The 61,800-nt window shown below is 41.1% G+C and overlaps 2 long non-coding RNA genes across 5 annotated transcripts; both read right to left on the minus strand.

The window, feature by feature from the left end:
* Nucleotides 1-13,002: 13,002 nt before the first annotated feature.
* Nucleotides 13,003-20,142, minus strand: Gm8817 (predicted gene 8817). 3 transcript variants are annotated; one of them, NR_169156.1, is made up of 5 exons: nt 20,065-20,142; nt 18,908-18,974; nt 18,052-18,180; nt 14,609-14,777; nt 13,003-13,347 (listed from the first exon to the last, which is right to left on the minus strand). It is a non-coding gene; the product is annotated as a predicted gene 8817 (long non-coding RNA). The 3 variants fall into 3 exon arrangements; NR_169158.1 differs by lacking the exon at nt 18,052-18,180; NR_169159.1 differs by lacking the exon at nt 14,609-14,777.
* Nucleotides 20,143-37,948: 17,806 nt separating this feature from the next.
* Nucleotides 37,949-51,878, minus strand: Gm15232 (predicted gene 15232). Of its 2 annotated transcripts, NR_168066.1 has the most exons (4): nt 51,786-51,878; nt 50,798-51,171; nt 42,599-42,685; nt 37,949-39,644 (listed from the first exon to the last, which is right to left on the minus strand). It is a non-coding gene; the product is annotated as a predicted gene 15232 (long non-coding RNA). The 2 variants fall into 2 exon arrangements; NR_166813.2 differs by lacking the exon at nt 50,798-51,171.
* Nucleotides 51,879-61,800: the final 9,922 nt, after the last annotated feature.

Raw genomic sequence — 61,800 nt, forward strand, 5'->3', positions numbered from 1 at the left:
GTAATTCCAGCACTCAGGAGATGAAGGCAGGAAGATCACAAATTCAAGGCCAGTTTCCATGATATAGCAAGTTCTGTGGCCAGCCGTGCTACAGGAAAACCTTGCTCCAAACAAACAGAAACCGAAACAAAGCTCAAAACAGAACAAAATCTTACTTAAGAATATACTTCTATTCTTACTGGGTAAGGACTGATTTTTTTAAAAAATATTAATGATACTCTCTTCATCTTTCTTAGTTGTCCCTCTAGCTTCAGCTCAGCTTGGTCTCCTCATGTCCACAAGGCCTCCTCCACTATTTACCTGTTTGCTCGGATTGATAGCTGAACCTGAACCCATTATTTCCTGATCCCAGACTCTAGTACAACCTTGAGGGCTTGGACAGGGTGGGGGGGGGTAGGGGGGAGGGAACAGGAAGTTGTTATTAAGTAGAGGAGCCAAAGCCTTGCTCCTGTCTACTTAAACGAAAATACTTTGTTCAAGTCCAGTTGAGGTTACATGGTGAGTTTCAGACCAGCCTGGATTACAAGGTCAGACCCTGCCTCAAAAACAGCACCAAGAACAAAGTGGATGGCCCTCCAAAAGAGTTGAAAGCAGTACTTGTACAGGAATGTTCACAGTTGCAGTGTTCATAATAGGCAAATGGAGGAAGCCTAATGTCCATCAGGACATTCGTACCTAAGCAAAATATGGCACAGCCACACAATGAAAGATTACTGGGTCATAAAAAGCACTGCAACACCAACAAATATTTGAGGTGATGTTTTTCTTTTGTCATTACACATCACACGTGTTTATCAGAATATCACACTGTATCCCAAACATGTACACACTTATCATGTGTCAATTAAAAGCAAAGTACCTGGGGGAGAGATAGTTCAGCTAGAAAACTGCTTGCTTTGCAAGCATGATGACCCAACCAATCTCCAGAACCTATATTAAATAATGAAGAGAAAAAGCCAAGTACAGTGGCATATACTCGTCCAGTGCTGTGTCCCTGAGGCTCATGGGCAGCCAGCCTAGCCTACTTTGGAAGTTCTAGGTTAGTGAAAGACAGTCTCTAACAAAAAGATGCATGGCCCCCAAGGAACTACATTTGAGGTTGTTCTTTGCCTGCTACCACATACATGGGTACATGTGAGTGAACATGTTGACGCACCTCTGTAACTCCAGCACTTAGGAGGTAGAGGTAGGGTGATCAAATATTTAAATTTAAGGTCATTCTTGGATTGAGAGAGGAAGGGGAAGAGACAGAGAGATAGGAAGACACACACAGAAAAAGAGACAGAGATGGAGACAGAGAAGAAAAGAGAAATGTGAGTAAGAACAGGTACAGGTAAGGACAGGAGCAGGAGTGGTAAGTAGGGTCAGTTGGAAAATGATTTCCCCTCCAGCCTCCAGCCCGATGAGGACAAGGATTGACTGCAGAGTGCTTTGTTGCAGGAGCCACTCCTTGAGCCACTCTGAATCCCAAGGAAAAGTTAACAAGTAAGAAAAGGTAGAATTTGGTTAGGAACCTAAAGGCATGATAAAGAACATAGTAAGTATTTACAGGAGTTTAGGAATAGCTTAGTTGCGGAGGCGTCACACATGATACATTATAAAGAAGATGTGAATTTACTCAGAAGTCAGAGGTTTTAGCCCCTGATTAAGTGACTATATGACTGTAAACTTGGTCAGGCCATGTAAGTTTCCCGGTCTTGGTTTGCTCATCTAAGTACATCCCAGAGGGATATGGCATCCCAAATGTTTGTGGAACATTTAATACATAACAATTGATTCCCTTCGGGCAAAAAGAAGGTAACTTTGAGATGAGCCTAGTGTTTCTTAGACTGGTCTCCCCTGAGACTTGTTACTAAACCCTTCGGTTTAACTGTAGATGTTCCCGTACTTCTAGACCAGGACCTATTCTTTCTTTTGCAGTGATAAAGATCATGGCCAAAAGCAAGTCAGGCAGGAAATGCTTTATTTGGCTGACAGTTTTACATCACAGTGCCTGTCAAGGTTAAGTCAGTGCCGGAGCTCCAGGCAGGGACCTGGACATGGGAATGAGAGCAGAGAGCAGAGAGCAGAGAGCAGAGAGCAGAGAGCAGAGAGCAGAGAGCAGAGAGCAGAGAGCAGAGAGCAGAGAGCAGAGAGCAGAGAGCAGAGAGCAGAGAGAGCAGAGAGCAGAGAGCAGAGAGGAGTGCTGCTTACTAGCCTGCTCTCTCCATGATTTGCCCACCCTGCCTGCATTCTCATAACACCCAGAACCACTTGCCCAGGGGTGGCACCTCTCACACCAGCCGCTAATCAAGAAAATACACTGCAGTCTGGCCTCCACACAAGTCTGATGAAGGCATTTTTCTCAATCGAGGTTCCCTCTTCTCAAATGACTAGATTGTATCAAGTTGATAAAAAGCTAACCAGCCCGGGGACAGAGGTTGTGTCCTCGCGGCTGTGTCCTCAATGAGTCAGATTGGGAGAGGAGGACATTAGAATAAGCAAGCAGGAAGCAGCTGTGATATAAACCAACAGGTCATGATGACAGTCACAGGAACCATGACACGACTCCTCTCGGACAATGCCTATTACTTACAGCCCTGATTTAATACTAAAGGGAGCGAAAGGGGACGATCCAGGAGGACGGCAAAGGCAATTTCTTCATAGCCATGCTTTTGAAGGGACTGAGCCTCTCTGGGAACCCCATAGAGAATTCCAGATAGTGTAAATACTCATCTGCTAGAATGTATTTTACTCTTTTCCCCCCTAGAATTAAGTCTAACTAATAAGAACATTTCAAATTAAAATATCATAGCATCCATTCATATGGACTGGAGTTCAGTCATGAAATCCATCCCAGGATGCCTTGTCATGGAGCACCCGAATACCTACATGATAGAGCAGAGGGCAGGACTATTTTGTTCCTATTTTTGTACTATTTATTATTTCCTAGCCCAGCAGGATACAGCACAAGGGCAGTGCTCTGTCGCTGATCTCATTTAGGGTAAATCCTGCCAATTATTCTGATATGTGACTTACTTTAGATTATTTGCTCAAACAAATATCAAGCTTTCATTCAGGTTTTCGAGACAGGAATGTCATCACACAGCCCTGACTGGCCTGATATGCACTATGCTTTCATAGCCTATCAACTTGTGGTGATCCTCCTGCCTCAGCCTCCCAAAGTGCTTGAATTATATATGTGCATTCCTGTGCCTGGTGGTAATGCACATTTTCCATATTTTCCTAAGAGTTTACCTACCTTGGGATAACACCTCCCTGTATCCAACCTTGTGAAGAACTAAATCTCCTTTGATGTTTTCTACACTACTGCTCCTTGGGGAATTCTTCCTGGCAGCTGACACTGGCTTATAAAACCTCAATCAAGAAGAATGCACATTCGTTGAGGTCTAACTGTTAAATGTTCCTTCTCCTCCTAGCAGCACTTGGCAAGATGTTGACTACTGAATGAATTCATAATTGTTTTGTTATTATAAATATATCTGAGATTTATGTTAATACTACAGAAAATATTATAGGCATTGTATAAGAAATGTAAGTTTTAGAAGGAAGGTGTGTATGTTCTAGCTCTCACTTGGGAATCTGGGTGACTCCAGGCTAGTAAGTTAAGCTCTTTCATCCTGGATTTTTTATTTTACTTTTTTGGGTTTTGTTTGTTTGTTTTTGAGAGTCTTAAGTATTGCTTGTCACAAATTTGTTATTTTGTGAAAGATGGCTTTGAACTCTTGATCTTCCTGCAGATACCTACTTCATGAGTAGGGTTGCAGGCCTGTGCCATGGTTGATGTCATGCTGAGGATAGAGCCCAGGGCGTTGAGCAAGCAAGGTAAACATTCTGCCTGCTAAATCCTCACACTACCGACCCTGTGCTAGTTGTTTAGAACAGGTTCTCAGTACATAGCTGTGGCAGGCTGGAACTGACTGTATAGATCAGGGTAGCATTGAACTTCTGACAATCTCCCTGTTTCTACCTTCTAAGAACTAAATTTTAAGTGTTTTTAAAATTAATCCTTTACATTAGGATATTTCCAAATCTGGCTTATTTTGCTTGGTGTAGTGATTTCTTGTTCTATTCCATTTTTCTATAAATGTCATAACTTCATTTTTCTATATGGCTAGATATAATTCCATTGTGCATATGTATGTTTAAGCACCGAGTTTCTTTATCCATTCATTGGACTGGATACTGAGAAATGTACACAGTCATATCCGACCTTAATATTGTATGCTATCGCTACAATTTGACTAATAGCAGCTGATAGGCAAGATGGGGTTTCTCTGTGTAGCCCTGGCTGTTCTGGAACTCACTCTGTAGATCAGGCTGGCCTCAAACTCAGAAATCCGCCCACCTCTGCCTCCCAAGTGCTGGGATTAGAGTGCCATCACTGTCTGGTTGCAAGACTCTTGAAGAATTAGAAATGACAAAAAAAAAAAAAAGAAGAAGTAATCATAGAGTTCAGGGAGTATACAAAAATTCTACCCTCTCTGCTTTCATCAATTCTGCACTTTCTTAGCTTAATGAAAGAGGATCATAACACTGTGGAAGGTAGCAAGTAGGAGAAACTTGGTATAAACTATAAATGCTGAGTGAGCTCAGAGGCACTGGATATTCCTGTGACTGTCCATCTCTAAATGCACAAAGGAGAACTTGGAGGTGACTTGTTTTCTAGGCACTAACAGGTCTTCACAGGAATGAGACAATGTATTCACATGTCAGAGATTAGCATCGTGTTTTTCATAGGCCTCTGCAAGGTCATTATGGGACAATAGACAAGCCACTTCCCTGCCTCCTCTTGCCAGCATGTCCCATGTGAAGGTTACCAAGGGAAACGCTCCCTAGAGAAATAGTAGTCATGTCTGCACCCAGGAGGTTTCAGTGGCGACACCATTCTGTTCAGGGACACAGTCTGCCACAATTTCATCTTTGCTGTAGAAAGACAGCACGGGAGCAGGTCATTTTATAAACAAAATTGAATGAACAAAGTGTTCACTTAGTGTTGGGTAAAGAGCCGGCAAAAGGCTGTGACTTGGAAGAATGAATACAAGTTTCAAATTTTAACGTTCTCATTGAATGAAAAATAATAATAATAATAATAATTAGGTTTTACCAATGTTTAGAGAAAGTTAGTTTCAAGTAATTTTTCAGGGTCCTTGAATCAAGATGTATAATATAAACAGAAAGCAAGGGATATGAAAAGTGCCAACATCAGTTTCAAAAGCAATATTTTAGTGTGTGTGTGTGTGTGTGTGTGTGTGTGTGTGTGTGTGTGTGTGTATGTGTACATTTGGATACATGTACCTCATGTGTGGTAGTTAGAGGACAATTTGCAGGAGTTGGGTTTTTCCTTCTGCTATATATGTTCTGGAGATAAACTCAGGGTTGTCATGGTTGGTGGCAAACACACCTGCTGAGCCACCTTGCCAGCCTAAGAACAATATTTTATATAAAGAAAATGAATGTTTTGCCAGAAGTCTAGTAGTGCATGTCTTTGGATGGAAATCACAGCACACACTCAATTGGAAGGTTCAAATCCTTTGGCCTGAAAAATGGCTCTGCCACAAAGTATGTACATCAGTGTGAAGAAAAGGAGAAAATATGAGGTGTTAAGTTGGATTTTCTAGAAGCAGACCTGGAAGCATGAGATATTTTAGATGGGTTTCTCAACAGTCTCAATGGAGCATTTTTAGGGCTCTTTCATACTCGTCTATTTTGAAAGACAAACAACAGGAGCTATTTGTGCATCTATTTTCTGAATAAGGACATGGAGGCTGAGTGATCTGACCCAAGATTCCATATCTGCACATACCACAGCTGTGACTGGAACCTCATCCCTTTATGCTAGCAAACTGCTGAGCTTTTGTCTTGTCATTTGTCTCGTAAATGCGTTGATGATTTTCAGCCTCCCTCAAACAAGGACCTCATATACAATCAGGGCCTCATTCGAGGAATAGGGAAATTTCTTGTCCTGTATGGGGTTTCGGTGCATACTTGCACTGGTGTGTGGTTTCAGCTTGTATTTCTTACTTGCAATACCCACTCTTAGCAATAAGAGCAAACTAACCTATTTTTACAAAATGACTCAGCTGTCTCTGGAAACATTCACAAAGCTTGGAATGTTTGGTGTTACTAAATTCCTGATCTATATGGACTAAGGCATTTTAATGCAAGACCTAACATGATATCCGTAGCTGTGATGGAGTTTGGTTTTTGCTGAACACTCCCCCTTGCATTTCACTATAAGCACAGGTGATCCTCAAGAGAGAGCCGAATCTTCTAGAGCTTCCCAAGCTGGTAGTGCATTTATCAGAAGTGCTCTGTACCTTTCATCCTATCTCCTCCATCCATTTCCTTAAGCCACAAAACCCGGATAATCTAATGTTTTCCTGCACTGCTGTCTAGATATCCAGACCCTGCTTCAAACTCTGCCATGGAATGTTCCTGTATTTACTGAAGTCTCCTGCTTGACCTTGGGGTCTTGTAGCAAAGAAGAAAGAAAGTGAGAAGGAGGGAGGAAGGGAGGGAGGGAGGGAAGGAGGGAGGGAGGGAGAGAGAGAGAGAGAGAGAGAGAGAGAGAGAGAGAGAGAGAGAGAGAAGAAAAACAGAAAAAAAGAGGGGCATGGGTGTTTATAATTATGCATACCTTTTCATGTAACAATTATACTTACTATATCTAGTCTAAAAAATGATTACAAGTATATTTAAAGGTTTGGCTACATGGACATTCACTACTGCAATTAAAAAAAAAACATATTTTAAGGATTCAGCACATGGTTGAACATTTGATTGCCACACTTCCAAGCCTGAAAATTTCTATATTTAAGACCTATACCACAGTGTGATCATGTTCAGAGGTGAGCCCTAGAAAGGTAACTAGGTTTGCACGAGGTCATGAGAGTGGAGCCTCATAATGAGGAGAGCATCCATAGCAGTAACATTCTCTTCTCTTTCCTCTGGACCCACAGAGGCAGATACAGCAAGAGAGCCACCATCTATAAGCCAGGAGAGTGTCCTCACTAGCAACCTTGATCTTGGACTTCTTAGTTTCCAGTGATGAGAAAAAAACTGTGTGTATGTTTATACATGGTTCTCTCTATGTGTAAGGAAGCCACAATGAAGCATCATGTATCTTCCTTTATTGCTTTCCACCTTTATTCTTTTTGAGATAGCATCTCTCACTGACCTGTAGCTCCCCAGTCCAGCTAGATGAGTTGGCCAGCAGTATCCTGTCTCCATCCTGCCCCCAACACACACACTGGGATTATAAACATGTACCGCTGCATCAAGCTTTTTAATGTGGGTGCTGGGATCTAGATTGAGGTCCTCAAGTTTGCACAGTAAACACTTTACCAACTAAGCCATACCTCAGCCCAGACCAGGACGTGTTTAACACAGGGTTAGCACTTCTAGATTGGTTTCATCTTATCTCTAGTTCTCATTTGCTGTGTGGTCTTGAGCAAATTAGTTAACCTTAAGCAGCCACACGTTCCTGGCCTACATGCAGATAATGATGTATCCTTCCAGGGTGACTTCAACTACTATGGAAAAATGCAATAGCCATGCACTCATTCATTTAGCAAATGCCTACGAAATTCCTCCACCTGGATCACTTGGCTAAGCAGACTCATACTCATACATGAGCTACATGAGCTCCTACTTTGAAAACTCCCTTTGTTTTCTTTTGGTTTTCAGAAGGTTTTCTGTGTATTCCTGGCTGGCTTGCTACTCACTCTGCAGATCAGACTTGCCTAGGACTCATAGAAATCTGTCTGCATCTGCCTCTCAAGTATTGGGATTAAAGGTGTGCATCACCACAGGCAAATGAAAATATCCATTTTAAAAAAAGTGGGATATACGGGCTGGAGAGATGTCTCAGTGGTTAAGAACACCCACTGCTCTTCTAGAGCTCTTGAGTTCAATTCCCAGCAACCACATGGTGGCTTACAACCATCTGTAATGGGATCTGATGCCCTCTTCTGGAGTGTCTGAAGACAGCAATGGTGTACTTACATGAATAAAATAAATCTTTTTTTAAAAAGTGGGATATAAAATTTGTTGTCCAATCTCTTATGCTAGAAAATCTTGCTTCAAGTTAACAGTTTCCAAAGGATATTTTACTTTAAAGGATAGAATATAGTTCATACACTGCAAAGGTAATTCTTTTAAAGTTAGTATTATACTTATTTGTGTACTTTGTGTGTGTGTACTTTGTGTGTGTGTGTGTGTGCGCACACTTATCCCAACACACATGTGGAGGTCAAAGGAGTTGGTTTACTACTGCCAATATATGGGTCCTGGGGGGGGGATCAAACTCAGATCATCACACTTAGTGACAAGTGCCTTTACCATGGGTCTGAGCTAGGTCTTTTGCATATTTGTTATGGCTATTGCTTGGTGTTCTTATGGGACTCCTAACAGTGGGAATAGTGATGTATCTGACTCTTTTGCCTGTTCTTGGAACCCTTTTCCTCCTAGGGGGTTGCCCCATCCATCCTTGATATGAAGATTTACGCCTAATGATGTTATTGTAACATGTTATGAAATGTTTGCTGTAGATCCCTGGGAGGCCTGCTCTTTTTGGAAGGGTAATGGCAGAGGAATGGAACTGAGGAAGAGAAGAGGGGAAGACTGGAAGAAATGGAGAGAGGGGAAACTGAGGTCTGGATATATTGAAATAAAGAAAATAAAATTAAAATAAAAGAAGCCCACACATCAGTATTCTTTCCCATTCTCTCTTTCCCAACAATGAGATGTAACTTTAGGGGCAGTGAAGCTCAGCTGTATGGTTCTGGAATGGTGGATAATATACCAATTTGCACTTGCTCAAACCCATTGAATGAATAATAACAAGTATGAGCTCTCAGGTAAACTCTGGATTTTGGTAATAATGCTGTCAATGTGGGTTCATCAGTTGTTAATAAATATATCACCCTGATGGAAGGTGTTGCTCATCAAAGAGGTAATGGGACCAGATAGAGCTGAGAACTCTTTACTTCTTCTCAATCTTGCTATTTAACTTTAGCTTTAAGTTGAACATTCAAGAGGTTGAATCAGGAGGATCAGAAGTTCAAAAGCATTCTTAACTATACATAGTGAGCTCGAGGTCGTCATTGGTTATATGAGGCCCTATCTAGAAAAGAACAAAGGGAGAAAGAAAAGAAAAGAAAGAAAGAAAGAAAGGAAGGAAGGAAGGAAGGAAGGAAGGAAGGAAGGAAGGAAGGAAGGAAGGAAGGAAGGAAGGAAGAAGAGAAGAAAGGAAAGAATGAGAAACCTTTAAACTGCTCTGTATTAGTTACTTTTCTCATTACCATAGCAAAATACAGACAAAAACAACTTGAGGAAAAGAAGGTATTTGGGCTCATAGTTCAAGTATAATGTCATGGTGATCAGGGTGTGAAGCAGATGATCACATGCATCAACAGTTAGAAAGTAGAGATATATCTATGCTCTGCTCTCCTTCTTATGTAGTCCATGTCCCCAGCCCAAATAACAGTGCTGCCCACAGTTAGCATAGGTTTGTTCACGTCAGTTAACCAATTCCAGAAATTCCTTAATATACATGCACAAACTTGTCTTCTAGCAACCTATAGAGTAAATATTATCAGAGAGAGGGGGGGGGATCCATACATGGCTCAGCAGTTAAGAGTGCCTACTACTCTTTCAGAGAACCCAAATTACATTCCTAGCACCAATACTGAGTGTCTCACAAGTGCTTGTGATCCAGTTCCAGGAGGTCTGACTCACTTTTATGGATTCCTGTGGCCTTTCCTTCACTTTCATGGTGACAGCATCTGTCTACATGCAAGGCAGGTATAAACTGCAAGCAGGAGGAGGAAGGGGATACAGATATGGCTCAGTGGATAAAATGCCTGTGGCATAAGCATGGGAACGCTAGTTCGCCTCTCCAGCATGGAAGAGACAGACATAAGCAGACCACGAGTTCACTGGCCAGCTAGTCTAGCCAATCACTGTACCCCATGTTCAGTAAAATAACCTGTCTGAAGACACAACGTGGAGAGTGGCAAGTAAAGATGCCTACTGTCAGCCTCTGGTTTCCACATACACATATGCATTCACATATATGTCTATACGCACTTACATGTATGCACACACACACACACACACACACACACACACACTGAAAAGGAAGAGGAAAATGACACACTAGCTGACTAAGTCTCTTTCTCATCATAGACGGAAAAATGATTCTTTTCAGAAGGACTATTGTGCTTTGGCCTCCTGCCCAAAACCAGGTTGTGTGGCTCTTCCAGGATACAGGAGAGTCTGAGACACAGAGCTAGACAGGCTGCTCCTGCATACAGAATGGAGGTGCTGTTAGCTTAGAAGAAGGGAGTGAATTGATATTGTAATACAAATAACAGTATCTGTTATCTGCAGTCTCAATAACTAATTCCTGAGTGGTTTTCTAACAGATGAGTTAAGGCATATAAAGCAGCCTTTTTGATTGATAAAGCCGCCTTTTTGATTGGCATCTGCCTTCAAACAGTCTTCCTTCCTTCCTTCCTTCCTTCCTTCCTTCCTTCCTTCCTTCCTTCCTTCCTTCCTTCCTTCCTTCCGCTTTCTCTCTCTCTTTCTTTCTTTCTTTCTTTCTTTCTTTCTTTCTTTCTTTCTTTCTTTCTTTCTTTCCATCCTGTTTTCCCTTTTAAAAGAACAGGATCTAATATGTGAGTGATGGCCTCAAACCCACTATGTGGTTGAAAGTGCTTTTGTACTTCTGATCCACCCGCCCCACTCTCTTCAGTGTTGTCTTAGTTAGGGTTTCTATTGCTGTAAAGAGACACCATGACCACAGCAACTCTTATAAAGGAAAACATTTCATTTACAGGTTCAGAGGTTGAGTTCATTACTAGCGTGGAGGAATACATGGCAGCACACAGGTAGACATATTGCTTGAGAAGTAGCTAAGAATTCTACATCTGGATATTCTGCAGATTCCATGCACATAGTATGCTAGGCAAAAAAAAAAAAAAAAAAAAAAAAAAGACCTATCTCTGTCTTATGTATGTTTCAAAAGTGGTTCCCAAACTGTTGGGACCCTTTAATGCTGTAGTAATCACCCACCCCAACTCCTATCATAAAATTATTTTTCTTGCTACCTTCTAACTGTAATTTTTCTACTGTTATGAATCATAATGTAAATATCTGTGTGTTCCAGTGGGTTTAAGCAACCCCTATGAAAGGATCATTTGACCTTCAAAAGAGTTACAGCCCACAAATTAAAAACCACTTTTCTATAAGGGCAAATACTTTAAGATCTCTGTTTTGAACTGTCAGAGTTTTCCTATTGTTACTGAAGTTTTTCCTGACATAGGGCTTCTGGGGACAAACAATGCAGGATTAAGTAAATATTAATGACCCTAACTTTCAAAACTTCAGAAAGTCTCCCTACATGGCACTCTGTGGGGAAAAAAAATGACAGCATGGGTGATGGTTGATCTTTATTATCAACTTAACTTGACTTAGAATCAGCATGCAAACACACCTCTGGGTATGTGTATAAGGGGGGTTTCAGAAAAGTTTGACTGGAGGGGCGACCTACCTCGAATATGAGCAGCACCACTCTGTGGGTTGGGGAGAAGTAAGAACCAGCAGCCATATGCTTCTGCTTCCTGACTGCAGATGCACTGTGACCAGGTGCCTCAAGCTCTTGTTCTCATATTGCCCCTAGTTTGATGGACTGTATCTCTTCAAACTGCAAACCAAAATAAACCCTTCCTCCCTGAAGAAGTTTTTTGCCTAGTGTACTGTAATAACTAGTAAGCAGATAACATGTCTTCTTCACAGTCACGCTGTAGCACTGTCTAAAAATTACATCCAAGTCTGTTCCATTCTCTGGGGGAAGAGCATCTTTGTTTGACTAAGCACTTAGCATGAATTAGAACTGGGGTTTAACAAATGTCAGTGCTGACTTGTAGTCTGAGAGGTAGCAAATTATTTTTATACAGTATAGTTACAAATTATCTCAATTTGTTTAAAAATAATAATCCCCATAGATGGAGTTTTATTGCATGTAGGACATAAAAGCATTTAGTATCTATCTTGGCAATCATATTTCAACGTTTTCCCCATTATCTATGTGTCAATCTCTCCTACATTCTTGTTTCTACACCACTGGATTAAATGTGGCCTTTATGTATGCTCACCATATATTAGTATCAAGGTCACATCCCTAGCGTTTAGAAATGTTTCTCGTCAGTGTCTTAGCTGTTCTTATAAAGCAAACTAACTATAGTTTCACAATCTTAGCAATGTGAAGATTATAAATTGCAAAGAGGAGAACCCCACTGGGATTGTATGTGGTATTTAACTTGATCCTTGCCTTCAGCTGTTCATAAACAGTGTCTAGAATGGTGTGTTGATATTGGACTAGAGAACAGAATCAAAAAAAAACAAACAATGCAGAATGAAAAAGCCGTATGCAAACAAATGAATGAGCACAGAAATTATACAGTTTTAGAAAGGAAATGGCATGTGGTAGTGATGGCCACCCAGGGAGAATCCTTGTCGCTTCTAAATTCTGTATCTCTGCAGGTACTTGCTTTCTTTCCAAGCCCAGAATCTATTTTCAAGACTATGTCCATTGGGTGGAATTTCTGCTTCAAAGGAAAACAAGCCTCATCAAGTATCATTAGAGTGTTTTCTATTCATGTGTTTGCTAGCTTATTGTGACAGGCTCTCTTTATTGGTGAGCTCCAGGTTCGGGGAAAGACATGACTCGAAAAACAGATAGTAGTAAAGTGGAGAGAATTTGAGGAAGACCTCTGACATCATTTTCTGTCTTCCACACACATATGAATAAATACACAGAAAAACATGTCCCATATACCACATGTGTACAAAATACGATAAAATAAATACTAAAGGGGGGGAGATATACACTGGTATAAAGCCTTAACACACACACACACACACACAGTATACACAATAGTACAAAAAAATCATGCCTTATATGTCCACAGAGAAAGGAATTGCAAATCACATGTGTTGGAGGATCTTCAAATTGTATTTGTCGTAAATACATTTTTTTTTACTGTGGGCTCCTTGATGTTCCCATATCACTAGCCCACTAATGTGGTGATCTTATTTCAAAAAACCTGTTAGATTGGCCAGCCTCCCATTCCTCCTTCCAGAGAACATTCAGGCAGTTCTAATGATGACTGCTGTTTCTCATAGGATCTCAGAAACCAACTCTTTGGCAATATTAGACAGGTATCCATCGTTCCACAGTATTCCAAAGCATCTGCTGGTGCTCATTCATTTCTTTTGGTCCTCATCAATGAGTTCAAGAGCTCAAGTTACGTTTCCTCAGTGTCCTAAAATGTCTCTTATCTGAGCAAATAAATAAATAAAAAATAAAATGAATCTAGTTTGCAAATGATTCTCACAAAAATCTCATCTGTGTCTTAAAGCAAAATGTTCATTTTTCTGTGCTGGAACCTTCCTTCCCTTTTCTAAAGACACAGGTGTTCCTTAGACCTTTGAAACGGACATAACTCTCGTAGTTATTGGTTTAATATAATTTTCGTGTGTGGGGGAGAGGCTCACATGTAGCCCAGGCAGACACAAACTCAGTGTTTAGCTAAGGCTGGCCATGCATTCCTGATCTTAATGCCTCCCTTCCCCACAGACTGAGATAATAAGCCATATCCAGCAAAATGACAAGCAAAAGCACAACACTCAGGATATGGTGGTGATAGTGTTTGCTTTTGAAACAGCTTCTCATTATGCCTCCTAACTTGTATAACACTTGTTATGCAGACCAAGCTGGCATGGTATTTGCAGCACGTGATGGCTTCAGAACAGCAAGGCGGCAGGTTCCAGCAGTGGGCGTGGCAGAACGAATGAACAGGAAGCTCCACCCCAAAGCAAACAGGTTTCAGGCTGAGAGAGGAGAGACTACACCTCTGCCTCTGAATTACTGAGATTATAGGCAAGTATGTGCCACCATACCTGTCTCAAAAACCTAGTTTTGAAAATGGCTTTTGACCATATTTTTCTAAAAAATGAGATAATTAATTATATATTAATAATTGGCATAATTTTTTGCTACTTTCTATATTTGAGGACTCAACCAAAAAGTCAATGGTCTATGCGGATGTTTCATCTTGTTTGTTTGACTGGTTGGTTGGGTTTGTTTGTGTTTTGCTACGGGATGACCCTGAACTTCTGCTTAACTCTTCCATGCTATGCCAGGGATAATGCTAGGGCTCCATGCATTGCTAGATAAACATACTTCCAAATGAGCTACATCCCCATCCCCATTGGGGATGGAGAGGTCTCACTTAGTAGTCCACAATGGCCTGGAACTCATTATGTAGCCCAGGCTGTTTTTGAATTAATTCATAGCAATGCCTCTACTTCCCAGTTGCTAGAATTACAGAGGTTTGGCCCCCTCCACCTTACACAATTAAACTTTGATGAGCCACCATCTAGAGACTTGGTTCTAGATATGTTGTTTCTGTCCTAAGTATCTCAGAACATGAACTGAAGCTGTTCATATTTTTAGGGGACACTGCTTAAGGAAGTTTTATTGTCCATGTACAAAAAGTCAGCTACTGATTTAGTGAGTGACCATTTCTCTACATCTTACCCCATGGGTCTTCCTCCTGAGCCTCCTCTCTCTGCTATCTGGGAATAATTGTGTGTGAAAACAGCATGAATACAGTGGAGTCTCCTGGAAAGTGAGATCCTGGTGATTTATAACAAGAGGCTTAGGGGGCACTGACAGCCATGGAGGATCACAAGCAGATGGTGGAGATCTATGGAGAGAGAGAAAAGGTGTGGAGAAAAATCAACCCAGAACCAAGACATTCCTCTAAGCACCTCCCGTGTGTAAGAGTCTTGGGTGACCTTGAGATAAAATTTGCCATTTAAGAAAAGGATATTAAGACCTGACACTTAACCAGGACTGGGAAAGCCAAAGTTAAAACATCTTTCTCTGTCTTCTAGTTACCAAGAAAAGTAAGTCAAGGGTCATAGCCTTTAAGTCCAAGGGTGGAGAGGAAAGGGAAACAGCAGGAAACATATAATTCAATCTATCACACTTTTATTGAAGACCTACTTTTTAATGACCAAGCTAGTAGCTAAGAAATAGGGTAGCGGAGGGAGAGGGAACATTTTCCTCAAGGAACATGCAATCTGACCTGTGTCACTGCTTGTTCTGGGTCTCAACTCTCTAGAAAGAGTGACCAGTACTTCAGTCTGGGTCAAGCTGAAAGGACTAAGGTTAGCAGTGCTCTTTGTGCTCACACCACTGCAAATTCTCTCACAAGAGAGTAGAGATACCGTCTCAGGCAATTTTGTTCCCAGGAGGCTTTGGGCTGTGATAGCTGGAAGAGTAGAAAATAAAGGCCACAGATGGCTGCTACTTAAAATCTCACTGCATAGGACAAAGCCCCCTTCCTTGCAAAGAATGATCTGGCTGAGGGCTGGGGAGATAACTCAGCGAGTAAACCAGTTGCTGTGCAAGCATCAGGACCTAATTTGGCTCTCTAGCACATAGATAAAAGGGGAATATGGCCTTAAACATGTGTAACTCCAGCAAAAGGCTGGAGGGATGTGCCGAAAGAAGCAGATCTGGAGCTCACTGACCAACTGGAGTATTGAAAAGGACAACTCTAGTTTCAGTAGAGACCGTGTCTCAAATAGTTAGGGAGAGAGAGCCATTGATCGAGGAAGCCATCCTAAGGTTGACCTCTGCTCTCCCCAGGTGTACAAACAAGTATACATATGAACATATACTCATACATAATCACTCACATACATGGAAAAAATCTGGCCCAAGATGTGAAGGTTGCCAAAGATAAAGCACCTGCCATTCAGGGTTTGAACACCGCTTCTTTTAGGGGTTGACATATTGTATATGTGGGGGTCACTGCTATATATAAGAAAACAAAATGGGTTGAAGGCATGATATCTGGTGTGTGGGACATGGTCTATAGAAAGAAATTCTGGGGGGGGGGTGCTGGAAAGATGACTCAAAGGTCAAGAGTCCTTCCTGCTCTTGCAGAGGACTTGAGTTAGTTCAATTCTTTTACCCATATCTGATGACTCATAACTACTTGGAATGTCAGCTCCAGCTCCAAGGGGATTCCCCCTACACACACACCACACACACACACAAATAAACAGAAAAATAAAAATATAAGTAGATCAAGAGAAATCCCACTGCCTCTCTGGTCATAGCAGTGGAAAATTACCCTAGCTATCTATGCTGCAATAAAACAGCTCTGGGAGTGCCGTGTTTGGGCAAATTTCATCAGAAGGTGTGCTCAGGGAATACCAGTGCCTCTAAAATTAGTCTAAGACAAACATCACAGGATCAGAGGAGTAAATCTAATGAAATAAACACTACAGCACAAACTCAGCCTGAGCTAAAGAGAAAGTGTATTTGCATGTTTGTGTCCCTTCCTTCCCCCAAGAAATGCAACTGACTGAGAGGGAGTGGGCTGTTTCTCCATGTTCTCTGCCATGAGTAGGTATTTGAAAGGCTAAACCAAAGTGTTCAAGTTCCCAGTTACAACTGCTTATGACCCAAAGCAACAAAACAAAACAAAACAAAACACTAAAACCCACAACCACCAATAATGAAACATCTGTAATTTAAGATAAGTTCAATCAATTTTCTTCAAAGCACTCACCACTGAAACAAGTAAAGATGTATCCATTGTGATAGTCAACATGTCTCTTTTATATACCCAGATAGAAGGGACAAGGAGCAGGCTAGTTGGTTGGTTGGTTTGTTGGTTGGCTGGTTGTTTTGAGATAGAAGCTCTAGCATCCTAGACTGGCTTTGAACTCTCAATTTTAGCCTTCTGATAGTCTTTCCCTCCCTGCTTGAGAGCCTCAGGCTAGAGAACCAATATTACCTGTTTTAAACATCTAATTATAAAGTTCACTTTATAGAGGTTGGACAGATGAGTCAGCTGCTAAGAGCACTTGCTGCTCTTTGAGAGGAGCAGAGTTCAGTTCCCAGTACTCAAAAAGGACAGCTCACAACTGCCTGTTTCAGGGCAGCTGATGCCATCTTCTGACCTCTGGTAAGATCACTACACACACATAAAAATACACTTACTTGTAAATAAAATAAATAAATAAATAAAATCTGTAAAATTAAATTTCAAGTTGGGTGTGCTTATATACACTCCTGTAACTCTAAAACTTGAGAGTCTGTAAATTCATGACCAGATGAGTCTACACAGTCAGTTCCAGATTTTCCAGGGCTAGATAGGGAAGCCCTGTCTCAAAACCACTATAATAAAACACTATAATAAAAACAGGCGAGCAAGATGAATCAGCTCCCCAACCAGGATGGTAAAGGTTGGTAAAGGTGCTTGCTGTCAAGGCCTACAATCTGGGTTTGATCCTCCATGGTGTAAGAAGAGGACTGACTGATGTAAGCTGTCCTCTAAGTTAAATACACACACACACACACACACACACACACACAGAGAGAGAGAGAGAGAGAGAGAGAGAGAGAGAGAGAGAGAGAGAGAGAGAAATGTAATTTAAAATATTTGAATAAATTTCTGCCCAGGTGTGGTGATACTTGCTTTTAATCCCAGAACTCAGGAGGAAAGTCTGAGACCAGCCTCTCTATACAGTGAGTTCCAGGGTAACCAGGGCCATAAAGTGAGACTGGGTTCAAACAAACAAACAAACAAATTTCTGTTGTATGAATTGGCCGTTGAATAGCTCGGTGTCCTGAATTTGCTTATTTGCTCACTGAGAATTCTTCTTGCCCCTTTTCTTTCTCAATTTCCCCCAGGATGCTCTGCTTTTATTGTTAGGCCACCCAGGGATGCCCTTGATCCTGCAGTGTCAGAAGCTCAAATTCTTGAGAGCAATACCCCCTGGCTAGGGAAGGGCCAAGGAAAGGTCAAGGCAGAGGAAGCACAGATGTCAGAGATCTAAGAGCCTGTGTGGAGCCTTTAGCTGGGCTACAGCTGGTGCCTTGGCTCTCCACTACTTCCTCCTCTTTGACAAAGCTTTAATGACACAGTGTTCCTATGAAAGGCACAAGAGAACAGTTACCTAGAGAGGAGCCAGCTGATGTTCCTGTCCGCCTTCAGGTATACGGACAAGGATGTGGTCATGTCTGTAAGCCTTCTGCAGCCTTTGGTTATTCCATTTCCTAAGCCCATCTCTTGAAGGAGTAGAGGACTGTGAGGGATTCAAAACGATGTTATTCTTATGGGCTTTCAAGGCTGTTTCAGTCATTACAATTTAGACGGGTTTTACTAATCTCCCAAATACACTCTTGGGCAAAAATAATTTATGGATTCAAAAATTCTTCCGAATAATAGACTTACTCTGCATATATGACCTAAAGGATCAATAGTTAGATGATAGTTTACAAATATCACACACAAAAAAAGCTCAAGGCCAGAGGCCATGTACCTTGTCTTAATTTTGTGCTATTAATGAGAGACATATCAGAATGAAGTCTTTGGAGAAAATTAATTCTGTGACTGTGGAGAAAATTTCTACAGCTAAGGCTGTGAAATCAAAGAATTTGCATGCGGTTACAGTCAAAAGGAATTAGGGCCCGGTGTGACAAGAAAGGTGCTGTGCCTACAGTCCTAGCCACTCAGGAACCGGAGGGCAGAGTGTCGTTCATGAATTTGAAACCAGGCTGAGCTACATAGAGAGACTCTGACTCAGAAGGATAAAGAGAAAGGAGGAAGAAAAGGGAGGGGGCAGGAATTGGAGGGGAATGAAGGAAAGCAGAAGAGGAGGGAGGGAAGAAGGAAGAAGAGGAGGAGAAATAAGGAAGAGAAAAGAAGTAGAGGAGGGGAAGAAGAAACAGGAGTGAAAAGCATATGGCTTAAGTGGTTTCAATGAAAATAGTCAGAATGTAGGTTTTTTTTTCCAAATAATTGCTACTTACATTTCCAAAGTCTTGAGGTGAATCTAGTCAGTCCTTGGAGACTGACTAAATAGAAGCTGAGGGTCCACTAAAGGAAATCAAACAAATAGGTAAACTTAGCTACATAAAAATGACACAGGAAGTTGATGAGTTCACGTTCACAGACTAAACAGCCCTAGGAAGTGAGACTGTATCCTTCAGGGAAGGTGAGCCTGAAACAACATTTGTCAACCACCTAGAACAATCCTGGCCACACAGCTTTGTTTCCCTTTAAAGTTGTCCCCATAAAAATAGGAAATCCGTGTCTGTTCTGTCTGGTGGCCAGCCTTAGGATTCATGAAAAGGTCCTAAGCTCAGTCCACATCACAGATGAGCCAATTATGGCTCCTGCTTTTGTACTGCCTACAAGCAGAAAATGGATTTGACCTTTGAAATAATGAAAACAAAAATCAAAGCAAAAATATGAGTTTATGGGATATGAAAAATGATTGAAATTCAAATCTCAGTGCCAGCAAACAAACTTTATTTGGACCATGACCTGTGTTTCCATATTGTTTGTGGATGCTTTCAGATTCCCAGGGTATAGTCAAGCAGTTATAACAGGAAAAAAATTACACACACACACACATCCTCTGAAATAAAAAATAATATATTATATAACTTTATGGACATACTTTTCCAATTTCTACTGTAATAGGCAAAAACTAAATTAATGTAAGGATAAAAGAAGGAAACAACTGAGAAAAAAAATGAGAAAAGCCAAAGCTCTGTTCAGAACTAATTCTTCTAGCTGGATGTGCTGATGTTTGCCTATAATTCCAGGATATAGATGGCTGAGGACAGCCTAGGCTACATAATGGGATTTTCATAAAACAGAAGCCATGACCCATGCCCCAGAAAACACAGAAATCAACCTCCTCACATGGCCTCTTGAGCCTCTCTGGCATGCCTCCCTCTTTAGGCTGTCATGGTCCCATCTGATCAGAACACTACCATCTCGTGAAAATATTGCCATTCTCCTTGATTCTGTAAGATGATAACTCTCTAAAGAGTTAGAATTAGTTCTTGTTTTAGCTGATTAGAGTTAACTAAGTTATGCAAGTGTTATAGTCAGGGTTTCTCTTTCTGCACAAACATCACGACCAAGAAGCAAGTTGGGGAGGAAATGGTTTATTCACCTGACATTTCCACACTGCTGTTCATCACCAAAGGAAGTCAGGCCTGGAACTCACACAGGGCAGGAACTTAGAGCCAGGAGCTGATGCAGAGGCCATGTTGCTTCCTGGCTTGCTCAGTTTGCATTTTTATAGAACCTAGGGATAGCACCACCCACAATGGGCCCTCCCACCCTTGATCACTAATTGGGAAAATGCTTTACAGATGGATCTCATGGGGGCATTTCCTCAAGGGAGGCTCCTTTCTCTGTGAGAATGCCAGCTTGTGTCAAGTTGACACACAAAACCAGCCAGTACAGCATGAAATCTAGGATAGCTGAAATATTCATATAAATGTCAAACAAGTGCATACAGAGGAGGAATCCGCACTTTTCAGAGTAAAATGATCTTTTAGATGGAGACCACCGCCCCTCACCCACCCACCCCCACAGATCCTTTTCATTGCTAATGAATTCCATGGAGTTACAGAATGGAACTTTTGTGGGTTTCAGCCAGATCTCCAGTCAGTTGACAGAGTAGAACTTTGTTGAGTGGAGAGGCTTGGGAAACAAACTCAAGTTACCTGGTTTATACTGATGCTTCAACTTCAATGGGAGTTGTGGTAATGAACTCCCCTGTAGCTCCACAGTGGAAGCAGAGCCATAACTTTGATGATTACCTAAATGATACAGTTGTGTGTGTGTGTGTGTGTGTGTGTGTGTGTGTGTGTGTGTGTTTATTGAGGTGACCTATTGTCACATTGTATTAAGATATATCTCTGCATTTTCACTTGTTAATTCTGTACTGGCAGAGAACTAAGGTGCTGGCAGGATTTTGGTATTCTGCCCCAGCTAAAGGCCAACAGAGTTAAACTATATAGAAGTCTCATGTCCTATTTAAACAGCAAGTGGTTTCTGCTAAAGCCCTGCAATAATTTTTTTCCACACTTTATTTTCTACCTAGACAACTTTAAACTTGCCAGAGGTTAATTTAAGCAGATATAGCCCCCTGCTATTCCTTATGAGGTTTATGGACCAGCAGTATCAACACCCTTTCGGAACTCATTAAATATGCAGAATCTTGGTCATCAGAGATAGCTCAGCAGGATAAGGTTCTTGCCACCAAGGCTGAGAACCAAGATTCTATCTCTAAGGCTCACATGGTGGAAGGAAAGAACAGACTCCAAGCTTGCTATATCCACAATACAATTTAAAAAATGTAATAAATAACCAACTCTACAGTATTTTGTGTTCGAACATCCAATCTGCTGAACCATAATCTAAAATATTTTAAAGATTTATTTAATTTAATTTAAGTGTATGTATGCACCTGTGTGTACATATGCATGCACACAAAAGTATATGAATATACTGGATTCCCTGAAAATGAAGTTGCAGCAGTTGTGAGCCTCCTGGCATTGTAGGCACTACTAACTGGGCTTGGCTCCTGTGGAAGAGAAATAAATATACTTAACTGCTAAGCCATCTCTCTATTCTGAGAATCTACATTTTAAGAGGATTCTCAGGTTACCTGAATATTGCTTGTTTTTTGAGAGGCATTAGTTCAAAAAGACTGCTAGATTTGGGCTCCTAGAAATCTAAGTATACAGTTGCCAGTGGTAATTCGTTGGTGTCCATGAGCAACATGCTCACCATCTTGTCTCTAATGCATGGCCAAATTTGCTATCTTAGTCAATTTGAGCTGCTCTAACAAAAATGCTCCAGACCAGGCAATGTAAACAATTTGTCACAGTTCTGGAGGCTTCCAAAATGGAGAGTGCTGTTCCCTTTCTAAGAGCACCAATCACTTTCACGAGGGCTCCATTCTCTAATGTCTCCATGAAACCCCCATCTGCAGTATCAGCACCTTGGAGTCTAGTATTTCAACACATGGATTTCAGAAAGGCACAAACTTCCAAAGATACATATGTTCAAGTCCACTGCCATCAAATCCAACTCAAGTTGCTGGGCTTAGTGACAAACACCCTTCCCTTCTGAGGCATCTCATTGGCCTGAGACTATTTTCTGTTTGAGACAGAATCTTGTCATGCAGTCCAAGCTAGCCTTGAACTTACATTCCTCCTCCTGTCACCTCTGCCTAATTAGTGCTGGTATTACAAGCATAAATTACATATATTGGAGATCAAGTCTTATTTTATTTATTCATCCTTAGTAGCTTTAGACTTTTGAGATGAGGTCTCAAGTTAGCCTCACCCCTACTATGCAGGCTTGGCTGGCCTTGAAATTCCAATTCATCTATCTCTACCTCTTGAGTGCTGGCTGCCATTTGTAGTTGTTTACCCATATACCTGCTCAAGTCTTAAGAGCAGAGATTTACAGAGTCAATTATATGCTTATGATTCAGCTGCCAGGATAGAGATATGGAGGTGTTTTGCACATTTCCATGGAATCTAGTCTGATCCCTTTGGAAGAAAGATTCTAAGGCTTCGAAGTATTTCTAAATAAATATTCTTAAACTTGGAGACCTCTTAAAAATCCCCATACTTCACAGCCTTGAGCCAAGGACCATATCTTTCTTTGTTCCGTGCTGGGAACTGTTCTGAGAGCTTTAGAAATGTTAATTTGGGATGCCTCAACAGTGAAGGGTACTTACTTGCTGTTCTTGCAGAGGACTCAGGTTTAGTTCCCCATCACAAAACTCCAGTTCCAAGGTATCCAACATCATCTCTAGACTTCCTCAGACACCAAGCACATGTGTGTGCACTGCACCTACCAACACTCATGCACACAGAATTTTAGAAAATTAAAATAAATGTTGAGTGAGATATCGGCTTTCCCAATAATTCTTTTTGGCATGCAGAATTATTATTTTTCTAAGGTATGATTTAGATTAATTAGGCTATTATTCACTGAAAAGGCATGGAGAATTTAAGCCAATCCCTTAAGATCATGCAGGTAGTAACTGGTAAAATAGATTTCTTTTGTTTTGCAACAGGGTCCCTTGTGTACCAGTCTGGCCTCAAACTCATTGTGTAGTGGAGGGTCAACCTTTACTTTTGATTTTCCTGTCTCTACCTCCTGAGTACTGTAACTACAGAATTAAATCTAAGTACCACCATACATGGCTCCTCTCCTTTCCTCTCCCTGGCCCCCTTTCTCCTCTTCCTTCTCTTACCCTGTCTCTACCTTCACCTCTTCTTCTTTCTTTCCCTTCTCCCTATTCAAGACAGGCCTCAAATTTACAGTAATCCTTCCCCACACACACACATGTTGGGGTTACCATTGAATACAACAGGCAGTTGTGCTCAGTTTTAAATTGGACTGCAAATTGAAGCATTTCATTCCACATTATTTAGAGAAACCATGAGTAAACTGACTTCCTAGACATACTAAAAAAAGAAAAAGAAAAGAAAAGAAACTTTGATTTTCAATGAGATTTTAAAGACACAGGCTTAAAGCAGAATGTGGTAACTGCCCTTGTAAAACACTGGTGCCTTCTTTTAAAAGAGAAAAAAGCCACAATTATGTAAATTTCTGGTTATTTTTGTAGTAGGGGACTATGCATGTGAGTAAGGACCATGTGAATAAAGCCATTGAACCCAGGTTTATGGCAAATTTAAAGTACTAGTAGTAGGTCTGAGGATGTAGCTCATGTAGAAAAGTGTTTTTTTCCAAGTTTCTTGAAGCCCTAGGCTCAACTTCCAGCACTGCATAAAAGCCGTTTGGTACAAAGCTATAAGCCTAGCACTTGAGAGATGGAAGGAGGTGGATCAAAAGTTTCATGTCATCCTGGTTACATATCAAGTTTGTGGTCACCCTGTCTCAAATCCCTACCAAATTCTCTTAGGATGAATGTCATAGTTATCATTTTCTCTTATACCCACAGATAACTATGACATTCATCCCTTATCAAGGATACTTCACTTTGAAATAGCAGAAAACCACAATCAAAATGCACAGTCGTGGAGTCCAGTTCCAATAAATGTATTTACAACAGAACTACTGCATTGAAGAACATTGCAGGAAATGGGGCAGAAAGACTGTAAGAGCCAGGGAGTTTTGCAAGACTGTGACTCCTAGTAACATCAAAAGTAATATTCATAAAGTCTCATCAACATGACTGTCTAAGCATAAGCTGAACAAGAATAATATCAAATGAACATGCCAAACCGCATATGGAAAAGCCCACAATGCCTCAACCTTACACAAAGTACTAAATGTAACTAAGTGAAGCTGGGAGCAGGAGAGGAGGTCTGTCTAGGGTTTCTATTGCAATGAAACACCAAGACCAAAAAGCAAGATGGTGAAGAAAGGTTGTTTTGTTTTGTTTTGTTTTGATTTGTTTCAGCTTCTATTTCCACATTGCTATACATCACTGAAGGAAGTCAGGACAGGAACTCAAGCAGGGCAGGAACCTGGGGGCAAGAACTGATAACAGAGCCAGGGAGGAATGCTGCTTACACTTCCTCCAACAAGTCCACACTTACTCAAACAAACCCACACCTTCTAATAGTGCTGCTCCTTGCGTCAAGCATATTCATATCTCCACTTCGCCTTCTCTAGGGAATAGCACAGCTATTGCTTCTTTGGTGCCAAGGAGTGAGCCCTGAAAACATACATACAAGTAATATTATAAGTACTGATCAGGTTATATTTAGGAATATATAAGTATATGCAAATAAGTATATGCATACAATAATAATTAATGAAGAAAGAGTCCATGAATTTGAAGGAGATCAGGAAGAAGTATATAGGAGGGCTTGGAGGCAGGAAAGGCAAGGAAGAACTGCTCTAACTATAATATCTAAAAATTAATAAGTAAAAGAAAGCTCACATATAGGAAGTAGAAAAAAGGAATTACAGAACCTGGACACAGTGAGTCATGTTCATAATCTCAGCATTTGAAACAGTAGAAGGATGGCTGCAAGTTCAAGGCCAGTGTGGTCTAGAATTTCAGATCAAATGAAGTTACAGAGTGAAATGCTGTCTCAAACAAGCAGGCACATTACATATGCATAGCATAGCAACTGCTGGGTTTAGCAACACAAAGCACTGGGGGGTAGTGACTGTTTTTAATGTGTAGCCTCACACTAGAATATCACACATACATCGCTGACCTGGGAAGACATTTACATTCAAATTTTAAAGGATCTGGTGGTACACCTTTATAAACCCAACACTTGGGAAATGGCAGCAAGAGGACCCAAAGTTTGAGGCCAGCCTAGGCTACATGTGAACCTATCTATAAAATTATGTTGCGGAATAGCGTCTGCTAAATTAACTGTGTGAATGAACTATCCTTCATAAACTGGGAACCACCCATATTGTTCTATAAAAGTGATCCCTGAGCCTTAAGAGATATTTGGCAATGTCTGGAAGCATTCTCAAAATTCTTTCAGTGTGTTGGTCTTAGCATCTAGAAGGGTAGGGATGCTGCCAACATCCTGCAGTACCCAGAACAGCTCTCATCAAAACAATTCTTTGGTTCCAAAAATAAACAGAATAAGCTGAGGTGCTTACCAGTAATCCTAGTAGCCCTTGCGAAGTGGAGGCAGGAGGATCAGTAACTCATCCTCAGCTGCAAAGTGAATTCAAGGCCAGCCAGGCCTAAGGAGACCTAGTCTGAAAAGAAGATAATTAAATAAGAAAACATTACCCCCCCCCCCAACCCGCAAATTGGCTGGGGAGATGGGTCAATGGTTAAGAATGCTGGCTTCTCTTCCAGAAGGGCGACGTTTAATCCGAGCACACATGCGGTAGCTTACAACTGCATGTAGTTCCAGCTCCAGGGCATCCTATGTCATCTCTGTCTTTCTTGTGTATCAGGCATGCACATGGTTCACAAACATATATGTGGTGCACAGACATACATGCAAGCAAAGCGCTAATACACATAAAAATAAAATTTAAAAAAATCAACATGATAAAGATTATGAAATTCTGTTTTATGGAAATAAGAATAGGTATCAACTACCAAGTACTTAAAATGAAAGGACTCTTTTTTTTAGAAGTTTTTTAAAATTTATTTATTTTTATATATATGAGTACACTGTAGCTGTCTTCAGACACACCTGAAGAGAGCATCAGGTCCCATTACAGATGGTTGTGAGCCACCATGTGTTTGCTGGGATTTGAACTCAGGACCTCTGGAACAGAGTCAGTGCTCTTAATCACTGAACCATCTTTCCATCCCTAAAGGACTTTTTAAGAATTGCTCCCGTCTAAAGGAAATACAGGGACAAAGAGTGGATAAGAGACTGAAGGAAAGGCCGTCCAGAGACTGCCTCACCTAGACAATCCATCCCATCTGCAGACACCAAACCCAGACACTATTGTGCATGTCAAGAAGTGCTTGTTGACAGAAGCCTAATACAGCTGTCTCCTGAGAGGCTCTGCCAGAGCCTGACCAATACAGAGGCTGAGGCTCGCAGCCAACCATCGGACTGAACACAGGGACCCCAATGGAGGAGTTAGGGGAAGGACTGTAGGAGCTGAAGGGGCTTTACCTGGCATCAATGGGAGAGAAGGCCCTTGGTCCTGTGAAGGCTTGATGCCCCAGTGTAGAGGAATGCTGGGGTGGTGAGGCAGGAGTGGGAAGGGAGGTGGGGGAGCACCCTCATAGAAGCAGGGTAAGGGGGGATGGGATAGGGAGTTTGCAGAGAGGAAACTGGAAAAGGGGATAACATTTAAGATGTAAATAAATAAAATAAAGACGAATAGTCAAGGATAAGGCAGAAATGATGGCACATACTTGGAAACTATGTTTCCAAGGACTTTCAAGATAGAGGCCAGTCTGGACTGTGTAGTAAGTTCTAGACCAGCCAGCGATGCAAAGCAACATACACACATACACCAGAGATGCAAAGCAACATACACACATAGACACAAGCTAAAGGAGAGAGGAATGTCGAATGTTGGAAGTGACAAACAAATAGAGAACCACAGATGAATGAATACTGCAGGGCTCTTAAAGTTACACAGAGGGACAGGAACTAGGTTAGCATTCACAATGAGCCTGAGTCTGAATGTTTTAGAATGAAGTGCTCATTTCCCTCAGCTATTAAGCTTCCAGCGCAGAGGAAAGGTTAGTAGTCCATGACTTGGGTTCTGCTTTATCTAGCTGTGTACTCCATACATGATGTATGGCTTACTGTATCGCCTGAATTCTGTCTGGGACTTTGGCCTTCTCATTTTTGCCTTTAAAAAGCATTAGTGGAAACCTCTAGAAAACGCAATTCCTAATTCCATGCAATTATGAATTTTTCAATACAGAAAATTTCTATGTAGGCTAGAAAGCCCTATCTAACTATGATCTAAAGGAAATGACCTTGAAGCCAAACATAATGGTGCACACTTATAATTCCAGTACTCAAGTGGCAAAGGCAGGAGGATCCCCGCAAGGTCCAGGCCATCCAGGGCTGTAGCATGAGATTCTGTCTTAAGAAATGGAGGAGGAAGGAGGAGAGAAAGATGAGAAAGAAGAGGAAGAAATCAACTTAGAAACACGGTCATCCCTGTTATAGTAGCTTGAGTGAGAATGGCCCCCATTGGCTCATGTGTTTGAATGCTTGGTCCCCAACTGGCAGAACTGTTTGGGAAGGATTAGAAGGTACATCCTTATTGAAGGAGGTGATGACCTTTGAGGTTTTAAAAGCACAAGCCATTGCCGGTGGCTCTCTCCCTCTCCCTCCCCTCTGCCCCATACCTTGTGCTTGTGAATTAGATGTAAACTCTCGGTGTCTGCTCCAATGCCTGCTTTCTGCCATGTCCTTTGCCATAATAGCCATGGACTCTAACCTCCTGGAACTATGAGCCCCCAAATTAAATGTCTCCTTTTATAAGTTGTCTTGGTCATGATATCTCGTCATAGAAATAGAAAAGTAACTAAGACACCTGGAATTTGTAGGCTGCAGAATGTAGCAGTGGGGGGAAGTTCTGGTTTATTGAGGGGCAATGAAATATACAAGCAGACAAAATACAGCATCAAAATATGGAGCTACGTGATAATAAGAAAAACATCACCATCCTTCCTCTTAGTTTCTGAAAGCAAACAGAAGATCACCAAATCCTCTGATGGTCAATGTTCCCCATTAGTCAATTTGCTTTCAGCTCCAAGGCAAAGAGGTTAAGCCAAAAGGGTTTTAGAATCCAAGCTGCAAATGGAATGTGGATAGGCACATGACTATGCCACCTGAGCAGCCATGGTGATAAGTAGATGTGACATCCTCTTCTTTAAGGACTTTGGACATGTTTTGTTGTTGTTGTTGACTATTATTCATTTTTGAGAAATAATCTCACAAAACCCATGATGCTTTTGAACTTAAATGTAGCAAGAGCTGGCCTTGAACTCCCAACCTTCCTGTCTTTATGAATGCTGCCATTACAGGCTTGTGCCATCACATACAACTTATATAGTGTTGTGCATTGAGCTTGGGGTTTCATGAACTCAAGACACAATGAATTATGTCAGCATCCCTTAGTATGATTTGGAAGACATATTTTCCTGTAAGGTTCCTCTGCCCTTGTCTAATGGAACAATGATAAGGAAAACAATGAGACACAAAATGATTTTAATAAGGTAAAAGGCACTGTCCTCTCTATTCTTTGTAAGACTAGTAATTGCATCTGATAAAATAAATTAGCAATGGGTGGATTAACAGGACAAAGGGTACACATGTGAGTTAATTATGTATGCAATTTAAAGAGAGAGAGTAAATAATTTATAGGGGAGAAGAATGAAACCCAAGGATACATAAGAGGCTACAACATATTTTACCTAGAATCTGGGGACACTGACCATCCTAGTAACCTTTCCTATTATAACCAGAGCTCTTTGGCACCTGCCACGGAGAGATGTCAATGACAGAAACAGGAACTGGATTTTTACAACTGAGCTTTGTTTCAGAGAGCTGGCAATCTCTGGGAAGTCAGGGGATTAATATCCTAAGAAGTCTGTTTCCCAGGGTGACAAAATGATTCTATGCGTAAAGCACTTGCTTAGCATGCTTAAATTCAATCCCTGGGATACACTTGCTGGAAGAAGAAAATGAGCTCCAACTCTTCCAAGCTATCCTCTGACCTCCAAACACAGTAACAGCATGACCTCTCACACATATTAATAAAGTAAATTTAAAAGTTTTTAAATTTGTCTTTCATCTCATCTATAGCAGGCAGATTTAAAGGAAGGGGCAAAGCTACTTACTTTTGCCCCTCTGGCTCATTAAAAACCATCGAGCCCCCATTTTATCCATTGTGTCCCCTGTTGCACTAAGATCCAGTAAAAGGCCACACATCCAAGAGTATATGGGCAGCAAAAATTGGACTAAATGGGTATAAAAACAGCAAAATGAGAGTAGGACACAAAGATTTGTGAGTAGAGAAGCGTGTGAGTATTGGGAGGAGTGAAGGAAGAGGTGTGAATATAATCAAAATATATTGTGCAACATTCTTAAAGAACTAATATGATTATAAAACTATTAAACCATTTTATCCAATTCAACTGTTCTGGGACAAGGTAGGAGTGGAGCAAAACTACTACAATATGGAAGCGAGTCCCTATGCTTTTTATCATGTTTTGTTTTGTGAGGCAATGGAGGAAGGGAATAGAGTTCAAGACAGAGTCTCATTCTGTAGTCCAGACTGGCCACACCTTCACAATTTAGTTAAAGTTGATTTTGAACTTGCAATTCACATCCCTCAGCTCAGATTGTAGGCTTGTTCAACTGCAGTGGGCTCACCAGTAGATTTTAAAGTAACAGAAGTTTTCCCAGTGTATCACACACCTTTAATCACTTGGGAGACTAAGACAGGAGGATTGCCACCATTTCAAAGCTAGCCTGTATTACTTAGTGAGCTCAAGCCAGCTTATGCAAAAAAAAAAAAAAAAAAAAAAAAAAAAAAAGACATTGTCTCCACAAAGGGACTCATGGCTCTTATTAAATCTAAAGATGATGATAGTACCACCAAAAGGTTAAAGAACCCCACAAAAGCCATTGCTCAGGAAACAGCCCAAATAAGGAAAGATATCAAACACATTACTTCTACTTTCTAATAATAAATAGATTTCATTGTAGAGGCCTCCCAGTAGAACTAACTCATGTTCTCAGAGTTTAGCAGGATCTAGTTTAAAACATTTTAAAATTTCTGTTTATTTTTATTTTACACGTATTATTCTATTCATTTATTTTTTTATTCTGAGTGTTTACCTGTATGTATGTCTATGTTCCCCGTGTCTGCTATGTCCATGAAAGCCGTTTAAGCACTGAGCTATACCTCCGGCACCCCCAAAGAAATGAACTTTAAAGAAAACAGAGTACTTTTGCCATCGTCTGCTAAATGTGTCATTATATTTTGATTGCTGGAGAGATACAACTTACTGAGAAGCCACAACTCTGCACTGCCCTTTCCAGTATAATCAAGGAGCAGAGGGCCCAAAATATGCCTAAGATAAGAGTGAGCAGGCCTTAAATTCAAGAAGAAATCATAGTGTGGCCAAAAAGATCACGAGAGACTTCATATCTTCTGCATCTTCTGGCAATGTCACCAACCTTTAGCAAATACCCAACTGTGATGCCTTTTAAAAGAAATCTAGCCAAGCATAGCCCTTTCCTTAGCCTGCCTTTCATTAAAACAGTCTAGAAAAGAATTTGATGCTAACAGCTGGGTGGAGGAACTGGCCACTTCTGTATTTGTTCCTTGTTGCGAATGACTATGAGAAGTTTCCTAGGATATGGGTCCTCTGGGAAAATGTCCTATTCAGAGGCCTTCCAATAAAGCAGCTTAGAGTGACATGATTATGCAATTGCATGCCATGCTTCGAGGAGACATTGTAAATGGCAGTAAACAATTTGGCTTCCTGAAGCGATTTTAGGTATGAACCATGCCAGGAAATAGGCTGATTGGATATCTAGAGCAGATGGGCTTGTTCTGGCTTTTGTAGAGAAAGAAAAGTGGAAAAAGAACACTAAGCCATGGCAAGAAACAGAACATTGGATCAGTGTGTGATGGCTCAGTAGAATTAAGCAGCTGGGGACCTAGGTCTGAGTCCCCAAACCCATAGTGGAAGGAGTTTTCTAAAGTTGTCTTCTGATCTTCACTCTCACCATGGCTTGTGTGTGACTTCTCCCCCCCCCCCCACCCATTAAACGTTTTTTTTTAAAACAACATATTCAAGGAAACTTCTTCTCTTTCTCCTCATTTTGTTACTGCTGCTGAAGTTAGTTTATAGTCCAGATGTTACTTTATATTCCTGTCTTTGCCTTCCATCTTACTAGGAGATGCTAAGGCGACAGAGGGATACTACTGGCTTCTATGTGGGTACATTCTAGGGATTGCGTCTGTGTTTTGGTGTGTGCAGCTGGCACTTTGTACACACTGAACCACCTCCCCAGCTCTGTGCTTCTTTTGAGACACATTTTCACTCTATAAGTTTTTAAGAGGCTATTATTTTTGTTTTGCTTTGCTCTGTTACTTTTCCTTTCTTTTCCTTTCCTTTTTCCTTCCTTCCTTCCTTCCTTCCTTCCTTCCTTCCTTCCTTCCTTCTTTCTTTCTTTCTTTCTTTCTTTCTTTCTTTCTTTCTTTCTTTCTTTCTTTCTTTCTTTCTTTTCTTTCTCCCTTTATTTCTATTTTTGGTGGTGGTGGTAAGTGTTTTTTAGAAACTCTTGCTTTGTCACTCTGATCTGGAACTTGCTAAAACAATTATCTATGTGCAGATACATACAGGTATTCCTGCACAAGTCCACTCCTGGACTGTAATATGAGCCAAATCAGAGCTACAAAGCAAGACTGTTCCATCTTTGGCGTGCCAGGCACATGGCTCATTGGCTAAGTGGCTTTCTTGGGTACTGCATATACTTGGTGGATGTGGATAGACATACATGCAGGTAAACACTCATATAAATGAAAATAGAAATAAAAAATGTTTACAAATTAAAAATAATAAAGCTATGGTTGGAGAGATGGCTCAGCGGTTAAGAGCACTGCTCTTTCAGAGGTCCTGAGTTCAAATCCCAGAAACTACATAGTGGCTCACAACCATCTGTAATGGGATTCGATGTGTGACTGAGAGGAATGAAAATGTACTCACATAAAATAAATCAATAAATCTTTTTTAAAAAGAGAGAAATAATAAAACTCATCTCTTGGAACTACATTTTGACTTTAGATTTAACTGTACCCTGCTAAACTCATGGAACGCTGATTAGTTCTACTAAGAGGGATCTGTAATGCTGTGTATTAATTTTAATTAAAAAATAGAAGGAATATGTTTGCTCTCTGTACTAATTTGGAATGTTTCCTGAGCAATAGCTTTGGGTAGGGGTATTTCTCAGGCCAATAATCACAAACACAGTAAGTTCACTTGTGAAAACTGTCGGACTTTGGTCTGTCATCCATGTTTTCTTAAACATACTTGAGTTATTCTACTACCCTTCTATTTAGCAGCCACCTATATATGGAATGCTTCGACTCTGAGTGTCAGACATATACATTTTTCTCTTCTTACCAATTTAGAATTTGGTTTAGAATTTAAAATTTGTTATTCAGAGTCCCAGATGGACAGAAAAAGATGATATCAATGTGTTCTGTTGTTATTGCACCTCTCTCTCTCTCTCTCTCTCTCTCTCTCTCTGTGAGTGTGTGTGTTTTCAAGACATGATCTTATATTTTTGGTTGTGTGCCTAGCCTTTAACAACTGAGCCATCTCTCCAGTCCAACTGCCCCACCTGGGGATCCATCCCATAAACAACCACCAAACCCAGACACTATTGCAGATGCCAACAAGAGCTTGCTGACAGGACCCTAAATATAGCTGTCTCCTGAGAGGCTCTGCCAGTGCCTGACAAATACAGAAGTGGATGCTCACAGTCATCCATTGGATGGAGCACAGGGTTCCCAATGAAGGAGCTAGAGAAAGTACCCAGGGAGCAGAAGGGGTTTGCAGCCTATAGGTGGAACAACAATATGAACTAACCAGTACCCCCAGAGCTCTCTGGGATTAAACCACCAACCAAAGAAAACACATGGTGGGACTCATGGCTCTAGTTACATATGTAGCAGAGGATGGCCTAGTTGGTCATCAATGGGAGGAGAGGCCCTTGGTCTTGGAAAGGTTCTATGCCCCAGTACAGGGGAATGCCAGGGCCAGGAAGCAGGAGTGGGTGGTTTGGAGAGCAGGGGGAGGGGATAGGGGATTTTTGGAGAGGAAACTAGGAAAGGGGATAACATTTTAAGTGTAAATAAAGAAAAAAAATAATAATAGTAAAAAGACATGATCTTGTGTGTCTCAGGCTAGCCTTAGACATGTGTGGCTGAAGATGACCTTGAACTTAATCCTTCTTTTTCTATCTCCAAGACACTGAGCTTATAAGCTTGCTTACCTAGTTCTGTCTCAAGACATTATCACTGTAGGGGCTAGGAAGATGGCTTACTGCGTAAAGTACTTCCTGAGTAAGCATAAGGATCTAAGAAGGATCATGGTTACCCCTCAAAAATCAGACACAGTGCTATAATGGGGGGATGGCAGGAGGAGATGGGCAGAGCCAGTAGTTCACTGAGCAGTTAGTCTAGCCAAAACAGCAAGCTCAAATTTCAGTGAGAGACTGTCTCTCTCAAAAATCAATCAGTTAGTCAGTCAGTCAGTCAGTCAGTCAATCAATCAATCAGTAAACTAAATTCAAGTCATACTTGGCTACATACTTAGTTGGAGTCCATTCAACGCTATAGGAGACCTTGTTTCAAAAGAAAACAAAAGGGAACAAATAAAAACATACAGAACCCATCAACCGTTTTCAAAGCATTAGTGTACTCCTGTAATTAAAATGTCTTTATCAGTTGGTAGGCTTTTATCCTAATTGTTTATTCTTTTAGAGTTTGTTTTTTTTTAATGAGCTATGCTATTGTAGGTACAAGCATGTGTCTATTATAGCATTGTTCATAAGAGTCAGATGTTTTAAAAAATAACCATAAATGTCCTTCATCAGATGAGTGAATAAATAGATATGATATTATGTGCTTATAGTAGAAGATTACTTGATCATCAAAAGGAAACAAGTACCAATACACAATATAATATAGATCAGTTTTAAAACATGATGCTGTGTGAAAGAAGCCTGTCAGTATAGGTCATGTTCTTCATGAATTAATTTATGTGACATTTCTAGAATCCACAAATTCACAGAAAGTGACAGCAGACTGGTAGTCACCAGGATCCAACAAGGAGAAGGGATTGAAGACTAAATGCTGTTTTCTCTTTGGGTTGAGGACACCCCAAGCAATATAATATGAGTATGTCTGCTTATTTTACAATGAAACTTTATTGTGGACACTGGCATTTTTCTTTGAAATAATCTTCAAATGTCATGAAATATTCATCTTCTCTTTTTTCTTTTCTTTAAAAAATAAAGTTTTTGAAAAATATAAAAAGCATTATGGAAAACCAATTGAATCTAGGCTGTCAGGTGGGATTTAGTGTGAAGCCAGAATTTACTGGGCCCCATCCTTACTGGACGGCAGGCAGCCAAAGGTGGCATTCTAGAGAGAAAAGGTGAAGCCTATTTTTATTTCCAATGTAGAGTGGAAGATGATGGCATATAGTATTCAACTTTCCCCCCATGGTTTGTCTACATAGGGATCTCTGAAAATTCCTGTTCGCTGTAGACTGTGATAACAGCTCCAATAAAAAAAAGAACTTATCACTCCATGGCCCTGTGGAATGCTTTGAAAGTACACTCCACTCCTAAAGGTTCATATAAACAAGCCAGACAGTTACAAAAGAAAGCAGCATCAGGAATACCCCAAATTCTTTCTTTTAAGATTTATTTATTTTATGTGTATGAATGCTTTGCCTCCACGTATGTCTGTGCACCACTTGCATGCCTGGTACACACAGAGATCAGAAGAAGTCTGATTCTCCTGCAAGTGAAACTACAGATGGTGAGGAGCAACCTTAGTGCTAGCTGGAAACTGAACCTAGGTCCTTTGCAAGAGCAGAAAGCCCTCTTAACTGCTACATAAGCACTAAGCACTCTTAACTTCTGAACTCTCTACCCAGCCCCCTCTCCCACCACCCCCAACTTCTTTTTCATTTCAGAATGTGATGTGATTTGAATTCAACTGCAGGAGGCTTCCTACATCAGCACCCATTAGAATCATGTGCTTGAAGAGCTTCCCTACAAGGCATTATGTTGCTACATGCCTACCTGCTTGGTGCAAGAATGGCACAGATTTGCCAACATGAGGTAAAAGCAAGACCTAATTGATACCATTTACTTTTGATTAACTGACTCTGATTTAATTTTTTTCAACTTTTACATTTTTCCTTTTAAACTTTTTTTATTTTTTGTTTGACAGTCTCAAGTAGACCAGATTACAGGCTGCCCTTGAACTCCTGAGCCATCTGCCTTTAAATATCCTAAGTGCGTAAGATTATAGGTGTGTATCACCCAGGACAGGTTCCTTCTCTTGAATGCAATTGTGTTAGAGTTTTACTGCTGTGAACAGACATCATGATCAAGGCAACTCTTATAATACGGACAACATTCAACTGGGGCTGGCTTACAGGTTCGGAGGTTCAGTTCACTATCATCAAGGGTGGGAGCATGGCAGTATCTAGGCAGGCATGGTATAGGAGGAGCTGAGAATTCTACCTCTTCATCTGAATGCCAATAGAAGACTGACTTTCAAGCGGCTAGGAAAAGGGTCCTAAAGCCCATATCCACAGTGACACACTTTCTCCAACAAAGCCCCACCTATTCCAACAAGGCCACTCCTCCTAATAGCGCCACTCCCTAGGCCAAGCATATTCAAACCACCTCAGCAATTAAAATCTGAGTATGATGCCAGTACACTATTGAATGGGTTAATAAAACTTTTTGATTCTCAACTTATATCCTATAAAAGTAAGTGAATACATTCTAGATAAAAAAGTAAAAGATGAAAATTACTTTGATGATATATTTATTTCAGTTTCTTAATACACAAGTATTTTGATGCTTTAATTTTATTCACAGGCAGTAAGAAGCCACAAGAAAATAAAACATCATTATTTTTTAAGCTGAATATTCAAATTAATGTCTTCTATCTGGGCCTTTTTGGTTTTTGAGTTTGAGTGAGGTTTCATGTAGACTAGCCTGGCATTAAATTGGCCATGTAGCCAAGTCTGACCTTGAACACTTCCTGATCTTCCGGTTTGGCCTCCTGAGTGATGGGATTAGATACCTGGATCACAATGCTTAGCTTCAATTCTTTTAAAAGTGCATAATTCAGGGTGCAATGACACCCAGTTTTAATCCCAGGACATGGGAGGGAAAGGCTTGTAAATTGGAGGTCAACCCGATCAACATAGCAACTTCTAGGACAGCTAGGAGTGCATAGAGAAACCCTGTCTATAAATAAATGAAGAAATGAAGAAATGAAGAAAGAAAGAAAGAAAAAGAAAGAAAGAAAGGAAGGAAGGAAGGAAGGAAGGAAGGAAGAAAGAAAGAAAGAAAGAAAGAAAGAAAGAAAGAAAGAAAGAAAGAAAGAAAGAAAGAAAGAAAGAAAAAAAAGAAAGAAAGAAAGAAAAAAAGAAGGAAGGAAAGAAAGTAACTGATATGTTGACTGGCACATGCAAACATCATGACGGCTAGCTTTAGAACATTTTCTTCACTCCAACGGAAACCTATAGCTGTTAGTAGTCACCATGCCCTCAGTCCCTATTAAACACCAAGGTACTTTCTGGTTCTGGTTTCAGCTTTTCTAGACATTTCTAATAAAGAAAATCATACAATTTTGTGGTCTTCTGTGACAGGCTACTTTCACCTAGACAAAGGCTTTCAAAGTTAACCCAAGTAATAATGTAATTAGTACTTCCTTTTAAAAGCTGAATATTAATGACTCCACTCTATTATCTATCCCATTGTATGTGCTGTTCACCTGTTAATAACAGGGGTTGTTTCCTCGTTGTGATGGATAATGTTAATTTATAACGCAACACAATCTAGATTCACTGGGAGACGGAGTGCCTAGGTGTGCTTGTGATCTCGAGGACATTAATTGCTGTGGGAAGACCCAGTTTAACTATAGGCGGGGCTATTCCCTGGGCAAGGGATCCTGGATTCTAGAAACAAAGAAAGCAAGCTGGGCAGGGTGCATCTCTCGCTCTGCTTTCTGATTGTGAATGTAGTGTGACCAGCTGCTTTATATTCCTCTCATCTTGACTTTCCACTGTGACAGCCAGTACTCTTGAACTGTGGGCCAGAATAAGCCCCTTCCCCCTTCAATACCCGTCTTGGCTATGACAAATAATACCACTGTGACCATTTGTATGGATGTTCCTGTGCATGTTTTCCTTTCTCTCGGGTATGACTCCCAGGAGAGGATTTGCTGAGCTAAATTACAGGCAACCCGTTTTAGAAAGTGACTCTACGCTTTTATATTCCTAGCAACAGTGTGTGAAAAGTAGGCACAGTGTGGTTCATGCCTCTACTCCTAACACTGAGGAAACTGAGATAAGATTTTCACTGAATTCCAGGCTAGCCCGGACTACATAATGAGATCAAGGTTGGCCTGGGCTACATAATAAGATAGAAAATTAAAAAGGAATAGCAAACACAAAGCAATAACAAATGGTGTATTTGAATTGCTGTTTGTCACCCTCACCAACACTGGTTTTTGTGCTTTGTTTAAATGAGATTTGCTGTTATGGGTGTGGTTTTTATTTGCATTTCCCTAATGACTCATTATGCTGAACAACTTCTCATGTGGGTATTAACTACTTGAAAAGCTACTTTGGAGAGATATCTTTTTAAAGTCTTATTCCCTCTTAATTTCTTTGTTTTTTTTTGTTGTTGTTGTTTGTTTGTTTGTTTGTTTTTTTCTTTTTTTAAGACATGGTTTCCCTATGTAGCCCAGGCTGGCCTGGAACTTGTTATTTTCACTCAGCCTCCCAAGAACTGTATTATTGCTTCATGTATCTTTCTTATTTATTAATTTATTGATGTATTCATTCATTGTCAGGTCTCAGGAATCTCAGGCTGGCTTCAAATTCCATATATAACCAACATCAGCCATGAACTTCTAATCCTCTTCCCTGTTCCCAAGGGCTAATATACAGCACCACATGCAGTTTGATGCTGTCATAGGGATCAAACCCAGGGATTCACACATGCCAAGCAAGCACTCTGCCAACCAGGCTGTTAATCCATTGCAAACCCCTCATCACCTTGCCTGGTGACTTCCATATCTATCTTTTCAGCTTTTTACTTAAAGCCTCAGCTTTCTACCCCCTACAAATTTGGAAGTTTCATGAGGTGCTAAATACCCAGTACCCAACAAGGGATCTGGAAAACGGTAGACAGCCCATCAATGCCATGACTAATTGCATTATCTGCATCCTTACTGTGTAAATGCAGCCTTCAGAAATAACAGGAGAGTCATGCTTCTATATATAGCTCTGTTTCTTCTGAGCTCACTGAATCTCTGTACAATCAGCTTCGACTTCTAATAGCATCTCACTTGGGTGTAACAAGCACTCCATTTGATATTTGGATGTTCAGTTTGTTTTGATGGTGCTAGTATAAGAAATACTAAGTATGAGCCTTTTCTAATCAAATAGTATAAAGTTTGTGTTTTAAGACAAGGAATTCAAATATATATATAAATCTTCTGTACCTTGTATGACTTTTATGTAAAAGTTTTAATCCCCCTCCTGTCCAGCAAAATCTTTGTTCATATGAAAGCTCCCAGCTACATTCCAGGAATTTGGTGGCCTGAAGCAGTGACCCTTTTCCCTTTAGAACAACAGCCCTTTCCCCCTCCCTCCTTCATTTCCTCTGCACAAATTCTTTTCAGACTAGCCAATCAAATAAGACTCCGAGGTCAGACCTCAGCCAAGGAGGAAATGACACAGATACCACCTGTGTTAGAATAAAACCAAGTGTACTTCCTGTCTCTGTGTGTTCATTCCTCTGAGCACAACCTATTGATCAAGAGTGAAATTTGCCTTGTTCCACAACCGTCTCTTTCTTTTTGACTGTGAAATGTGTTTTTAACCCTGAGGTGGGAACTCGGGGCCTCTAGCATGTTAGTTAGGCAGGCATTCTACCATCTAACCACCCCTGCTCTAAAAAGTCTCTTTCTAGTTTCAGTATCAAAAGATTGGGTTGAGATGAACTGGTGAAACTTAGCTCCATAAACTTGGATGTGTTTGTTGTCCCTGTGATCCTTTTACCCATCCCTATGCTGCTTAATTCTCTGATATGCCACAATACATCAGAGTTGAAGGAAAGGGGAGAGGGGAGTGACTGTGTTCTAAAAACATGTTCTTTCAGAGTAATGTGAGAGAGGGTGGAGACTGAATGATCTTTGCTTGGCTTGAGCTTGACAAGTCTATCCCACAGCACTTTACAAATTAGTCCTGAAGCTTAATCAAATAAAAACAACTGTGCACAATATTGCCCTTTCAAAAAAGAGTTCGTCTGAACTATTTACACAGTGATCAAAAAAAGTTATAAAAGAATGCTTTGGGTTTTCATGTTGAAAATCAGACCTCACGCCCATTGGGTCTTCTTCTTCTTCTTCTTCTTCTTCTTCTTCTTCTTCTTCTTCTTCTTCTTCTTCTTCTTCTTCTTCTTGCTTGACTGCATGAGCACTTCAAGATCTATGAGACTGGATCAGCAAGATGTGTAAGCAAACCTCATGATTTGAGTTCAATCCCCAGGACCCATACAGTAGAAAGAGCGAACCAACTCAAGTTGTCCTCTGTTCTCTATAAGCACACTGCTGGGGTTCAACAACAGCACACACAATTAATTAATTAATGCCAGTTTTTTTTAAAGCCCCAATTAGGTCATCTCAAAGGAAAATCAACTTCGTAAAAATCAAGAATTCAGTGAACAAAGTGGGAAATAAGTACTGACTAAGAGAATCTATGTCCACTAATATCCACTACTATTTGATTAACATATATTTTATTATAATCATGATGATGATAATTTTTCATGTTTGCTTTAGGTTCATGAGTGTTTTGCCTACATGTATGTCTGTATACAACATGTTGTGTCCCACAGAAGTCAACAGAAGTCAAATCTCCTAAAACACAGTTGTAGATGATAGTGAACCATCTAGTGGGTGCTGGGACTCTACCTCAGGTCCTGGGGAACAACAGGAAATACTCTCAACACTGAGCTGTCCTTTTTTATTTTTCATCATAGCTGTTTTAGGCCAGGTACCCCAGGCTTGTCTTGAACTCTTTATGAACACAAGGGTGATCTTATGTTCCAATGGCAAAGATTCCTTCAAGGTTTGATAGCTAGAGATGTACTGAGACAGATTTTAGGTGAAATATTCATGACTCTTGCAGCCCACCATTTGAAGTTGGGTTAGGAGATCAATCAACAATACTAATTCTTTACTTTTAAATAAGTTACAGGTGAGAGGTCTCTGAGATTAAAGCTCACGAGTCTCTGCGTTTAGCACTTTCATAAAAGTAAGATATGAGGTCATAACTTAGGAATCTGGCCTTACTAGCAATTCCTTACCTCAGGGTTGCTTCAGGCTAGGATCATAGCACTTTAAGGAAGATACTAAATAGGATATAAGATGTGGCCCATCCCCTCTACTAGGAGAATAGCTTTGTTTCCTTTCTGTTGCTATGATAAAATACCTTATCAGACCAACGTAAAGGAGAAAGGGATTATTAGGTTCACAATTCCAGGTTATCGTACATCATGATTGAGAAGCCAAAGTGGTAGGAGCTTAAATCAGCTGGCCCCATCACGTTCATAACTGGAAAGGAGAGAGTCACGAACACATGCTGTTCCACTTAATGGCTCCATTTTATACAGTCCAGGGCCCCTGTCCATGCAACAGACCTTTCAGCAGTTAAAATAGGTCTTCTTACATTGGTTAATTTGTGTAAGAGAATTTCTAAGAGGCATTCTGTGATATTAATAGTAATCTACACAGCCCCTCACAGGTGTGCTCAGAGGCCTGTCTCCCAGGTGTCAATTTGGCAATTGATATTGACCATCACCAACAGCATCTTGATGCAACATTTTAAACTCCAGATCCTCCTTGACCTATCAAGATCCGGGATTATACATATGTCCCATCACTCTCATGTATTCTATCCTGGGGGTTGAGTCCAGAGTCTCCTGTATGCAACACAAGCACTCTAGCAACTGAGCTATTGCCTAGGCCCATTTTTATATTTTCAATAATTGAAATGTCAGTATAAGAATTCATATCACTGGGTGGAGACAGTTAGACAACAAAACAGCACATATGAAGCCATCCCAACATTGTTTCAACATTAAGTAGAGCTGGCGTGGCAGTGCATGCTGCATGAGACCCTGGTCACAAAATTAAGCAAATACAGATTAGAATAAAAGCAATCAAATTATGTAGAAAGAGCAAACTCTTGAACGAATTCATACTAAGAGAGCTGGAGGTAATGGATGATTTTCATTTACCTCCTCTTCCTTCATTTTCTTCTTTTGGTTTTGAGATGGGGGTCTCACTGTGTAGCACAGGCTAGCCTTAAACTCACTATACAGCTTAGTCTGGTATTAAACTTCCAATAATCCTCCCACGTCAGCTCTAACTACATGCATTAGCTACCATGGCTGATCAACTTTAAATGTTTTGTACAGTGAAAGGATAGGAATTGGATAATGTCTTACACAATAACAATGGTATACAGACATAAGGAAAGGAGATCCTGTGTTCACAGTCAGTGTGGTGCCTAGGCTCTAGAGCAAAGAGCCACTGACTGACTGCCTTGCTCTGCTCTGCTTGAGGGCTCCTCCCTCCTCGCCACTGGCCCTGTTCTGTCTGCTGATCTTGTGAGTCATCCTTTGCTCTATTTCCCACCACACCCAATCCCCTGGGTGAGTTACTGCTCACTTCCTTGACTTCAAGTTGTTGTCCACAGTAGATCAAAGTTCAGACTGTAGAAATTTTACTCAGCATTTATATTACTAAGCTACTCTTTTCTACCATGGAGCTTTTATCTACTATGACAATTCATGCAGTCATTGCATCTCCTCCTCCCTCCTATAGCACTGCAAATATGCCTTCTGCAAACATCTGAAAAGTCCCTCTCTGTAGGGATTGTATGGACTTCCCTAACTTCTGTCATAAGAATAAACAGCTATGCCCGGCTATAATTCTCTTCCTGAAAGATCAACCATCTTCAATGACCCTTCTGCCTCTCCTTTCTATCCCCACCCTTTTGATACGATAGAAGTTTAAATTAACCTGTTCTGCTAAAACAACGAAGTACTACAAATAACCTAGCTGTGCAACCAAAGGGGATGAGGTGAAAAGCAATATTGCAAGTGTTATGAGCTTAGGCTCCGGGGGAGCAGGAGAGCTAACAGTAAAAAGTACTTTCCTTGCAAACACGAGGTCCTAAGAGTTCAGTCCTTAGAACCCATGTTAGAAAAATGGCTAAGAATTGGAGGGGAATGTGATCAAAATACATATATGAAATTCTCAATTAATAAAAATATTGCTAAAATTGAGTGCAGTGATTAATAAAATAATAAAAATAAATTAATAAAAATATTTTTAAAAATTGAGTGCAGTAACACTGAGTCTCTTGAGGCAGCCAGACTAACCTTTGTGGTGAGGTTTCCGGCCAATGAGAAACTTTGTCTCCAACAGATGGACAGATGCCAAAAAGAACCCTCCAACACACCTCCAAACTGAATTAAAAGAACAAGTTTCAGTATTCCAGGACAACACATATAATATAATTATTTTACTTTTATGTTAATGAGACCAGCTCTCTGTAGCCCAGGACAGTATGAAACACATAATCATAAGCTGACCTCAAATTCATGGACAATCCACTTGCCTCAGTTTCCCCAGAAACCACACACAGCTTTGTTCCCATTTTTTTTAACATAAGTAGATCATCTACATAGGTTATATTGCTATTAGTAGTTTCTAGAAGATACTTTTAAGAGATTTTATTTATTGATAGTCCATTTCTCTTCTTATCTAATATTTTGTGTTAATTATGAATGACTTAAATATTTTAGAGTAAAGAAAATAATTTTCTGCTTGTCTCATAGGATTCTATAGCTTCTGGTTTCAGGTCCCTTTATGGAAGGCACACATGGTTCAGACTACTGTTTATTTGCTTGCCCTGCCTTGGGGGCGAACTATATTTAGATAGAAGTTGACCATTTTGGTTTTACTTTACTTATAAATTTGTTTCCTTCAGTATCTATTTTCATGTAAGCTTAAGGGTGTCACAGTTCAGCTCAGGCAAGCAAGAGTATATAGGTATTTTGGGTCACCTATATTTACCAGAGCTCAAAGTGCTTAAGTAGATTTAGAATATTTGGTAACAATTCATAACCAATAGAAACATTTGTTCTGGGGATACAGCTCTCATTTGCCTAACATATGTGAGACCCTGTGCTCATCCTTCAGCATCTCATAAAACTTGGCATGGTACCTGTCTATCCAAGCATCTCTAGAAGCAGGATTATCTGAAGCTCAATGTCATCTTTAGCTACACAGTGAGCGCGCACGCGCTCTCTCTCTCTCTCTCTCTCTCTCTCTCTCTCTCTCTCTCGCGCGCGCGCGCACACACACACACACACACACACACACTGATTGGCATTCCAGCATCACTCATTTGACATGCAAATAATCAAGATAAATTCTACTTTTGTCCTGAAAAATGATTATTATACAGCCAAAACCAGTCTATGTGTCACTAGTTAGAAAGGTCCCAATGACACCCTATAAGAACAGGACCTGAGGAAAATGGCCCAGAACCCTTTGCAACTGCACAGCTGCCAGACTACTCCTGTATGGAGAGAACCTTACTAAGGAGCAAGGTTAAGAGCTGACTGATACTTTTGTTGTTTTGTTATTGTTTTGAGACAGGGTCTCATGTCACTGAGGCCAGCCTTTAACTCACTATGTAGCTAAAGATGACCTGGATTTCTGACTCTCCTACCTCTCTCTCTTTGATACTAGGATTGCAAGCATGTGCTATCATGCTGAGGGATTGATTCCAGGACCTCCTGTAGGCTAAGCGAGCTCTCTAAAAAATGAGTTACTTCCCTAGCCTTTGACTTTTGTTTTCAAGTATACATGTATATTTCTCATTAGCCAGCTTTCCTTCTACTATCCGGAAAAAAAAATAGCATGTATTTGGGAAGATGGCCCAGCTGTTAAGAGTGCTTTCTGTATAAGTATAATACCTGAGTACAACCTCCTGGAACAAATGTAAAATGTTGAGCATGGTTGTGTGAGCCATGGCCACAGCCTAAGTCTTTGTTTGGTGAAAGACCCTAATTCAATAGAAGAAGGGAAGAGTGGCAAGGTAGAACACCCAACATCCATGCATGGCCTCTGCACGTACATAAACATGTCCACATGTAGGTGTGGTAACATATACATATGCAACAAACATACATATGCACATATAATAATGGTGATGATGATAAGAAGCCAACAGAGGATTTTAAAAAATCACACCTAACAGCCAGTATTTTTAAATTTAAAAAATATTTTATTGTTTTAGAGACAATATCTCATGTAATCAAGGAACAGAACTCCTGGTTCTCCTGCCTCCATGCCCCAAGTATTGGGATTGCAGGCGTGAACCATAATACCCACTTTTGTTTTATTTATTTTTTTAATTGGATATTTTATTTATTTACATTTCAAGTGTTATCTCCTTTCCTGGTTTCCCCTCCACAAACACCCTATCACATCCCCCATCCTCCTGCTTCTATGAGGGTGCTCCCTCACCCACCCACCTACCCACTTCCTTCTCACCACCCTGGAATTCCCCTTCACTGAGGCATCAAGCCTTCACAGATCCAAGGGGCTCCCTCCCCTCCCACTAATGCCAGATAAGGCCCCTTCAGCTCCTTCAGTCCTTCCCCTAACTCCTCCATTTGGGTCCCTGTGCTCAGTCCCAGTGGTTGGTGGTGAGCATCTGCATCTGTGTTTTGTTTTTAAAACAGGGTCTTTGCAACCTCAGAACTCACTGTGCATCCAGGGTGGCCTCAGATTCAGTTGATCTCTTCTTTCAACCTACTGAATGCTAGGATTCCAAGGGTGATCTACAGTGCCTAACTTGAAAGCTACTTCTAGAGAGTGAGGATTGGTGAGATGGTTCATTAGGTAAAAGAAGGCCTGCGTTTAAACCATGGGGCATACTTAAAGGCAGAAGGAAAAATCTCTACACCTACAACATGGCGTGCTCATGCCTATATGTGATTAACAGTTTTAATAGAAGTTTTCATTTATAAAAGGGGTTTAAAATACCCAACAAAACAAGATTAGAAATCGAAGATTATCTCCAGTTACATAGCCAGTTTGAAATGTTTGAGTTCAGCTTGGAATTTGAGACCCTGTCTCAAAATAAACCAAAAATTAAAAAACAAAAACAAAAACAAAAACAAAAACAAAACCGAAAACAACCTCAGATTAAGACTGTAGCATAGCAGGAGGTGAATGTGGGCGTAGGCTGAATGGTCGGTAAAAATGGCCCCTCATTCCTGCACTTTCAGTGATTCTTTTCTTTTTGTCTGGTTGTGTGGCCGCATCACTCTGCTCTGACACCTTACCATTTTGTGTAGACTTGGACATAAGTGTTGCACCCTGATCATTCACAGATGTACCTTATTTGTCCCTGGTCCTTGGATGCTCATTTTCTGAGTCTTACCCACTTGGTCACTTGTACCAGAATAATCTGGGTGCTTATTCATTTATTTTGTTGAGATAGTCTTACCTGGTAGGCTGAACTCACTGAGAATGTCCTTGAACTTCTGATGCTCCTGCCTCTACCTCCAGAATACATTCAGCGTATATGCATGTATGTAATATATGAAGTTATTACCATGCTCCTCTCTTAAGGAAGGACTGATTTTTGTTGTTGATTTTTTCCCTTTTTTAAGACAAGATCTTACCCTGCAGCCCAGTCTCAACTAGAATTTCCTATATAGATCAGGCTGGCCTAGAGTTTGTTGTAATAATTTTTCGTCTTCCTCTTGACTGCTGGGATAACAGGCATGCACAACCACACCTGGGTGCAATTGAATCATTGGGATGCAAGCTATATCATTTCTTCTTAATTTCTTTTCATTTGTGTGTGTGTGTGTGTGTGAGAGAGAGAGAGAGAGAGAGCATTCAGGCTTGCACATGACACATCTTGCATGTGGGGAATCAGTACCCTGTTTCATAGCATACTCCAGGTTAGTTGACCCACAAGATTTGTGGTGATGTCTCTGTCTTGGGTTTGCATCTCACCTTAGGGATGCTGGGATTTCACATGCATGTCACCGAAGCTGAATTTTTTAGTCTAGGCTCCTGGAATTGAATTTGGATTGCAAGTCTTTAACTAATGAGCCATTTTGTCAGCCCTAGACAATCTCTTTGAATTTTTTTCATAAATTAGAATACAATTTTGCAAATGTAAAGTATTCAACAGATGGAAACAGACACACGAGACATTTCACTTGGGGCATTGTTTAGAGTTTCCCCAAATATTCTGTCAAGAGCTGAGTGTATCAACAAGACTTGGTACAACTATGCAAAGGAACACTATTTAGTCACACAAAGAAACAAACAGTTGCTATTTCAAAAAGCATTATGAATGGCTCTCAAAACCATTATGGAGAGGTTGGGCATGTGGCTCAGATGGTACCGTGATTGATTAGCATGAATGAGGAACTGGGTTTGATCACCAACACTGTGTGTAAAGCAGGGTGGTGGTACATACTTAGAATCTCAGAATTCCAGAATCTCATCAGGAGAGGCTGGGGCTATATCAAGTGCTTGTCACAAGTGATAAGCTGAGTTCCATGCTCAGCAACAGCAGCACAGAAGGAGAAGGAGGGGGGAAGAGGAAGAGGAGGAGGAGATCAAGTAGTAGCAGGGAATGTTGGGTATTGTTTTCATTTCCTTTTTTTTTTTCATAAAAATATCTATTTACCCAGCAGGACAATAATAGAAAAATAAACGTCTAAAAACAAATAAAAAGAAAGAGACAAATGTTAAATTTCTTCATTGTTACTGACTTCTGGAACCAAGGCCAAACCCTTAGACAGGGCGATCAGAAGTTCAAAGTCATCTTTAACTACAAATGGAATTTAAGGTCAGCTTGGCCTACACGAGACCCAGTGACAAACTCAAAAACCAGCTGATACGGAGTAAAAATTGCAGAAGCCAAAAGCCACATATTATTGAATTTCATTTGTGTACTATTATTTAACAACAACAACAACAACAACAACAAAGCACTGGGTATGGTGGCGTTGCTTATAAAAAAAAGAAACCAGCATTTAGGAGTTAAGACTAAAAGTTAGAAGGTAGCCTGGGCTATGTATTTTGACATACAGAAAAAGGAAAAGAGAAAAGAAGAGAAGAGAAGAGAAGAGAAGAGAAGAGAAGAGAAGAGAAGAGAAGAGAAGAGAGGAGAGGAGAGGAGAGGAGAGGAGAGGAGAGGAGAGGAGAGGGAGAGGGAGAGGGGGAGGGGGAGGGGGAGGGGGAGGGGGAGAGGGAGAGGGAGAGGGAGAGGGAGAGGGAGAGGGAGAGGGAGAGGGAGAGGGAGAGGGAGAGGGAGAGGGGGAGAGGGAGAGGGAGAGAGGGAGAGGGAGAGAGGGAGAGGGAGAGAGGGAGAGGGAGAGGGAGAGGAGAGATAAAGGGGCCCAAACCAGATCAGTGCTTGCCAGGAACTGGGAGTTGGTGGGAGGAGATTGACTTCAAAAGAGCCAAGTATAAGTTTATGAGATAATATAAATCATCAGTGTCTTAATTGTAGTGAAACTTACAAACTATGTTTGGAGCTCTGACCTCATACATCGAATGGTACACATAAAAAGATGGATTATACATCATTAAATAGGTCATTAACAATAAATAAAAATTATGATTCTATCTACACAAAAGGTATTTGTACTGATTTGCTCACCATTGTGAAATGAAGACTTAATTGTGTTAGTGTGACTACAGTAATAAGGATGGTTCCATAAACAAATAACCTAGGGAAAGAAGCCAGAACTGTGGAGGCCTCTGAGCACAGGTTCCAGTGGCAGATACATCTAACTTGAGAATAAAGGAACCTCAGTCTGGGCTGCAGCTCAGTCATTGGAGTGCTTGCCTAGCAAAAACAAAGCCCTGGATTCTATTCCCAATATCACATAAGCTGAGCTTGCTGATATGTACAGGTAATTCCATCACTTGGGAGACAGAGGCAGTAAGATCAGAAGTTCGACGTCATCGTTGGCCTATTGAGTTCTAGATCAGCTTGGGTACTTGAGAAAAGTACTAAGAAAGAAAGAAAGAAAGAAAGAAAGAAAGAAAGAAAGAAAGAAAGAAAGAAAGAAAGAAAGAAAGAAAGAAAGAGGGAGAGAGGGAGGGAGGGAGGGAGGGAGGGAGGGAGGGAGGGAGGGAGGGAGGGAGGGAGGAAGGAAGGAAGGAAGGAAGGAAGGAAGGAAGGAAGGAAGGAAGGAAGGAAGGAAGGAAGGAAACCTTTGCTGGACTCCATGCTCATTTCTTCAGCAACCCCACATGTCTTTAGAGTAAAAAGTAAATGAGCAGAAAATTGTGACAGTCTAGTAATAAACGTATTGATGCCATTCAACAAGCTCTCAAATGGCAGAGGAGGGGCTGTGTTAACTACGTGGTATGTTGAGTGCTTGGCACATGTGAGACCCTGAATTCCATGCCCAGCCAGAGCAGCACCAAAAAAAGATCAAGTAGCATGAATTTTGTTGTTTTTATAAAAATAACTATTTACCCAGCAGGGAAATAATGGAAAAATAAATGTTTAAAAACAAATAGAAAGAGAAAGATACTGAATTACCCTATTGCTACTGACTTTCTAGAATGGAACAGCAAACCCATTTGCTGACTCAGCTAGACTATTTGCTGTCACCTGGATTTGGCCAACTCTTTCCCTGGGTGGGAAGAAAGGAACAAAGGTGAGTGTGAGAAATTTAGGGAAATTCAATCACGAGTGCGTTAAGTCTGGAGGCACCTAGATCCTGCCTCCTCCCCTCCAGCGTCATACCTTCAAATCCTGTAAGAAAGGATTGGAACATGTCTCACAGAAGCAAGATGCCTTCAGGAAGGAGTAAAATGTACCGCACAGGAAAAGATCCATTTTTCAAGAGAAGAAATGGTAAGATCGAATAACCTCGTCAAAAAGCCAGAATGATATGGAATGAGCTTTTGTGCATAAAGAATTGTTGCTCGCACAATTATGGCTGCTGTCAAGTCCACCTTGTGGATAGACTAGCATGGGCATTCCTTGTTCCTTAGAGCGGTGACAACACTACTACACTCCTTAAAATACCTTCCCCTTCTCTGGTTGCTTTCACAAAGCTGCTTGGAATTTCTAGAATTCGGTGGCACTCCAGAGGGGAGCAGCTGGCAGGCAGGAATTCAGGTTTGAAGGGAGCTGGCAGCTGGGAGAGTTGGAGGGCTGCTCACTTTGTGTCTGGGCTGTAACAGAGCTGTCCCTTGGCGGGAGATGAAGCTTCTTCAGATCCCTCTGCCTGCCCCTCAGCCCACATAATCCACATACTTCTCGCTGCCTGCAGTTTTCATGTCAACTGGGACCTCGTCACTAAGCAAAGGTTCCTCTTCAAATATTTGCTTTCAGAGATTCTGTCAGTGTCAGCACTGCCCCAGCACCAGGAAAAGAGCAGCTTAAAAGATACAGCCTGGTACAAAGGGATATTAAGCATGTGCTTCTTATGGACATGTGTCTGTTCAGTTCTTTATGTTCCATGTCCTTCCAGCGTTCAAGATTGCTGCTTTGCTCAGCTGTACGTGGCACAGGAAATGCAACTGAGGACTACATTGGTGGCTCTATGGGCAAAGGGCTTGGGAACATGCACTGGGATCCACATAGAAAGCCAGGTTTGGGAGTGCACATCTGTAATCCCAGTGCATCTACATCGTTATAAGAGACAGACACAGGAAAATTCCCTGGGAGCTCACAGGCCAGGTAATCTGGACTAGACAGTGATAAAGAGACGCTGTCTCAAACAAGGAGGAAGACAAGGACTGGCCCTCAAGGTTGTCTCCAACCTCCACGTGAGCACCATGACACATGTGTATGTGCATGCAACACACATAAGTGTTTTTTAAAATGTTAAGAGTAGGGTTGGAAAGATGGCTTAGTGGATAAGAGCACTGACTGCTCTTCCAGAGGTCCTGAGTTCAATTCTCAGCAGCCACATGGTGGCTCGCAACCACCTATAATGAGATGCGGCATCCTCATCTGGTGTGTCTGAAGACAGTGCACTCAAACATATAAAATAAATAAAAATTTTAAAAAAGAACAGATTCCCACAAGTTTTCCTTATTAAAACAATGTTGAGTGCACAATTGGGACTAGGACTGGGGCTCAGTCAATGTAGCATGTACAAAGCCCCGAATTTTACCCCCAGTACTACATAAAACCAAATACAGCAGTACAGACAATTTTTACGTAGTCCCAGCACTTAGTAAGTGGTGGCACAAGCTACAGAAGTTCAAGGTTATCCTCAGCTACTTTAGGGTACATGAGATTCTGCCTCAAAACTAATTAAATCAGTAAATGAGAAAAAGAGAACGACTCCACAGTCTAATAGCAGATGGGTGCGTGTGTGCATGCACATCTGTGCAGTAGTACTCCAGGTCAAATCGGATAGGAGACTCTAGAGCTTTGAACCACATAATAGCAATGCCATATGATTGGCTGGATAGTCAGTCAGTGGGCACTGTTGATGGATAGAGGCAGAGAGGAGTCAGGTGCCACATATTTAGGGCAAAACAAAGGAATTTTCCATTACCTTTCTCTGGACATGTCTGCAGCAAAGTGTTTGCCCTTCAATGGCGACGGATCAATTGGGGCCTCTAGGGTAAATTATCAAGGCAAATTAGCCTCCTGGGGCTGCTGTAACAAATGACCACTGACTAATGATTTCTATGCAATGGAAGATTATTCTTTCCCAGTTCTAGGAACAAGGATTTTGAGATCAATATCTCTGGGACCAAATCACAGTGTGGCTTGGCCCATGTGTAACCAGGAAGCTCTAAGAGAACATCTGTGCCTTGGTTTTTTCCAGATTCTAGGGCCCTCTTTCATTAGCTTGCGGCTGCCTCGAAGTTCCGCTGCTGTACATCGCTGTCTCTGTTACCCATGTTCTCAAGCTCCCTCTTCTTCCTTTATATAAAAAAATGCATTTTATTTATTTGATTATTGGTTGGTTAGGTGGTCTTTTTGAGACCAGATTTCTCTGTGTAGCCCTGGCTGTCCGGGAACTCACTCTATAGACCAGGCTAGCTTTGAACTCAAAGATCTCCCTGCCGGTGTCTGGAGTCTGGGATTAGAGGTGTCTGCTACCACTGCTCAGTTTCTTCCTCCTTCTTATAAGGAGCAACACTAAGTATTTCAGGCCCTCCTAAATATTGCAGGAAAAAAATTGTCTTACGATCTTTAACTTCAGAGCTGGGGTTAGAGCTCATTTGGTAGAGTGCCTCCTAATGCATGCGAAGGCATGGCTTGGAGCCTCAGAATATACTGCATGTGTGTTTAGACATGTTTGTAATCCCAGCATTCAGAAAGTAGAGATAGGAGGATCGATAGTTCAGAGTTATCCTTGGCTACATGACATTCTGTCACAATGGGGGGTTTAATTTCATCACATCTGCAAAGACTCCCCCCCCCAATAAAGAAACATTCACAGAGTGATACCTTAGGATATCATGTTTTGATCTATTACACAAGACCAGCCCCTGCTTTGTTCCTGATGCCTATCGACAGAAGCAAACACTGACCTTTTGCTGTCAGGAAGAAAGATACAGTCGGTTAAAAGCCATATGTGTGGTTCTGTCTGCTCTCTGATCCCCCTTCTAGTTTCATGGGCTGCTGACTTCCTGCTTGCACAATGACTCTTTGAAGAAGCCCCAGACTGAGCTTCCTGTGAGTGGTGGCCACAGTGCATCAAATGAAAAAAAAAAAAAAAGCAGGCTTCTCACTGGGAAGGAGGTGGCAGATTGGGGGCCACATCCTTCTTTGTGCTGGGGGCTATGCTGTTCATTATAGGATATTTAGTGGCATCCTTGGTTTCCACTCAGTCAAACCTAGTATAATCGTTACCTCTCCACCCCAACTGTGGCAACTAAAATTGCCTCCAAACATCCTGTAGAGAGCTAATAATTCACTCATGAACCTCACTGCTTTACTGACTGATGAAGGCCCATTGTAGTTCCTAGGCGCTAGGCTGTTTTGTACTCCTCTTCTTGGGGTTTCTCCACGTATGCAAATAGAAAAGACTATATTTGGGGGTCTCTGATCTGGACACTTTGTTATCCATCCCATTAAGATGGCTTCTAAATTTGAATATCCTAAGTCTGGGAGAATCCTAAGTGAATGGCCTTGCTAGGGGTCCCAAGCTCCTATCGGAAAGACTCTTCCAGATCTGTTCTCTTGAAGTCATTAGGAACTCAACAGGCCTCAGATCTCACACAAAAGGACACCTGTCAGTTTTTTCCCTTGGATCCCCAAGAATTGGTGGAGGTTGGTATTTTTTTAGTTGGGTGCCCAGAAGGTAGAAAACTCAAGGAAATATCTCAGCAGAGTAGACACCTTTCCAATGACATTTTCCAGACATTAAAGAAAATGTCTTTCCTCCCATCAACTGCTCTCTTCATATAACTCATTAAGGGGAGGTTGGAACACATCCTCCTGCCTTGAGTTTTCATCTGCAAAATAGAAGAATAGAGTCTCTTTTCTGGGATTGTGGTGGGAATGAAGTTAGGCAATATAGGATAAACAGTAGTCATTTAAAACTCTAGTGAAGTTCGTCACGTCTGTGGATTCCCTACAAGATTCAATCATCTTCCTCAGGCAACACTTCAAACACAGGCGTGGTGCCTCAGCCCTGTCATCCCAGCCCTGGAGAGGCTGAGTTAGGAGGATAGTCTAGAATCCCCATGCCATCCTGTGCTCCATAGTAAATTCTAAGCTAGTCCAAGCTACAGAATGAAGACCCTGTCTCAAAATGTACAAAGAAGGGTGAGCCTGATGCATTTATTTCCTTGACATCCTGAAAAGTGATCTATAAATCTGATAACACATGTAAAATGCAATAATGAATGCAGCATTATGTATTCTTCAACACCCACAAGTTTCATAGATCTGCTTCTGGTTAGAATGATATAGGAAGGACTAACTTTTGTTTTCTATATTTTTTTTCACTTAAATAGTGTGAAGTCAGGGGCTACAATTGAAGTCTGTTTTTGTTTTCTTAAGCAAATTTTGTACACTGGCTCCCTTCGTTTGAAAGCCACAAGATATGTTCCCAAGCAGCTCCATATGCATAAAGATAAGGCTCCTTTGTAAAAAGGAGGCATTAAAAACCCTTCCGGAAGTCCTGCTTTTCAAGCACTCATACCATAAGTGTAGTTGAATGAAGCAACAATATAGCCAAATATAGACAGTACAAGCCACGAAACCTCTCTCATGATTGGCTCCCACCTTTGCCTCAAAAGAAGAACATTGTGGTTCAAATGCTGCAGTCCCAGGAAGTCTTGAAATCAACTGAAGGGCTTTTCAAATTCATTCTTCATTATTTCAACTGGACCCCAGCCCAGTGTCATTGGTGGCTGGAGTGGCCTGAGTCTCAGGTCTAGGGCTGACATTTTCAACCCTTATTTGACCGGACATAATTAGAGGAGAAGCCATACTCCAGTGTAGCTGACATTTGAGCCTCTGGAGCTTTCAATCCCAGGCACGGATTGGATTTCTGTTTCTTTCTTGCGGAGCTGCCAATTTGTACTGTTGTAAACTGAGCAGCCGGCAACCTCTGAAAAGCCAGCTCCAGCTTGACTGGTTTTCAAAGGCCCATTGAAAGCTCGGAGCTTGTAAAAGGATGTGTTCGATGAAGCTTCAGTTGGCCCCTCTAGGCCTGAGCTGATAAGATGATTTGCAGCTTCAGTTTCCGCCAAGTGTTCTAAAACACCGGTGTTTGTTTCAGGCCCATGTAATCGTTTGCTATCTGTCCCACAGCCATTCTTTCCCCTGTGAACACATCATAAGTCCTTCACACAACCAGTGCACAAGCTCAGTAAGGATGAAGGCTATTAACCCCAGGTTTAGTTCATGAGCAACCCAAAGCCTCATTAGATTGCTGTCAGTGAGAGATCTGTGCACCTAAGCCAAAGCTGTACTTCCCTTTCAACCATTTGTGCATGCCTTTCACGGCCTGGCTTCCAGGGTTTGAATAAACAGGAATTGAGCCCCAACTATCCCTGGGGAAGTGGCTAGCTATTATTATCACCAGTGGAAACACAAACAATAGTTAACACGCTACAAAAAACAGAGCCTGGTTGGCTTCACCTTACGGACCACATGACCTCCAAGTTCAGCTAACACGTTTTTCTTTCTTTCTTCCTTCCTTTCTTCCTTCCTTCCTTTCTTTCTTTCTTTCTTTCTTTCTTTCTTTCTTTCTTTCTTTCTTTCTTTCTTTCTTTCTTTCTCTCTCTCTCTCTCTCTCTCTCTCTCTCTCTCTCTCTCTCTCTTTCTCTCTTTCTCTTTTTCACAGTAACGAAGTACAAGCATGCATGCACCTTCTCACAGAAACTTTACTGGTCCACCTCGTCACAGACTCTGACTTCAATATGTGTGGGTTGGAAGAGCGTAGAGAAATTTTGGACAACGTGCTTTTTCAAACTTCCTTTGAATGACTTCTGGACTGATGTCACTATAAAAATCAGTGGCTCTGCCAAAGGGCTCATTTCTCTCCAGAAAGTACTCTCCATCCATCTCTGACAAGTTTTCCGCTTAGATCTAAAATCCCAGGTATGGAGCGTCTCACCATCATTTAAGAGCACTGCATGGCCACTATCAGCCCTAAATTCCAATGATCCTTTACTAACAAAAATAAAGCGAACTTAATATGGCCACAAATTAGTGTAGCCGATTTTGTTGATCTATCAGACAACACATTAACTTTGAATATTTTCATTCAAAGATGTAGGCTTGGCTGATATTAAGAAATATAGTAAAAAAAAAACCTGCAGTCAGAGATATTCATTAGAGAAAAGTGGTCTGCCTCTTAAATATCCTTCAAAAACAATTTAAACACGTGGATGGCATGCTCATACAGTAAGCATAATTGTTAATAGTCATGTTCCAGAAGAATGAGAATATATGAGTAAAATTTCTCACAACATGAAAAGAAACAGAATGATCTGGGTTTGTCTGGGTTTGTCGAAAAAGAAATGTGTGTGTAAGAAAACATGTAGACAAAGAGACCAAAACCATGTCCCAGCACTTGGGAGGCAGAGGCAGGCGGATCAGAAATTGAAAGTCACCCTCAGCTACATATCACGTTTGAGGTCAGCCTTGTGCACATGGGACTCTGTTTCAAATATAAAAGAGAAAAACTACGTCAGAATAGCAACAACAGTTTCTCATTAGCTGAGGGCAAAGCTTATAAAGATTTAATGCCCCTCCCCAGCTATTGAGCTTTTCTATATTGTCCAAATCCCCTATGTGTAAGTGGTTTTACAATGAAAAAGCCCACTTCGGAAAGTAATACCCCACAGGAGCTTGCTGTTCCTTAATGAATTAATAATATGAAAAGGACAGCATACTAACAGCCCAGAAGACAAGATGGAGATGAGACTATCAGTCTTGCATCCATTTGAACTTTAGTCACTCTTGCTTCAAAAAGAACTTTCATGATTACATATTGCATGCACCCTGCCAAAAGCCACGGCTTTCACATTCAGACTAGGGAATAAACAGCTCCCCCAGGCAGACTGTGATGGAGGCGGCTGCTCTTGCATTCTAATTGAGGGACTATGCGCCCCAATGATTCGATTCTCCTGACAGATTAAGAGAATGAAGAAATCACCAGCTGCCAGAGCACAGAGAAGGAAGGGACCGAGCGAGGGCGGCTGCTGTCTGGCTGAGGCATCCTTCTGTTTTCTTGAGTTAACATAGGGGAAGAGAAAGCCTCCAGCCATTGCACGCAACTTAGAGTGCATGCAAGCAAACGGTGCAGTATTCAAGGGAGGGAGGGGCCTTGTAGGCCCAAAGAAAATGCCTATTTTGGGACGTGTGGTTGTGACCACAGTGTTCTACCTTCAGTAAACTGCTCATATTGTGATTAGAACTTTGACACCAACGGCAACTGGGTGACTAGATGCTAATCCTTTTTTTTTCTTTTTTTAAGAGGTTTGAATGTTTTGAGACATGGCCTCAAATGCGTTTTGTAGATGAGGATGACCTTCAAGCTGGATCCTCCTGTCTCCACCTCCAAGTATGAAGATTACAGCCCTGTACCACCACCAAGCGTCTCCACTATTTGTTCTGAATAGACAGTAGATGAAGCAGGAGCGGGTGAAAGGCTTCTGACCTCATATCCCAACTATCCATGCCAATCTTACCTTTCTGTTGGTCATCTATCTTCCCCTATCTTAGACAATCCATCCTCGTAAGTCCTTCTGTCAAACTGCTTTGCTTTAGTCCACAGAGGTGTCCTGATTTCTCCCAAAGGCTTAGGTGGAGGAGCTAAGCCAGATCTACAGTCTCCCCTCTGTCATCTTGTATCTGCATACTAGTGGAGGTATCTAAAGTATTCATAAATACACTTCCTTTCCTAGCTTGAAAATAGCAGAGACAAAGAAAATTACATGGTACTTTGCCATCTTTATTCTGGTCCACTTGAAACAGGAAGTTCCTAGGGCTTTCTCACAAGCAATTGATAAATAGTACTGTTTTCAGTATAACGTTCAGGTAGACGTGCATTCGGAAACATTCACACAAGATGCACAAGAACATTACCAAGACTCTAGTACTCATCACATGGAACCCCTTAGCATATAAACAAAAGTCATCTGTTTTCTTGTTCATAGTCCCTTTACATGTAACATCCAAAGGTACCACCCAGAGGATGGCAAGCTGGGTCCAGCTGAGGAAAAGCCCGGTGTAGAGCCTTTTCTCAATTGCTCTTAAAGAATCTCTCAGGTGGAGCCATTTTCCCTTGAGCAGGCATCCTCATGGCTCACTTAGGGAAGGGAAGGACATTTTACACTCTCATAGCTGAGAGCAATCTCTTTTGGGAAATGAAGCCCTTTTAGCTGTCTTCTGTTATTTATCTGCTCTCAGTCCCAATCAATGTTATTTAGCACTGTTGAACAAGCATTAAGGGAGAATTTGAGAGGGCTCTAACTTCTAAGATGCTCAGATGCTTACACACCAAGCTTTCAGATCCTAGCAGTCTTGGGTGAAGCATTTCCCTCCAAGACAGATGATGCTCATATTTTAGGATGCACTCGTATGAGCTTTGCAAGCAGGCTACACGTCCATTATGAGCCATTAATGTGGACTGTAATCACATTGTAGGACTTCAGGACGATGCATATTGTGTAAGAGAAGGGGCAGCCTGTGTAAAGGTTTTTATATTACCCCACTGAAGGTTTTTGTTATCTTTCAAAACTTCAGACAAAGAGTAGGCAGAGGAAACAGACCTAGCCCACAAGATCTTAAACGAAAGAGGACTTCTCTTATTCTCCTTCCACTTTCTGATTTCTCACTCTCAAGGGTATTAAGTTTAACAAATAAATAACCTTAGAGATACATGGTAATGTTGCCCAATTAAAAATGACTTATGCACATACCCTTAATCCTAGCACTTAGGAGGCAGAGGCAGGCAGATCTCTGTGAGTTTGAGGCCAGACTGGTTTCCACAGTGAGTTCCAAGCCAGCCAGAGCAACACAGTGAGACCCTTTCTCAAAGAAATAACTTAAGTAGGGAGCGAATACTTGGTTGACAAGCTATAGCTACCACCAGAGCCTGTCTTAAAAAATACCATGGCAGTCATCATCTTAACTTTCCTTTTTCGTCTATGATGGAAATGAAAATAAATCAACAACAACGTGTGAGCAGGTTTTTTTCAGTTCTAGGGCATCAAACCCAGGACCCTATGTATGCTAGGAAAGTGTTCTACTAGTTGCTCTACTAGTGTTCCAAACTTTTACATCAACAAATGAATGGATAAGTGAAACAGGTCTGGGATTCAATGCCAGTTTGCTCTTGTGTCCCAGTGAAATTCAAGCCCATCAAAGCCCATCAAAGAGAAGAAAGGGCAAGGCAATTTTGGGTAAAGTGCAAAAAGCAAAAGCATAGCCCAACTAATTGCATGCAGCTGCAAAGAATAGCCTACATGGCCAAATGCTCTAGGTTGGAAATGTAGAGAGTGGAATACAATTGGTAGAGAAACAAGCAGAACTCGGCTTCCTTGGGTTCCTTCCGGGCTTAATGTGGGTGCGTCCTTTCCTGCAAAGCACCTGCATGCTCTGTGATATGACTTCCGGCCAGAGACTTCCTGTAGAAGAGGAAAAAATAGACAGTATTGCTGCTTGCCCCCTGTTTCTCCCCCCACCGCAATCTAGCGTTTTCTTTAACTTAACTAACATTTAGACTGGTCTATAATAGAAGTGGTTCTGTCTGGCAGGAGGACAGAGTCTTCATTATCAAACAACACCCAAACTCAATAATGTAAATACCTGAGTCCCTTCATCACAGAATCTTGAGTAGATTTGGAGAAGAGAGAATCATCAATTCTCTGATACAGACTGTTTTCATTCATTCTGCCAAAGGGCGGGGGGAGGTCTTCATTATCTACAACGCCGCTGTAGTAGCAGATTGCTGGTAAATATTATTTCCTCTCTCAGATTAAAGGGCAAACCTAAGAGTTTCATGAGCTGTCACTTCATTTCTAAGTTGGTAGAATTTACTAGAGATATTTGGTGACTTAGTGACAATCTCGACACCAGCTTGTGCTTAATTGTTTTAGTGCTATTGTTTCTTTCCTTCAATGCGACCATAAAGGTCATAACCTAGCATCTTTGTTTTACAGATAAGGAAACAGATGATCAGTGTTATGGAGATAAGTGCTGACACTAGTTGTCCTCAAGTCCACTGCTGCCCAGTTATCCCACTGATGCTCTTTGCGAAAACCACAGAATCGGAGGTCAGGACTTCTGGATTTATATTCTCAAAGGATCTTGGGCTTCATGCTTTAATAATATTCAGTTTCCTGCTAGAAAAGACCATAAGCTCCATTTCCTCTTCTGGAAAGCAGATCAAAAGAGCCACGGCTTAGGAGTACTGGAGTACATAGATGGCTTTGCTGGACTTGTATTTTTCCCATATCATTTATTGTCCTGCATGCTTTTAGCATTCATTTCATTCTTTTCCCTCACACTGTAGAACAGTAAACAAATGAGTTTTTTTTAAAATGAGTCAACAAAGACACAACAGAAACCACCTTTTAATGCTCTTTTCCTCGTTTGAAATTTCAATTCATCTAGCCAAGTGATGCTACTATCAAATTTTGTTATTACTTCAGTTTCAGTGATTTCACTAGGCACATAAGAATCTCTAGAAGAGCAGAAATTACAGTGAAACATATTTAAGGAGATTGAAAAGCCAGTGTTCTTATATAGGCCATGCTTACATTTATTTGATGGTTTCTATGGGTGAAACAGAGGAAGGAGGAAACACTACTAATGCGATTGTATGGTTATTGTTTGATCAGACTATTGTTTTGGTTAATTGTACCAATAGAGAGAAGTGTCAAGTCATTTTATATTTAGGGCTGGAGGTAGGATAAGGATTTCTTCATCTGCTAACACTGGGAATTTCATAATTTTGTATTGTAGGGGGTCACGATAAACAAGATGACATTAGGGGCAGCTCTGCTTCTACCTAGTCAGTGACAGCTCCTTCGTCCCAGATCTCTGTTCATTAGACAGGTTAAAATGGCTCAAGGCATGAGTTAATGTTTCCCCTGGATTTTGCCATCCTCTCTCTTGAGTGGGGAGTCTCTGCACTGTATCATGTAGAGTTTCCTAGAAAGCATTCATGCTATGTTGCAGAAAATCTTTGAAGAACACCCCAGTCCCCACCAGCTCTCCTGGTGAACATTTGAAAGACCTTGTGCTAATCAAGGAAAGTATTTTATGGATTCTCTTCATAGCAAATGAAGAATTTTGTTTTTACTATCCAACAAAAGGCTGCCATTTGTTTAAAAAGATAGGGATGCATGTGAGTTTTTACTTCCAAAATCTTTTCTGGTTTGGAACCGACAAACTCTGCCCCAGAAAGACAGTGGCTCCCCCAATGGCTACTAACAGAGCCCTCTGACTACATACCTCAGTGTCATACTGAGAATGACCTTGAATTCTGGGCCAAGCCTGTTTTACACTCTCAGGAATTATGTCAGTCTTTCTGTCTTTGTCTCTCTGTATCAGTCTCTGTCTCTCTCTTTGTCTCAATGTATCTGTCTCTCTTTCACACAGACAGACAGGTGTGTGGGCGCATGCACACACACACACACACACACACACACACACACACACACACACACAGAGAGAGAGAGAGAGAGAGAGAGAGAGAGAGAGAGAGAGAGAGAGAGAGAGAGCAAGCATCTTCCCTTTGATTCTTGAGCTTAGCTTTCCTCAGACAGAATTCATGTGAGTGGTGGATGCCAGGATAATGGAATGAAAAGTTGAAGTGCATTTTCTTAAGCAAAGAATAGTAGCTGCTTGACACATTACTCCTTCCTTCTTCAAAATTGAAGTTAGATGTGCTAGAGAATTCCCCTAGCAAAATTCTGTTTTCTAGATGCCTGTTTCTGATGCCGTTTTCTTGTTGTTTGTGTGGTACTAGATATTAAACCTGGTACTTCACACATGGTAATCAGATTCTCTATCATGGTGATACAGCCCCAGCCCCTCCTTCTAAATTATTATCATTACCACTGTCGTCATCATCATCATCATCACTATCACCATCAGGGATCTTTTGAGACAGTGTCTCACTATGTAGTCCTGGCTAACCATAGCATTGAATTTGGGAACAGTCTTCTCTTTTTCTATCTTCCAAGTGCTGGGACTACAAGTGTCTAATGCCTGTGTTATACGGAGACCGAATCTCACTGTTGCCCACGATGACCTCCAACTTGCAAACCTTCGGCCTCAGCCACCCACGTATGTGAATGACAGGGCTTGCACCAGCAGGCCAGTCCTGCACTTAACCTCAGACACCTGGTCACACTCTACCACCCCATTAGACTCAATTTCCTGAAACTTCCGACAAACTGAAACACATTTTTGGCCTTAATGTCAGTTCTGAGGGAAAGGTTCTGACATGTCTTGCTTCTGCACCCTTTTCTTTAGATTCAGAGTGCAGAATCTCTAACCACAGTACAGCTCCAAATGCAGAGAAACACCATCAAAAAATATAGCCACTTGAAGCTGCTGGTGTCATTTTCTAATCCCAGGGCCCCTTATGCAAGTTCCCTGTGTAAGTCTGTGGCCTGGCTTTCTGAAAGCAATTTCCTGTACTTGTACAGAAATATTTCAGACAGCGATGCATTTCTAAACTCTTGTCCTTTCTTTTTCTCTGTTCCTTTTTTTTTTTTGTCTTTCTCAGACTTTCACTCATGTTGTCCTAGCTCCAGTTGTCTGCCTTTAAGTAATGGCATTTCTATGTTCTTTGGAGCTTTCATGACCATCATTAACACTATGCAAATTATTTTACATTCACTTATTTTTTTGTCTACTTATTTATTCATCTGTTTGTGTGTGTGTGTGTGTGTGTGTGTTGTGCATGCAGGCATCCACCTAACAATAAGTACCATGGCACACAGGTGGAGGTTCGAAGACAACCATCAGGAATCAGTTCTCTCCTTCACTCATGTGGGTCTTGGGCTCTAACTCAGGACATCAGTCTTGGTGCTAAGCTCCTTTCCTAGCTGAGCCATTACAGCAGCT

Source organism: Mus musculus, chromosome X, assembly GCF_000001635.26.
Source record: "Mus musculus strain C57BL/6J chromosome X, GRCm38.p6 C57BL/6J".
Taxonomy (NCBI): Eukaryota; Metazoa; Chordata; class Mammalia; order Rodentia; family Muridae; genus Mus; species Mus musculus.